Source organism: Mercenaria mercenaria, chromosome 9 (genome assembly GCF_021730395.1).
Source record: "Mercenaria mercenaria strain notata chromosome 9, MADL_Memer_1, whole genome shotgun sequence".
NCBI classification, from domain to species: Eukaryota; Metazoa; Mollusca; class Bivalvia; order Venerida; family Veneridae; genus Mercenaria; species Mercenaria mercenaria.
This window is the reverse complement of record NC_069369.1, coordinates 65,218,203-65,290,291: the sequence shown is the minus strand read 5'-3', so window position 1 is coordinate 65,290,291 and position 72,089 is coordinate 65,218,203. Positions and strand designations below refer to the sequence as shown.

The following is a 72,089-nucleotide window of genomic DNA, read 5'->3' as shown; positions in this document are numbered from 1 at the left end:
TGGAAGAATATCCAACAGGGAAAGCCACGTTAAAAAAACGCAGCCTCCCCAAAGACACACACGAACAGCTCTTGCACACCATACACAGACATGAACACAAAAGACAAAACAAACAAATACAGGAACACAGTGGGGCACCGCCTTGGAACGGTCAGTGGCAAAACCACAACTGGGGAGCTTAAACCGGTTTATGGTGCACCTAACCTCACTCTTACCCCCACCATGTTCCAAAATACTTGCCTATGTCTTTTTCATTGTCAGTCACGAATTCGGAGCTGAGGATATATATTTGTAATAAATTTTATCATACCTTCATGCGAAATAAAGGGAAAAACCTCTTTTAAATCGCAAATATTATAAAATAAAAGCGGAAAAACTAAGGCTAACCTTGTGTTTTGTACCCGACCACTTTGTACTGCTGAACATGAATGAATAATTTTAATTTGCTGCCAAGTGAAGTTTTATCCGAAGTTCAGTTGCAAGTCGGATATACCCATTCTAACCAAGCAAACATTAGACTTGACTTAAATTAAAACAAGATATAACGCCGCTTGACAGAAAATAATAGGTAATCATTTTCTCGATGATTTCATTCAATAAAATTCTATTCCCGATGCAATATTCCTTGATTTAAGAGCAGAAAGCTAAAATCCTGGACTAACGCTGTAGATGAGTTATTTTCCGGTTCATAACCGAAATATGGAAAATCCTTTCATTCAAAATATTCTTCTCAGGCTTCCTGAACTATCTTTAAAAAAGTTTATCATATTTTGTTGGATTCCTAGTCATGTTGGTATTCATGGAAACGAGGATGCTGATATTGCAGCAAAGAAATCCCTTTTATTATCACAATCTAATTTGAAATTACCACATACCGATTTTAAGCCCAATATAAACAAATACATTTGATCTAAATGGCAGTCGTCATGGAACCGTGCTTCATTCAATAAACTTCATGATATCAAACCTACTCTAGGGGAATGGCACCAAGGGAACAGATCTGTTCGCAGGGAGGAAGTTGTTCTTTCTCGCTGTCGAATAGGTCATACCCGTTTGACTCACTCTTACCTTTTGAATAAAGAAGATCAACCCGAATGTGTACCATGTCAAACACCGCTAACTATTAAACACATTTTAGTCGACTGTGTGGACTTTGCTACACAACGCAGTACATATTATGACGTTCAGTCTTTGAGAGAATTATTTGACAACGTTTCAGTTGGAAATATTTTATCGTTTAAAGCAGATAGGAATATATCAAAAGATCTAACACTTCTTATTTTTATTTACATCTTGCAATATTATTATGTTTGCAGCTGATATTTTAACACACACGTACATACATTTTTACATTACTGTTTTTAGATATGCTTTTCATTTTTACATGGATGCTTTTAGATATGTTTTACATTATTCATTGTGTTCTTTACATTTTTACATGGATGTTTTAAGGTATGCTTTACATTTTTACATCAATGTTTAGGCTTTACAGTTGGCGTTTTGCAATATGACTTCTTCTCGGCGATATATGACCATTTTATGTCGATTCGCCGTAAAACCTAACTCACTCACTCACTATTTTCCGGTTCTCCGAGCGTTCCGTTATAAAAACATTTGTGGTAATTGCAAACGCTATATATTAGGGACATGGTCTCATGTACCTAATAAAAGCTCGTTTATAGAAAAAAATGCATAAATATGTCTTTTAGCAGTTGTTCTTTTAAACAAGATGGCGTCGTTTCTTTAAAAAAAAGAAAAAAAAAAAGAAGTCCGGCAAAAGTTTTTTTAGTCACTTGACCTGATAAAGCAAAATTTAATATACCCCTAGATTTTGCCCTTTATTTCACTTGAAGGTAGGATAAAAATGCCTTTTTCGATTAGATAATAAAAGCTGTATGAAGATCCACTGAAACATAGAAAAGCAAAAAAGCAACTAAGCAAAATAATAGCAGACAACAGGTAATGAAATGTGAAACACCCCTTATGCCCTCAAGCAACACTGGCAACAGACTAGAAAGAAAAAGCCACTGTACATGTTATACCCTACCCTGATGTATTCTTATAAGAACCATGGTCATGGACGGGAAAATATACAAGCCCATTTCAATCCCATATTTTTCACCTAAAACGTACAGTTCGGTAAATGGGTACTATGCATATTGAACAAGTTATAATACATCTTCCATTGTGTACCAATCACATTTATCTTAATATTTCCTATCGCAGAGACACTCCGCATATTTTATACTTTCGTCATTGTTACTGTACAAAAACTAATAACCTTTCGTTCAAGACGACACGGCCGTGTGCACATGTTAAGAGATATGTAAACAAACAATAATAGAATGTAAAATATTCACAGTTATACAATAAAGCTCGAAATGATGAATGAAAGTCATCTTAGAAATGATTTTTAATTTAAAATCATACTGTGGTACACTAATGTATTGTTTTTACCTAAGAACTGCATTGTACGTTTTGAGTGAGAAATACGCGATTGAAATGGGTCAGTATATTTTCCTGTTCATGATCATGGTTCTTATAGTAGACCTAGGGGTAGGATATAGCACGTACACTGGTTTTTCTTTCTGGTCTGGTGCCAGTGTCATTCTATCTGAGTAAAATCATTTCATTGAGATGTATGTCCGGGACTGAATATTATATGTTTGCTTTTTTATTTATACTTTTCATTGCATGATTAGCCAGGCCAAAAGTCTTCAATATTCATACTACATAATTATGAAGGGCGTCCAGTATTAGATGAGTTTGGGGCAGAGTTATGGACCTTTCAGAGCAGCAGGAAAGATGGCATTGTCTACAACCACCATTTCCTTGTAAATGTTAAAACAGATGGGCCACTGGCAATAATGAAATTCAGGTACAATTTGTTTTCAGTAGGAGAATTAGTGCAATTTAGTTTATTTGTTTGTGTTTACGCCACACTGACACGATTACAGGTCACATTGACAAGTACACTTAGTTGCAAGTGAACGTAAATATGTCGGAATGGCCCGAGTCTTAGTCAGTTTGTTCAAGCACATTTGTGACATAATGGCAATAATTGCCACCAAATATAACTCTAATATGACTCGCAATGCTTAAATCATCACAATGATATTATGTTGACGTGATATTTAGCGCCATTTATGCACCGAAAAATAGCGCTTTCAAATTTGATTAAATATTTTACTTAATAGCATGTTTCAAACGAAATGTCAGATTGCACAACTGCCTTGATTAATTTACACACATACTGAGTTGTTTATTCGTTTTGGAGAATAATTCGCCATCATTTTCGCCCAAATTGAACTCTTCCGCAAGACGTATTACCGTTTCCGGTCTTGGCGTGTATAAACAAAGGAGCGTGACTACCTACCATTTGGCGCCATGCATGCGCGAAGAAACAGTTCTATCATATTTGATATAAATTTTACAATGAAAGACATATTAGAACCGAAATAGTGTTTGAACACTATTTATACACTTGGGCGGTTAACGTCGTTCGAAATAATTTCACTCTGGCTACGCCCTCGCCCGACGTATAACCGCACATCGTGTAACACTGTTTTTTGCTATAAATTATTTCTGAAATAACAAGCCTTGTGGCTGAAGGTAGCGAGCCGATGAGGATAAAAAATATAAACTATTCTCGTAGTTTTCTTATCTTCGGCCGTAGTTGTTGCTCGAGCAAGAGCTTGACTACTGAGCCGTTTGCGAAATGCCATAAAGGCTTTCGAAAAGTATGTTTTCAGCCAGAAAATGCTGATTATCTATATAGGCATACTGCCTAAAGTCAGCCTCTGTGTGTAATTGTAGTGTCTTCAGCCTTAATTAAATTATTGAAATCCTTCATAATCTTTTTTTCAGTAATTATGATGAAATAGTTCTACTTAACAACAGTTTTGTACCTGATCTGACACATACCGACGTACGAAACCTGTTCCATAATGTCAAGATCGATGGAATGACAAGGTTCAAATTAGTAAGAATGAAATTTACTTAATTTATTATTAAACTTGGGATGCCTTAAAAATGCGTTGCATACTTGTATGTTCATGAATTTGAGACTTTTTTCCAATCAGCACTAAATGAGGCATACTTGTTTGAGCAAAGGATTAGTTCTATGATATCCTATGCAGGCAAGTGCTGATTGTTATGACCCATGTATAAATGTTATCGCTTTCACAATACTGTTGCATTTTATTGCCATTCTCTTAACACTACGTCATTTAAAGATATTACAAATAGGAAATGTAGAACCGAAAACAATCCAGGTTTTCTTCTTTGTGAGATGAATCGAATGAAAAGTAATACCGCTTTCTTCCGAATTGGTGTCTTGTCCTATATCGAATATCCATAAGGGATACTTTATTTTCTTCAGTTGACTATACTTGATACATTAGGTTTATAGAAAGCGTTCTGTTAAAGTTCAAACAAGTTCCGCAGCATTTTGTTTTGAATGCTTACGCTCAGGAGTGGTCTACTTTCTTTGCGTGAAAAGCTAAAGTCAAACAAGTTTAAAATCATTGGTATGATCTATACTAAGTGTAACCAAATCATTGGCTTATTTTAGATCATTCGCCAGGTGGTAGAAGTCAGATCGAAGAAGCAATGGGAATGGATAGATACTAGCGCCGTACTCGCCCCTGACGCCTTTCAGAAACATGGTAACGTCTTTGTTTTCATTAGTTTTGTTTGAGCGTTCCCAAAAAGTTGACATGTATAAATTAGCATATATTTTTTGGTTTCAACTTCACAAAACTTGTCTCATATATATGCATTTTAAGTGCGTTATACATTCGACAAAACTTATCGTTTCAATAAATCAACTAGCTTATTTCATTAATTTATTTCAGATAACTACCCGACAGTAGAAGCACCGAAATTTACACAGTTGCCAGGAGGTGTACATGAAATGAGAACTATTGAGTATTTCAAAATTCCAGGAACGCAATATTACCTTGATATCAAAAATGAATCTGTAGTTGCCGATGTTTTTACCCACACAGACGCTGATAAAACAAGTAAGCTTCTGTGAAAACCTTTACATTTTCCTTAGGGTTTCTGTCCACAAATGCCAATCATTTACATGTACACATCATTTGCATATCCATGCATTCATTGCTGAATGGTCTCATTTGTGGAAGCTATCTTTATTCGGATGTACACACATATATACATATAATAGAAGACAGGACTGTCCGCTTATGTAGCAAAGGTTGACGTTTACTTGATGCTAGAAGGAAAGTACTAAAAGAACTACTGAATTGCTTTTAGTGCACTAAACAATACTTGTTTTTCTGTGAAATTGAAAATTAGTTTACGACCAATGGCCTCATTTTGATCAAAGTATGGATTCTAAGACACTATAGCAGCCTACACTTAATACAAAATGCCAAACAATGTTATAAAATTTATAAGCGAGTGGCCAGTGTATTGAGACTGTTATACATACATGTTAATGAAATAATCATTCATATTATAGAACGGATTTGCAAAATATTGCGATACAGTATGAAGTCAGACGGGCTGATACACTTTACAGCTGCTCTATGTTCCACAACAAACACAAGATACATTGTTGTTGGGCAGGGAAACCAGATAGAATTAGATGTAAGGATATAATATTTGAGCCGCGCCATGAGAAAACCAGCGTTTGCGACCAGCATCCGCGCAGTCTGGTCAGGATCCATGCTGCTCGCTAATGGTTACTGTAATTGCAATAGGCTTGAAAACTAATGGTTTCTCTAATTGCAATAGGCTTTGAAAGAGAACAGCATGTATCCTGACCAGACTGCGCGGATGCACAGGCTGGTCTGGATCCATGCTGGTCGCAAACGCACTATGTTGGTTTTCCCATGGCGCGGCTCATATGTTTAAATTTTTCGCTTTTATGTATGTAGGAGACACAAATAAATTAACCATCAATTATCTTTTTGAAAGTTTGAGGAGTTGGCTTGTTTATACTTGTTTTTAAATATAACTTTCTACCTCACTCTTTAATACATATATTTTTTCAACAATATCAACCTATATAATAAGGTAAATACAATCTTGAAGAAGATCTTTTAGAAAACGTAGCACACATCAAAACAAAAAAATCGCGGACTCGCTTTGATTGAAGCTGTTCAAGAGAGGTAATAAATTGTGAATCTCCCTTCAAGACCACTGGCTTAAGCAGAATTCTACCATAGTATAAAGTTGTATAAATAGTAACAGGGAGTAAAAGTACGGTGTGAGCCTGGACTAAGATCGATTTCGATGCCTGCAAGTAATTCTTTTTAATTTATAGTACGACAATATTATTTTGGAAAGAAGAACCGAGTAAATAGTTAACACAGTTTGTGAAATATCATCGTTACCACTTTCAAAATACTACTTTAAGATTAATGCAGTTTTAACAATATTTTCAGAAAAATCCAATGTGGTTCGAAGTGTTAAACACTGGCAATAACATACAGTTTGAGATGAAAGGTAAGATTTGTTTTTCTCTTGTTAATTCAATTATATGTCTATTAGACCAATCAGCCAAAATATGGTTTACCTGTGGAGTTTCCACTTTTTTTTTATTTTACTGGCACCAGACAAGATATTAAATTCCATTGTTTATGATAGTTTAGCCTATGTATAGTATGGTAAACAAGGTCAATAATAGTCCATTTCAATCGCACGTTTCTCGCTTAAACGCACAGTTCGACAATGGAAATGGAAACTATACATATTGAACAACCCATAAAATCATTTTTACCTGTGCACCAGTCACCTTTTCTTCTGTTTCTTACCGTAAAACCAAGTGTTTTAAGTTTACGTCAGCATCATAGGAAAACAAAACAATTGTTTAAAGAATACCTGTACTACTTAATATGCAATAATTACAAAAATATAAATATAATGGTACATGAAACATATTTAGTGCTTATTTCATTTTTTTAATCTAGATAAATTCTTGGCATTCAACTCAAAGACTCTCAAGATAGAAGCGAACCACTCAGAATACATGTTTTCTGAATTCTCCGCGGATGAGGGTTTGGATCATCCCGATATTTCAGTTTCGATCCCGAGTGATAAATCATCATTATGCTTCGATACTCGCCTGTCATCACCATCCATTGACATACCAGCATCCCTAGCACTTTCAATAGTAAACCTATCGGCAGATGATACTGATGTTACTGAGATAAATGGGAAGTCTAACAACCGGGATATTACCATTTTTACGTCAGATTCAGTTACAGATACTGGTTCACAAGAATATGACATTGGTGAATCAGATGGTGTAAACGATTCTACTGTGGTATATAACATTTACTTGCAGGATATCTAATTCCTTTCATCTACCATCGACTTGGGTCAGAAAGGTCAACCGATTACAATGAGAATCGAATAAGTCATTTTGCATAAAATTGTAAAGCCACCTTTTTACAAATGTGGTGCCAGACGTGTGTTCTGTGTCAAAGAAAAAAAGATTTATTCCGAAGCCTGCTTAGTTTTTAAAGGTGCTAAAACGTTTTGTGATTACCGTGACAAACCATATATAAATAATTTGATTTTGGAAAGAGAACGAAGAAACAGCTATCCAATTAACAGTAGTGTGTCGCCGTCTAGAAGGAACCTTTTCCTAAGCTAAACCTTGTTTTACAAATTCATTCGAATATGAATAAAAGATGTTGAGTTTTAAATTGAGTGTATGTGTATATTCTCTACTGACAAATAATGCAATTTTGTAGTACTTGCTAAACTGTGTCAAGCATGTTTCCGCTATTTTTAACTTACCAGAATAGATTTATACCTGAATTCTTAAACACTTCATCACAGTACTTTTTCGTATGTAGTAAGAGAATATGAATTAGAATTTGAAACGGAACGAGCCTTTTGTTTTTTATAATTTGTCCTGTTTGCCATCAACCATTACTCCAAATGTGGAAATATGGGGTAATATTTAGCAACAACATCAAGCTCATTGGAAGGAGTCATAAAGTATGACCAGGTATAATCTAACTCACTAATTAAAATATTTATACAAGTCAAATGGTTTATCGCGGCCAGAAATTTGTACAAACCGGACAGAAGTTGCAAAATTGTCATTTGTGCAGGAAAGAAGCGTTTACCGTAATGTCCAGTACTAGACAGGTATAGTGACCATGCACGGACACAGCCAATTTTCCCAGAGGGGGGCCGATCCCCTGCCCCCCACTCCCCCCCACCCTGGACATTTTGAAATTTAGCACTTCATTTTTTGCATTCTCGGACAGTTTTATAAACTAACTTGTTAAATTTGGGAAAATGATAAAATCAAGCTTTCTTGAAGGTAAAATTCTTAGTTTCTTTTAGATAAATAATATGAATTATGTCGGGGTCGTATGTAGCAGCAGCCGCATATACTTTACATGCAGTCCTAATGTTGCCTTTTCCGAAAAACATTTTCTTTCCTTCTTGTCTTCTTTCCTTTTTTAAAGATTTTCCAGCGGGGGTCCGGACCCCCCGGTACCCCACCCCTCCCCCTCTTGATCCGCGCATGGCGACATATCATGCTTTCTGTTTATGCAGGTAAACTTGTGTTTGGTTAAATTTCAACAGAGCACAGTTGTCTGAACAGTGTACAAACTCATTACTGTTTTTTCGGGCAAGGGTGGAAAAAAGTGGTAAACAATGAAAGCAGTAACAGTTTTATTAAAAAGAATAAACAATGAGACAAACATTTCCAACATCTTTGGACGGTTCAAAAATCCCATGTTAAACATACGATAAAGCCTGAAACGCGTGAAAATGTTCCGAATGTAAATCGGGTGAAATAGACGCCCGTATAGTTAGAATTATGCGTCTAGATTGATTAAACTGGGCGAGTCTACTTACTTATTACTTGAGGATGAAAAAAGCGTGTTTTTTAAATGTTGCTCTTAAACAAGAGTGGCGGTTGAACTACTCAAAGTACAACAACAGTTAATTCACAACAAATCGTACGGTATGTTTTTATAATCAGTAGAAGCTAGTCGTATTTACGCTTATGAGTCCTGTTTCACCCAAAAGTAAAGAATTGACAGGTCCATCATGAAATATTTTCCCCAGCGTGCAAATACTTGTCCTATTCAATATGATCGCGGCCTCATCGGCCGCGATCAACAATGAAGGCGTCAGATGATGATAATATCATAAGCCGCTGTATCTGCAGGGACTTGAACATATTTGGCAAAATGCAGCTAAAACACTATGATTGTAGCGGAACTGTCAATTACTGGTAGAGCACGTTTCAATCAGAAAGCAATAATTTTCTAACATATGTTAACAGTTCGCACTATCAAAAAGATTTTCTACAAAAATGTGTTTGATATTTGCTAATACTAGAGAAACATTCAGTACCTGATCTCTTAATTATTTACAAATTAGTGTATTTTGTAAAAACTCCCGTGCGCAGTATTGTTTTAAAGGTTATAATTAGATTTTTAAATCTATTATCTTTTCGAGAAAGACGGCAAAACTAAATCATCCAGACTTGCTTTTTCAGAAAGAAATTGATCCCCGAAGTTCAAGCGCACTAACATCTTGGAATTACTCTTTCACGACGCACGTTGGAACGCTCACATCTCTGCGACGCTCGACAAAGCGTGGTCAAGAATTGGCATGCTTCGGTCGCTGAAATTCCTTCTGAATCGATCATGTCTAGAGCGTATGAACATTTCTTTTATCCGTCCTCTTCTAGAGTACGCTGACGTTGCCTGGGATAACTGCTCGAATGATCAAACAAGGAAGTAGTCGTCTAAAATAAGGCAGCTGGGGCAACTAAATTATGTAATCTTCAGAAACTTATCCACGACTCTTGAATCAAGAAGGAAAAAACAAAGCCAGCAGTCACAATACAACCTTAGGTATACCAATGACATAACACCTATTCGCCCTCGCACAACTCTATATACTCTAGTTCATTCCATCCAAGAATTATTATAGGAATGGAATTCACTTTCTGAGGACATCCGCACATGCGCGACAATAGATACATTCAAAGCCTAACGGCGAACCCCCAAGTACTACAACTTTGGTACTCGTCTTGGTCAAATCCACCATGCTCGCCTGCGACTAGGATGCAGTTCTTTAAATCATGATTTGTATACTTAAGGTCCATTGTAGAGTCTCCATTGTGCTCCTGTGGATCGGTCGAAACTGTTAGTCATTTCTTACTAACTTGCGATAACTATCTACAATTACGCCAGCAGATCCTCTCCAATATACCTTGCCCACGAAACCTAAATGATCTCTTGTTTGGTGACGAACACCTATCACCTTAGGAAAACATCCTTCTCTTCGTCAAAGTACAACAATTTATCTTATCAACAAAGCGTTTTGATATGTAGTTCAAACAGTCTGTGCTGTCATCGACCTACCCAGTGACCATCGTATGAAGCCGTGTGTTGAACTTGCTGTGTAAATGTTTTTCATTCCTACTGATTCGTGCACTCATTTTCATTTTTCTTATTTTTGATGCCTATTCACTCTAATTATTCATTTTTTTGGAAAGGCTATCTTGTAAGAATTTAATCTCTTCCAAGTCTCACCATCATGCAAAAACATCTCTTTATTTATGGAAACGTTTCCTAATGGAGAAGAATGCATATAAGTTATTGTAAACTTGTTTCCTAATCCATTCGTATACAAAATTCATGTATATTATCGAATCAAATACTGCTTAAACCAACATTCCTCGTATCACAGCCCCATGTGGTTCTGGGACGATCTGTATATGAAAAGGATTGGAACCACTGCCTTACCCTTGCATGATCGTAAGAGGCGATTAATAGGGTCTTAACACTTGGTTTTGCAGTAACTGTGATTCCAGCAGGTATGCAAATTTTGATTCCAAACCTCTTGTTTTTATTTCTTTGTGGAACCAAAATTTGTGGTCCTCTTTGGCGCCATATAACCTATACTGTGTTGGTGCGCCGTAAAACCCAAACAAGAGCTCGTCGAACACGAAATGCCCCCCTTGATGCATTCAGTCATTGCACAAGGAACAGAAATTATATGCTCACCGTAAACAAAAGTTCTACCATTCTGGTTTAATCTGACCTTGACCTTTAACCTATTAACCTAACAAGAGATTACAGACTGATCTTGGCGCCATCCACTGAGCCATTTTTGAATGTTCAAAATTTCAAGACTAGCTCAAGGTCAAAATCAAGGTCAAATTTCATTTAGGTACAAAACAATGTGTATGTGGTCCAAATTTGAAAGCGGTGGCTTGAGAAATGTGAAAGCAGGTCACTAGATCAATTTCAAGGTAAAGTTAAGTTTGGTAGACAGAACTATGCATGTGCTTCAAATCTGGAGGCTGTAGCTTGAGAAATGTGAAAGTAGGTAATAGATAAAAATCAATGTAAAATTTCAATTCAGAACACAAAAATATGCATGCAGTCCAAATTTGAAGCCTGTACCTTCAAAAATGTGAAAGTAGGTCACTAGGTCAATCTCAGGATCAAAGTTCATTTCGGTACACAAAACTATGCATGTGGTTCAAATTTGAAGGCTGTAGCTTGAGAAATGTGACAGTAGGTCACTAGGTCAAAATCAAGGTCAAATTTTATTTCGGAACAAAAAACTATGCATGTGGTCCAAATTTTAAGCCTGTACCTTAAAAATGTGAAAGTAGGTCACTAGGTCAATAACAAGGTCAAAGTTTTTTTCAGTAAACAAACCTATGCATGTGGTCAAAATTTGAAGGCTGTAGGTACAGAAATGTGAAAGTAGGTCACTAGGTCAAGATCAAGGTCAACTCATGTCAAGGTTCATCTTGCCACTCAAAACTATACATGTGGTCCAAATTTGAATGATGTAAGTTATGGACATGAAGTTTTTCCCTATATAAGTCTATATGAACCATTTGACCTCTGAGGCAGGGCCATTATTGACCCGAGAGGGATAACTTGAACAAACTTGGTAGAGAACCACTAAATGATTCTACATTACAAAATACCAAAGCCATAGACTTTGTGGTTTGGACAAGAAGATTTTCAAAGTTTTTCCCTATATAAGTATATGTAAACCATGTGACCCCCAGGGCGGAGCCATATTTGACCCTAGGGGAATAATTTAAATAATCTTAGTAGAGGATCACTAGATGATGTCATATACAAAATATCAAAGCCCTAGGCCCTGTGGTTTTGGACAAGAGGTTTTTCAAAGTTTTTTCCTATAAAAGTCTATATAAACCATGTGACCCTAGGGGTGGGGCCATATTTGACCCCAGGGAAATAATCTGAACAATCTTGGTAGAGGACCACTAGATTTTGCTACATACCAAATATCAAAGCCCTAGGCCCTATGGTTTTGGACAAGAAGATCAGAAACCATTTAACTGTTCCTGGCGACCTTGACCTTTGACCTAATGATCTCAAAATCAATAAGGGTCATCTGCTGGTCATGGCCACCCTAACTATCAATTTTCCTGACACTAGGCCCAAGCGTTCTTGAGTTATTGCCTTGAAACCATTTTATTGTTCCTGGTCACTGTGACCTTGACCTTTGACATACTGACCTCAAAATCAATAGGGGTCACCTGCTGGTCATGACCAACCTCCCTATCAACTTTCGTGACCCTAAGCCTTAGCGTTCTTGAGTTACCATCCGGAAACTGTTTTACTGTTTTGGGTCACTGTGACCTTGACCTTTAACATACTGACCTCAAAATCAATAGGGGTCATCTGCTGGTCATTACCAACCTCCCTTTCAACTTTCATGATCCTAGGCCCAAGTGTTCTTGAGTTATCATCCGGAAACCGTTTTACTATTCAGGGTCACTGTGACCTTGACCTTTGACGTACAGACCTCAAAATCAATAGGGGTCATCTGCTGGTGATGACCAACCTCCCTATCAACTTTCATGATCCTAGGCCCAAGCGTTCTTGAGTTATCATCCGGAAACGGATAGGTCTACATTCCGACCGACCGACCGACCGACCGACCTACCGACCGACATCTGCAAAACAATATACCCCTCCTTTTTCAAAGGGGGGAATAATAAATAAATCCTCGTATCACGGGGTGCGGTATCAAACGCGTTTTGTGGGGGATATTCTATATATACTACTGTATTGCAATATAAGTTAATCAAAATTAACATCTATCTTAAAATGCAACATTTATTTTATGATTCTATCCCAATTCCAATATACATCTGTACAAATATACCGTTTTGTAAGTTAATTAACGCTATTTCAATTAAAACGCATGTTCTGCAAGGCGGCTCATTTGGACAGTGCAAAACCTCAGTGCATGGAACAACGTAAATTAAACGATGTAGTCATGTCTTTCCACTCAAAATCACAGTATCACCACAGTGTTTGAGTGTAATGACGAGGTTAAGTGAATGAAAATCCGTATGTGCATATGCATTCAAACAATCCTACTCCCTGAAACACCAACATGTGTCTATTGACTCTATTCAGTACTGCCAATTTCAGAAAAGCTCGCCGAATAGGCGTTTACATTAAACGCTGGTAGTAAATGACGTAGGTGTCACTCTAGTTATCGGTGAGAGGTTAATTTGATTACGCTTGTAGTTTGCTCCGCCACAAAGTATTTTTCTATTGATCGTTACGGGTTAGTTACAAAAGCAAAATATCACAGGTATCTTTTTTAAAGATAATTCTGCATAATAAATACATTCATGTGCAGCATATACACTTAAATCTACGTAGATTATAGATTTGTATATTGATGTGTATACATGTATTTATATAGCAACAACAAAACTGCTGCCGCAGATTTTGTCTCGAAGGTTTCAAGTATTTATTTTCATTTGATGTACATGTATCCAGTCTTCGTAAAATGTCCACGGATGTCGCTCATGGAAAATATCGTATACTCGAAGTTGTCTTTACACATTGAACTATACGCTTTTTTTTCAATTTTGCTTTCAGTTGTGAGAAAACGAACTCGGTAAGATTCATCCATTTATTTATTTAAAACTACATGCAGTATCTTGTCGAAATATAACTGGAAGTTTTGTCCCTAGACTTATGAACGTCTGGTAATACCTAGTATTAGTCAAAATAATTCGACGAACAGATTGTTTTATTATTTGTGACGGGCAATCTATGCGTCAAACTTTGAAGGACCAAAATAATGTAGGATAAATCACAGTACACAGTCATGTAAAGTTATTGGTTTTATCGTTTGTGCATATAAGCGTGTCAACACGGTACATACATAGGTTTAAATCACCAGAAAATTCGTAATGTTGGATATTCTTTGATAACTTTTACATAAATCGATGAGGAATTGAATCCCCTTTCGATGCATATAAGTTTTATTTGAATTTAAGGCCAATTCGTGAAATTATCGGCATTTAAACCTATAGCATGTAAAGCGTCGGCAGCGATGAAAAATTCATCGGAAATTGTTCAATTATTTTGGTCTTTTGAGTGTTTGACGCGAGCGGGGATATTGCCCATATTAAAAAATTATCTCAATATTTCCTAGGATCGCGTCAAATTAGTTGGACTATACCTAGTATGTGTAGTGCCTTTCTGTTTTAAAAGACACATAGTTCTGTCGCAGCTTGTTGCAAATAATAGAACATTTGGTTCTCGTTACATAGAGAATGGAAATCTAATACGGTAACCATGCACACGATTTTGCAATAAAGAGTTTATTGCGCAGGCGCCATTCGATGCTTTTTGACATGTTGATTGCTATTTTAACTGATATTACTTTACTGAATATGCGTTCAGGTTACTATAATACAATAGCACTAAGTCTTGTTCAGTATGTCATTTCTTCAACACACGTGTATCGGACCACAATGCACGCTGCCCAGCAAACACACCACGTTGTTACAACGTTGTTATGACGTCTTTTCCTGACGTTGTAAAGACGTTGTTTTTTGGTTGATAATGAAAGGTGCGTTGACGTCTTGTTTGCAACGTTGGAAAGACGTCTTTTCCACAACGTTGGAAAGACGTTGTTTTTTGGTTGATAATGAAAGGTGTGCTGACGTCTTTTTTTGAAACGTTGGAAGGACGTCTTTTTCACAACGTTGGACAAACGTTGTTGTTTGGTTGATAATGAAAGGTGCGTTGACGTCTTTTTTGCCACCTTGGAAAGACGTCTTTTTTCACAACGTTTGAAAGACGTAGTTTTTTCTTTAATTGTGAAAGGTGTTTTGAGCTCTTTTGCAGTGTTGGAAAGACATATTTTTCACAACTTTGGAAAGATGTCCTTTTTACGTTTGAAAGACATCTTTTCTCAATGTTGTTTCGTCGTCTAAAAGTACAAAAAAAAGAACAGTCTATGGTTTTAAACAAAAGTGTACTGAATAATAGAATAGTCACAAGACGGATCTTAACATACTGGGTCTAGTAAGAAAACATACTAAATATGATTCAACTGAAATGTTTTTATTACAAAGTACATATACCATTCAATCAAAAATAAATATTGTTGATGCATGTAATCTGTAACAAGAGCTGTTCAGGGACAGCAACATTCGATCGACTATTCAATATCTTTTAAACAAAATATTTAATCAATGAATACAACGGTCAAACACTAGTGTAAATGGGCAACCATTTTGCTTGAATGTAATAAAGTGTCATAGCATACAAAAAAAAGAGCTGTCATAGAAGCATCATGTTTAAATATTTCAAATCTTGATAGTGAAGAAATATTATCTTGAATTCTAGCATAAAACTACCGTTATTGTCACTTTTCGGGGGTGTTTTAAAAGGAGAGAAAACGTGTGTTAACAGAGATTCTCGCGCTCACATGCTGTTATAACACCTTTTTATTTATGCGCGTTCCGTGGCAAAGCGTAAAGGTATTACGGCCCCAAAACGGATAATTCAAAAGGAAATGACGTCAACGTGAAAAAAAAACTTTACCGCGCATTTAATGGGAATTTAATGACGTTGACGGACAATATATTCATTTACTTGGTTTTACGCGATTTATGCTAGAATAGTGTTAGCGCATGTTATTTTCGTGTTATAACATCATTCTACAGAATCCCTCGGGAATCGTTGGTATCGGGCTCGGGTACCAACCAATCCCTAGGGATTCTGCAGATGTTGTAACACGAAAAAACATGCGTTGTCCCTACACAATTACGTTATGTTTGAACAAAATACATTGAATAATAGCCATTAATGAGTGAAACTGCCTGAAATTCCTTTAAATAATTCAAGAAATATTGGTTCGATACCACACTTCGGTCTGTAAAATCTGATTTTAGATTCTGACAGAAAACAAGTCGGATAGCTCTGCATACAGTTTGTACAGTCTAGCTATATATAAAAACTTAAAGCTACTCACCCCCAGTTGTGGTGAAATTTTTCAACATCTTCATTTCAAAAAGTTTAGCAGAGGATGTGTATTTGACACAGAAATGTAATTTAAAACAGTTGAGAATAAAATTTAGATATTGGTAAAAATGCAACAGGGATGTAAATTTTCTGCAATATTTCAAATTTAGTATACTACATTTTGCACAAGATTTATCGTTATTTAATGGAATATCTTGCTAAATCATTCCAATAAGTTTGACTGAACCAATTTCCAACTCCAAAAGAAAGACCATAATTTATCCAAACTCGTTGACAGAGTTACCTACTCTTGCCTATAAATGGAAATCATGATAGTAAGTAAGTGTTCAAAGTTTCAAAGCAATATGTCAAATAGTTTTGACAAACACGAATTTGTACGCAAACTGAACCAATTTCTAAGTACAAAAAATGCCATAATTCAGCCAAAAAAGTTGATAGAGTTATGAACTCTTGCTTACAGATGGCGATCATATAATAAACAAGTGTTCAACGTTTAAAGCCACACATCAAACAGTTTTTACAAAACATGGACTGGTATGAAATTGTACGAATTTCCAAGTCCAAAAAGATTCCTAATTCAGCCAAAATACTTGTCAGAGTTAGGTTGGATATGGTGATGATATACAAGATTTGAAAGTTTCAAACCTTTATCTCCAAAGGTTTTGCCAAAATGTGAACTGGTACCAAAACCTTAACCAAGGTGTGACGCAAAGCTGATGCCGTATCGAGTAGGATAGTTATTCTTATTGTTCAAATAGTCAAGCTAAAAAGGTTCAATTGCGGCATCTTTTATGCAGTTTCTGAAACTGATTTTAATAAAGATTCTTGCAAAAACAGTTCTATGTAGAACAATCTAAACAAAATGCAATTTTTTTTCATATATAACCTTCAGCCAGGTAATTTAATATTGATTTATGTGACAAATTATTTTAATTATTCTCAAAATCACTACAAATGGATTAAGTCTGCCCATCACTTAGCTCGAGACAACATTTAACCTTAACAGACAAATTCTTGATTTTGCCTTGTGAATAAGTAACCTAATCCATTCACAAAAATATTAAGAATAAATAAAGTAAAGTTTAAGTGTAATGGACTGGCAAAACAATCAACAAACGACTGCAATTTTTTGAAAAACTGTTCATTGTGCATAAAACTTTTTTTCTTCAGATACTATTTGAAACTTCTTGTAGAATTTTAAATGATCTGAAAATTATTCCAATAACACTGCGCACCCCGGAAATGAATTGGATACAAGTTCTTCAGTTTTGTCTACAACAAAAAAAAAATCAAACTTAACTTGCCCTGTTTTGACACATTTCATGTAAATTACTTTTCAGCTGCATTTAGAATTTACTGAAAGATTCATTTTGTAAGTATGACTGTTTTTCATTAACACATTTTAAATTAAAATGTTTGTGCTTTAGAGCAGATTATACAGTATGTAATTCATGATTTCTGCTGTTTCACTATTTCAGATTCCAATTTGAACTGGATTTCTATCGGACAGTGCATATCAGTCACAGGCACTTCTCCCACTCCTAGGTTCCCCTTCCTGGTCCTATGAATATTTGAAGAGACTGGCAAGAACTTTCAAACTTGTTCCCTTAGCAAATCTCTACGCAGGCTGAAAATATACATTTAACACACATGTAAACTTAAACATTTTGTTAAAAAACTAGAAGATGATCACACATATCAGAATTATGTATAAAGTTAAATGTATGGTAAGGAAATATTAGTGAGTAGTATTATCAAAACAATATTCACTCCTCTGCTGTATCTAGACTATTGCTATTTCTATTTTATGACAAATAACAAGTTTCATATAATAGACATAAATGTGTCAAGATGTTCAACTACAATACTGACTAAAGACACTGAATATCAAAACAAATAGTTGCAGGCTTTACCTTTTTATCCTGCAGTTATACAAGAACTGGGCTAGAGGTTTTTTCCTCACATCAAAAGAATAAATTTATTAAGCAACAGACAGTCGTTATAAAAATCACAAAAAATGGAGATAGGCAATCTAAAACTTTATAAACATCCGTCAAATAATGAGGAAACATTACAAAGTACCTGCCGCGTATATGGTACCGAAGTTACGTGCGTTGGCTTTTCTGCTAGTTAGGTACACAGTACCAAGTAAACAATGCATTGGCAGTTTTATCCTTGCAAGTATTTTCTCAGAAAATATGCAAAGTAACGATCACATATAACACTGACTGACTGTTTTTATTGGATGGTAACTTAAGGTGACGGTATGTCATTTTTAATGCATGACATACTAATTTCTTTACTTTATCACAAAGTTTATATGGTAATACGGTTGGTGGGGTAGTGCCGATGTCGTGAATTCATTTCGGACCTACAGAGTTTTCAAAATTTCTGGAGCCAAGAATACATTGGACGGGTTCATTCAAACGCTAGAATTACTATTCTTACTAACCATTCTCACGTAAGTATTATCAAATATCATTTCTTAAATATGTACCCTTCAAGATGGAAAACGATGTTGTCGTTTCTTCTCCCGGTTTGCTTTTCCATTGATGTTAACATGGTCATTAGTTTCATTGTCATCAACCTGTGAAACTGAATGAATTTGGTGATAAAAAGTTTTAAAAAGGTACAATTTGAATCTATATCACTAAAAATTAAATCAATAAGACAAGTATGCCAAGGAGCAGAATGTCGAGCCCGCCAGCTGTCAAGTGTGACCTTGACCTTGGAACTGGTTCTTGCGCATGACACTCCGTCTCATAATGGTGAACATTAATGCCAAGTTACATCAAAATCCCACCATGCATGAAGAACTGCTCCGGAAAAACTTCAATATGACCTTTGACCTCAAACTGTGACCTTGACCTTTGAGACAGGAACATGGGGTTTGCACATGACACACCTTCTCATTGAGGTAAACATTCATGCTAAATATAAACAAGATTGGTTCATGCATGTATAAGTTATGGTCCGGACAATATCAGACGGAGGCACGCACATACACCGAAAGTGGCGACTATATCGAGCTCACCGCAAGTGGGCTCAACAAAAACTTGACACAAGACAAATACAACTCTTGCATAACCATTATTTTTCATTCTCTTAAAGCATTCTTCTAAATTTATAACATGTACAAAAATGCTTGTGAAACGCGATTCAGACGAGTTTCAGTTAAGTTCACGCATATTTTATTCAAGAGGAAGTAAAAAGAAGGTAATTTCTGTATGGAAACTTTATTCCAATATTACTAACTTATCAAACACCATGATATCCTTGTACAGCTAGAAATTGTGCCACATGCCCATGTGTAAGTGTTGTATATAAGCAGAAGATAAAGATTTTATTCACAGTCTCTCAGGAATGTTCTTCCAACAGCAGACAACATGGAAACCTGTCAACAGCACAAAATTTCAAATTAGAGCTACTTTGTAATAATCTACATTTTAAGCCCACACAACCACACTGGATAACCGGCTATCTTGACGTCCGCTGGAAATGTAACCCAGCTGGAAATCGGTAGGTAAAGTTTTTCATTTATTTTTATTGAAACGAAGTTAATTCTTGCAAATTAACTTGACAGTTTTGTCAAGGAATGAACATGGCTTACATTTACAATTTCTGGGCCAAAAACGATCGTTATGTTTTTAGATATTCACTAACAATTTCTTCAGTTTGAAAAATCGAGCAAAAATCCAAAGTTTTGCGCATATTGTTTTGTTTATGAACAATCTGTGAAAACTTTTATCATCTGGTTTAACGGATGCGTCCTTTCCGAACACCTGTGTGAAGTTTCCGGGTTCTACGTTATTCCTGAAAAATATATTAGCCGTTAAATAGACATGGTCGAAAAAAAAAGACTGTCGAAAACGGCCGCTATATTTGCAATAGGCAGTCGTTGAAGTCAGCTATCGACTATCGAGAATACAGCTGTATAAAAGTAAAAAAACTGTCTGGTAGACATGTTATATGCTCCGTAGTGTTTCTTCTTCATGTATATTTTGTATCTATTTAATCTATCTGTGGTTTTGCGATATCTTTCGTCTTTCATTTGTGTAAAATGTGTATACTTGCAGTTGGTAGGCAGTTTATATAATATTATATTTATGTATGGTCCTTATTGCCATGTCGAGTAATTCTGGTTGATTTCATTATCATTGTCCTTTGGTTTATGGTCTAAAAGTTGCTTAATTCCTTTCGTCCGTCCGTCCGCAGTGTCTTGTCCAGGCTGTGATTCAACATGCATGAACTGGTTTTTAAACATTAATTTTTAACCTTCAAACATGTGTTACCAATGATACAAGTATATGTTAGGCCCAATCACGAATGACCACCTCCAATGTCAGTATCACAAAAACTTTTCAACACAGAGCTATATTTAAGTATTTTGTGTCGGACTGGCAATTTCTACATACAAAGACCAATTTTCAAATATATTCATGTTTTCCATAGGTTTATAAAGAAACATTTCTTGTCCGGCGTGTGACTTTATTATTCCTCGAGAGATTTTGAAATATGTTACACAAATGTCAACTACAGCCAAATGATCTTAGACATGCAGGAGTCATTACTTTTGCTTGAACATTAAGGTCGCACTTTCGGGTCCGGTCTCTAAAGCATTTATTTTTATACAAAAAGACATTATGTATGTGAAACAATGCACAATAGCGCATGTACAAAATAACAGTGTAAGATCGTGTTGACAGAAAGAGCAAATGCGTGAACTGCACAAAAGGGGAGTAACTCTTGTGACATAAAGTCTGGGATCCGGGATCGTACATAAGCAAAGAAGAGTTCCGATCTACCTTGTTATATGTTGATTAAAGCTACATGTGGCTGGCATGCTAAGAAATAACTGATTTGATAAAAAACACTATTCTTTAAAACAGTTATGTGAGATTTTGCAAAGTTCTGCTTATTTAGATTTGAAACAATTGTTTACAACCGTTTGCCCGTATATCTCAACAACTTGCAGTTATAGACCATGAATAAACTGCTATTTGTTGAAAAGGTATTTATGAATAAAACAAAATAGCAGATTAACATAAGGAGCAATAAAATAATTATGTATGAGCAAATAAGATTATACACGTATCCAGCACTGCACTAAGAACACTTTTCAAAACAAGAACGGGCATTTGAGATTCATTAAAGATACAGAATTATTCAAACGAAATTCAAAGGGCTGACGACCAGAAGCTATCATTTGCACTTGCAAAACCCGAGGTGAAATAACTTTCTGTAGTAGCCCGGAGGCACCTGTAGTGGTTTTCCTCCACCATCAAAAGCTGGCAAAGTGGCAATATGTACTGTATTGTTTCGGCGTAACTGCAAAAAACTATGTGGTTGGCTTTCGCATGGCTGAAAAATGGCAAGAACGCGTGTACTAGGTTAAAATTCAGCCCGGGTGTGAACGAACATAGTCATAAAGCCTCTTGAAATGAAAGTGCCGTTTTATAAAATAATTACGTTTCCGTCAAATCACTGCCAGTAATTCTTTTTACATACAAAAGTATTCAAAATCATCGGAGTTAATGGATAGTCTATAAATGTTTGAGTTAAGCGAAAGTACTAGCGGCCGTTTTCGACAGTCCTTTTTTTTCGACCATGCCTATTTAACGGCTAATATGTTTTTTTAAGGATTAACGTAGAACCCGGAAACTTCACACAGGTGTTCCGTAAGGACACAACCGTTAAACCAGATGATAAAAGTTTTCACAGGTTGTTCATAAACAAAACAATATGCGCAAAACTTTGGATTTTTGCTCGGTTTTTCAAACTGAAGAAATTGTTAGCGAACCAGTACACCTCTAGTTGGGTGGGAAACACTGAAAAGCGTTTCTGAAAATTCCCGAGCAGCTGCCGGGGATCGAACCCCCGACCTCAGGATTGGAAGGCCAGTGTGCAAACCACTGAGCTATCCGTCCACCATATAATAATAATAATAATAATAATAATAATAATAAACAACTTTGAATCAGTTTCACAACTAGTTTACCGCTAACCTTTAGCATGCTAGCGACAAGTGATTCTGCCTTTGCGACCAGTGCAGACCATGATCTGTCTGCACAGAAGAGCAAGATCATGGTCTGCTCTGTTCGCTATTCAGTCAGTAAATTTTCAGTGAACACCCCTTTGAAAAATAGATGGTACTGTCCAAACTGAACGATGGACCAGTTCATTTTAGAAATTTAGCAGGGTAAAGGTTAATGAAAACTTATGCCTGACTAAATTCAGACATACCAAAGTTTTTGTAAAACAGATCTTAGGTTTTCTGCACAAGGCATATATGTTACTAGTCAAAATAATTTGCCGTTCAGATTGTTTTATATTTGTGACGGGCAATCTAAACGTCAAAATAATGGACGATAAGTTATTGGTTTTATCGTTTTTGCATATTTGCATGTAGAGACACGGTAAACTTTAACAGTACAGTATATACATACGTTAAAATCACCAGAAAATTATTAATTTTGGATATTATTTGATAGTTTTGGCATAAATCATTGAGAATTGAATCCCCTTTCAATACATGTAAGTTTATTTGAATTTATGACTAATTTGTGAAAATAATCGGCTTTTAAACCTTATAAATAACCTTGTTAAGCGTTGGCAGCGATGAAAATTTCATCGGAAATTGCTTCAACTATTTTGGTCTTTCGAGTGTTTGACGCAAGTGGGGATACTGCCCATACGTAAAAAATTATCGCAACATTTCCCAGGATCGCGTCAAATTAGTTGGACTATTATGTTACTTCTGAAGAGAATCATCAGGCGTCAAACGAATGTGAAGTAGTATAATAAATTATATATATGGAGATGTCCAAATACAACGTAACAGGATGTTTCGGGACAGTGTGATAACTTGACTGTCGCTGTCTAAACATGTCTAAACTTATTTGGCACGATTTCTTTCAGGAAATCTCTAAAACATGTGACGTCACGCAATGGCTTTGACTATATACAAACAAAATGTTAAAACTGTTGATATCATGTTAGTCAATACGGTGACAGCGACAAGTAAGCATAGTTCCGGGTATATTTTTGTTGCCTTTAGATAATGGAACCACCCGTTCACACTGGCACTTCTGTTTTTTGAAATTTTCTTGTTGTTGCATGGTGGATGGGGTGTGAATGCATTGCATGTTATTACTAGTATATAGAAGGAGGTGGGGGAGGACTTTTTCATATACAGACTTTTGGTGGCTTGATAGAATTTTGATCAGCATTGATAAAAAAAAATATTGATATAATCTGTGTTTTAAGAACATTTATGCCGTTAGACGTCTGGCCGATCACTGTCTTATCAGTTTTTTTTATCTTTACCTTTACCTTTTCTAAAAATAGAAACTACAACGGATTTGTATACAAACACGATCTCTCCTATATCACGACCCGCATAAAATTAGTTTGACTACCAGACCCCTAGCCGCTTCCAACAAGTAATGCTGTTTGGTGACAGATATCAACATACAAATGGCATGTAACTGTTAGACACTAAGCATGTGAATTTATAGGCTAAAATCCCTTTGTCAAAACCTTTAATTTATGGGAATTTCGAACTATTTTTTGCAATGTAAAAAGTAAAAGACTGCAAAATGTTGGCAATCTGATCTTCATCGCAAAGCAAGATATTTTAAGTAAGTCCATTTCTAGCCTAAAATGCAGAATTATTAATTTGTCCTCATGCAGCTCGAGTTGAAAGAAACAACATATTATAAATTACCGCGAAAGTATATGACAATGTATGTTAAGCTACAACATCAACAGTTTTAAAAACGTCATGACAAAAAATAACTTCTGTAAAAAATAACAACATACCTGCAGGTAGAGAAACCATGATTTGACATATAATCTGTACAGGGCGCTTTTTAAATACTTCCTCAAGTTTCTAAACTCCGATCAACAACATGAACGAGTGCAAAAAGGCACATCAGCTAGACCTGTTTTGATTGGTCAATTTTGAACACATGTCGGAAATCAAGGGACAGAACTCTTTCGAGCTAATGTTACTTACCTCACGAATGAAGTTAAACGACAAAAATGCAATAAAGTATTCACGCAATGAAATTATTTTTGCAACTTGAAATATTTTAAAGTTACAGTAGATCTAATGACGTTGTTCCAACGTTTTTACGTCGGAATAGTGACGTCGGATTTTGGTCGCTGTAAAGCCGTTGGAACAACGTCGGGATAGCGACGTCGGACTTTGGTCGTTGTAAAGTCGTTGGAACAACGTCGGATTCTGGTCACCGACGTCGCGACCCCAAAACAACTATAAAAAGACGTCTTTGCGACGTCGTGTGTTTGCTGGGTGAGTGCGACCGGGTAAATTGCGTGCAGTCTTAGCACTTCTTATTTTTAGATTGCTTCGAAAATTGCTAAATGATGCAGATAAACATGCAGCCAGTTTTCATTAAACATATACGCATTCCTTTCCTACAGGGTATGAAGTTACGTATCAATTGTCGGTAAAAAATACAAAGTGATGTGGTCATTATAATTATACGTCCATCTGAGTCTGATTACTACTTCCAGTCTTCCATTTTTACCGATATGTTCTCTCAAACTGCAGAATACCAAACCAAAGAATTAACATCGATAAGAAAACATTCCATATTAAAAGATATACATTATTTCATAGAAATCCGTCAAATAATTACTGCATACTGAAGACATGTGGTATGCGATGTCATGAAAACTTTAGTCAAACGAAAAAAAGTAGAGATAAAAATAAGCTGTTAGTCGAACCCGTCGACATAAAGCAATTTGGGAGTTCTATGTCCACTTCAGTCTGGTATTACTGCAACTACGTACCCGTGTGGTTTCTAAATTCCAAATTGTAGTAACCATCCATCGTGTGACTGGCCCTGTAGTCGAGTGGTTTGTGACTTGAAATCACTGTAACCTGTGGGGGATGGGTTCGAGCCTTGCTACCGGCCATATCTCTTTAAGTGAGAACGGTTGGCAGATTCTTACGGAGGACGGGAGTTTTGTACTGGTTCTTTCCAGGAGCGATGGTTAGGTAAACTGCCCACCCGACATACAGGAAAAAAACTGTTGAAAACAAGCGTTCAACCCAAGAAAAAAAAAATTCTCTCAAGGAAACTTACTTAGTCATGAACCCCGAATCAAATTTTAATTCGCTATTATATAAAGTTTAATGAAGGAGTCCAGCACTTTTTTTTGTTTGGGTTTAACGTTGCGCCGACACATTTATAGGTTATATGGCGACTTCCCAGCTTTGATGGTGGAGGCAGACCCAAGGTGCCCCGCCATGCATTATTTCGTCACGAGCGGACACCTGGGTAGAACCACCGACTTTCCGTACGTAAGCGAGCTCGATGGCTTCCTCACATGATGAATTCAACGCGCCGAGTGAGACTCAAACCCACTTCGGTAAGGGGATCTGATTTGAAGTTGGTGACCTTAGCCACTCTAATAGAGCGTTCTGGATAGAGATTGTAAAAACTGTTTGACTTGAAACTGATTCTGAGACACGGCTAAAAACTGAAATATCATCACTTCTGTAAATACATTGTATGACTGACTTTTCAGTTTATGTGTTGTTTAGACAATTAACGGAAAACCCCGCAGAATATGAAATGTACATATATAACTTGTCTCGCGTCTTGGACGGAGTTTATGTAAATGACTGTTACAAAATTAGCCACTCACGATAAGAAAATCGATATCAGTCAGTCACTACATGTGTTTGGTGAAAATACTATATCGGCGCACTTTTCTGAAATCGGCAGTAATATTACTTGACAAAGAATTCTGTTTAAGATCCCTTTTAGGCAAAGAAACATAACTGAAATCGATCTGAGTGAGTAATTCTGTTCATGGTTATATTATAAAATATGATATATCTTTGACACCCTCTGGCACCAGTTGAAGCAGTTTCTTTATACAGACGCATCAGAGAATAAAGTAGTAGTGAGTTCACGTACAGGAATACATAGTATGGTCCCCAAGTCTGCTATTGTTGATCGCGGCCATATTGAATAGGACAAGTATTTGCACGCTGGGGAAAATATTTCATGATGGACCTGTGAATTCTTCACTTATGGGTGAAACAGGTCTCATAAGCGTAAATACGACTAGCTTCTACTGATTATAAAAACATACCGTACGATTTGTTGTGAATTAACTGTTGTTGTACTTTTAGTAATTCAACCGCCACCCTTGTTTAAGAGCAACATTTAAAAAACACGTTTTTTTCATCCTCAAGTAATAAGTAAGTAGACTCGCCCAGTTTAATCAATCTAGACGCATCATCTAACTATACGAGCGTCTATTTCACCCGATTTACATTCGGAACATTTTCACGCGTTTCGGGCTTTATCGTATGTTTAACATGGGATTTTTGAACCGTCCAAAGATGTTGGAAATGTTTGTCTCATTGTTAATTTTTTTTAATAAAACTGTTACTGCTTTCATTGTTTACCACTTTTTTTCCACCCTTGCCCGAAAAAACAGTAATGAGTTTGTACACTGTTCAGACAATTGTGCTCTGTTGAAATTTAACCAAACACAAGTTTACTTGCATAAACAGAAAGCATGATATGTCACCATGCGCGGATCCAGAGTGGGGGTATCGGGGGTCCGGACCCCCTCTGGAAAATCTTTAAAAAAGGGAAAAAGACAAGAAGGAAAGAAAATGTTTTTCGAAAAAGGCAACATTAGGACTGCATGTAAAGTATATGCGGCTGCTGCTACATACGACCCCGACATAATTCATATTATTTATCTGAAAGAAACTAAGAATTTTACCTTCAAGAAAGCTTGATTTTTTCATTTTCCCAAATTTAACAGGTTAGTCCATAAAACTGTCCCAGAATGCAAAAAATGAAGTGCTAAAAATGTCCAGGAGGGGGCGGGGGGGGGGGGGGGGCAGGGGATCGGCCTGCCCTCTGAGAAAATTGGCTGTGTCCGTGCATGGTCACTATATCTGTCCAGTACTGGACATTATGGTAAACGCTTCTTTCCTGCACAAATGACAATTTCGCAACTTCTGTCCGGTTTATACAAATTTCTGGCCGCGATAAACCATTTGACTTGTATTATACTGCAACTGGTTGATCTAAATTTCTGATGAAAATTCTTATCTCTTACATTAAATTCGTAGACATTTATAAACCATATAAACCCTGTTTACGCAGTATGCCACTACATTACTGGAAGTGACGCAGATTTTTCAACACTTAAGAATTTTATCTTCGATAGGATTGGCAAATCCATGAATCGCGCTATTCATGTTTAATTTGCCGATGCTATTCTATCGTTCATTTCGCATTAGCTCCGATAGCCCGCCCCGACAATTCATTTCTTATATTTACATTATATTTCCTCTCTATTTGTAAACAAGGTTTTATTATGAACTGCACACATTTTGATGCATTTAAGAATAAAATCAGCTTCCTGGCCATTTTGTTCACAACACGGTACTGTGACGTCATCTAAGGAATATGAAAAGCGTGACACCCATCGCCGTTAGCAACAGTTTAAGAGGCATGCTATTATACACATACATTAAATGGACTCAATGATCCCTAAGAACTGAAATAGAAATTATGACAATAAACTCTTATCAGTTGCTAGTACTTTAATGACGAAGTTCAATAAGAATGACACTGTTTATATGAAATACGGATTAAAAAGACCATATTTTAATTTTGAAGACATAGAAAATGAGAAGTTTATTATTTGTATGTATTTTTGTTTGCGTCTGGTATACAGCAACAGGGTACTGTCGTTCACATGTAATACGTAAGTGTATACGTTTATTTCGCTTGACATGCTCGCATAAATTTAAATTGCACTCCTGTCACATGTTTGGTTTGAGTTAAATTTTGAAGGTTTTCCAATTGAGTTTCAAACTTTCCAAAAAATATCACATATGTTCACTTTGAACTAATTTCTTTTTCCTGTTTCAAATATTTCATAACGAAGTTACGTCCATAACATTCAGTTAGCTCTATTAAGCTTTAATATAACGGGTCTTACTGAATCTGTCTGAAGCTACTTATTCAAAACATTTTTTAACTTTTAGATAAAGAATTTTGCACGGCCCCAAATGGCGTAACCATACCTGCTGGAGGAGAACTTCTTCTACAAGATAAGTGTGAGAAATGTACATGTTCAAGTGGAACTAGTCATACATCGCTTATTCTCTCCTGTTGCGGGTAAACAAATATTTATAGTGTATTGTATTATCTTTAAAATTATAAGTAAATTGTGTGTTGTACAAACTGTAGGAAGAAAGACGTTGACTGTTTCATTTTTTTCATTATAAAATTACACTTTCATCGGAATAACACATACAATCCAACTGCGGTTCAGATCTGGGCTTGTTTTATCATTACAAAATTATTCTTGTTATTGCATTCTTGCAGACTGGTTTTGTGCTGGCAGTTGACAGCACGAGGCCGACTATATATAAACAAGGAATTGCATTTTGGTTAAAATGATAATCATGATGGAGAGGAACTATATAAGGTTTCTTTCATTCTAACCCCTTTTGTAATATATGTATATTTGTAAAATTCTGATTGTTATTTTCGAAATAAATATGTATTAAACTAATCATCACGTATTTTATGTGTTTATTTACGAGTTCGTACTCTATTCCAGTTATGGCATACATGCTGGTCCGATAGCTCCTCCACCTGGTTGTAAAATAGTGGCCGACGACGACGGATGTTCAGTGAAATTGGTTCAAGTAACAGATGAATCGCAATCATGTCATATATAATTACACAGTGCATGATATATTCATAGTTTTTGTTGTGTCATCCATTGACTCTTTTTCTACTCAAAGCTGTAAGCGACCAGTTGATATGGAATCTTAAAATGATAGAAATGGCATCAGTTTATGTTTGTATGAAAATTTTTATCACCTACCTCAAACATTGGTACTAATTTAAAACAGGCATTGATTTGATAGAATGAGTGAGTGAGTGAGTGAGTTCGGTTTTACGGCGAATCGACACAAAATGGTCATATATCGCCGAGAAGAAGTCATATTGCAAACGCCAACTGTAAAGCCTAAACATTGATGTAAAAATGTAAAGCATACCTAAAAACATCCATGTAAAAATGTAAAGAACACTATGAATAATGTAAAACATATCTAAAAGCATCCATGTAAAAATGTAAAGCATATCTAAAAACAGTAATGTAAAAATGTATGTACGTGTGTGTTAAAATATCAGCTGCAAACATAATAATATTGCAAGATGTAAATAAAAATAAGAAGTGTTAGATCTTTTGATTTGATAGAAACCGTACAAGTATTACAAAATGGTAGGTAGTCTAGAATGTATTGCAGAAAACAGGTCAGTAAAACGAGACTCAACAGTCACTGGTGTCGTAGTCAATCGGTGTTACATTCGTACCACTTCATACTCTTTGTTCAACTCACTTTTTAGTAGAGCTTTTAATCTTAAAAGTATGATCCAAAAATGATGGCAATAAACTTTACGCGAATAAATAAAGTGGTGTTCCTTCAAGGCATATGTGATTTTCTTAAATAATCCGTTGAGTTAGGACATCACGTCGCATGATGTTGTCTGGCGTCTTCTGTTTTCTGCAAATATATGTGACGTTGACGTCACGTCCTGTTTATACGTCATCGATTAATTTAGGAATTTAGGAAACCTTAACCATAATGTTTCAATCCTGCTAAAGAAGACTGGCCATTTTTTTATGCAAGAAGAAGGCCTAGTGATGGGGAACAGTATAGCGCTGATGACTTTCCTTATGTAAGTACTGTTACATATTTTTCGTCAAAGGTAGACTTTGGAGAAAAAAGAACATTGTAGTTTCAAAGACGATAAAATAAGCCCTGACTGTGCAGATGATGTCAAAACAGCTTTTAAAAAGTGTGTCCGCTCTGCAATGTACATGATGGGCATTGGGGACAGTTTTCTCACTCGGGACAGCGATTCAGTGACTATGAGGAGGTTTCATGTAGATGAAGCAAGTAGTTATGTTACAAGTGATAGGTTACTGTTCTTGTTTGGGAGAGATCAACTGCGAAAACTTTAGTCTTCAGCGTGTGAGCAAAGTAGGGAAAAAAGTAGGATTTTGGGAAGAGTCAGGCTTTAACTAAGATTAATTACTGGCAAGAATTTGTGATTTTATTACCCACAACAGATTTGTCACACGTACGAAAGCTATTAATAACGGAACTGCTGAATCCAACGACCTATTGTCTTCAATTGGATCTAGAACATACAAGAAACAAGAAACAAGAGCTGTCATTATTAGTGATAAATGCCCCGAAGCATTTTGACAAATGTCCCCGAACAATTATACCGAGTAATTGTAAAATCCCTCCGCCGATGGCAGAGTTATGGACCGAACAAGAAAAGGTCATGTTAACCTTTAACATCTAAGTGTGACCTTTACGTTAGAGCTAGGAGTCTGGATTTTGCGCATTACACATCGTCTCATTATGGGAAAGATTTATACCAAGTTATTTCAAAATCCAATGGCAGAATGGCAGAGTTATGAACCGGGCATTAAACAGACCCTGTTAAACTTTGACTTCTAAGTCTGACCTTGACCATGGGGCTAGGGGTCAGGGTGTTACGCATGACAAATCGTCTCATTATGGTACATATTTATGCCAAATGATTTTAAATCCCTTGAAGAATGGCAGAGTTATAAACCGGACATTAAACAGACCCTGTTAACCTTTGACTTCTAAGTCTGACCTTGACCTTGGAGGTAGAGGTAGAGGTTGTTACGCATGATAAATTGTCTCATTATGGTAAACATTTATGCAAAGTTATTTAAAAATCCCTTCATGGATGGTCCAGAAAACAGGATAGTAAATCGACTCCAGGGCCCTCTGCTTTTGGAGTCAATCAGTGTTACATCTGGACCAGTTCATACGCTTTTTTTTCTGGATCATGTTTGTTTAATCGATGCTTTTATCTTAAAAATGGTCCGAAAAAAGATGGCAATAAACTACGCGAATAAATACAATGGTGGCCCTTCGTTCAAGCCATATGTGATTTGCTCGAATATCACTCCGAGTCAGGACCTTAAAATTATACCGACTAGAGATTATATGGTATCTACATTTTATTAAATACCAACGCCCCTTGTTTACATGTAGTTACTAGTGGAAAAGAACCAAATACAAATAATTTCAACATTTATAAAATTATTTAAAATTTACTGTAAACTTTTGTGCTTGTAGTATGTGTACCTTTTCACTTACTCATCGAGTTATTATGGATATTCTCGTGCATATGTTTGAACTAAAAGATGCTTTTGTAAAAAAGCGCATGTCTCCCCGAATGCATAGTCGTATATGCAATAAGTCAACAGTGGACAGAAGTGAAAGTCAAAGAGACACTGATGGTTAGCTGCAATAGGGATCATCTACTTGGCATGCCAATCATTCCGCTAAGTTTCAACATTCTGGGCGTAGTGGTTCTCAAGTTATGAACTGGATATGGTTTTCCATGTTCAGGTCTCTGTGACCTTTGATCAAGTGACCCCAAAATCATTAGGGGTCATTTAACTGCATGTCCAATCATCCTATTAAATTTTAAATTTCTGGATCAAGTGGTTTTCAAGTTATTGATTGGAAAGAGATTTCTATGTTCAGCCCCCTGTTACCTTGACATTTTATGGTGTGATCCCAAAACAAAAGGGGTCACATAGTACTACTATGTAATTCCTATCACCCTATGAAGTTTGAAGGTTCTAGGTCAAATGGTTCTTAAGTTATTAACCGGAAATGGATTTTCATTTTCTTTTTTTGTTTTGTTTTGGGTTTAACACCGTTTTTCAACAGTAGTTCAGTCATGAAACGGCGGACACCTAACCAGTGTTCTGTACCAGTACAAACCTGTTCTCCGCAAGTAACTGCCAACTTCTCCGCATGAATTATCAGAGGTGGAGGACGAATGAGTTCAGACAAAATGTCTTTTCTCAAACGTCACGGAGAACATACGCCCCGCCCGGGAATCGAACTCACGACACCGCGATCCGTAGACCAACGCTCTCCATACTGAGCTAAGCGAGCGGACTTCTATTTTCTATCCGTTGCGACCTTGACCTTTAATAGTGACTCCAAAAGCAACAGGGGTCATCTACTTGCATGTCCAATCATCCTATGAAGTTTCAAATTCTGGGTCAAGTGGTTCTAAATTTACTAACCGGAAATGGTTTTCCATATTCAGGCCCCTGTGACATTGACCTTTAACAGAGTGACCCCAAAATCGGTAGGGGTCATCTCCTTTGCACGACCAATCATCGTATGAAATTTCAACATTCTGGAGCAAGTGGTTCTAAAATTACTAACCGGAAATGGTTTTCCATGTCAGGCCCCTGTGACCTTGACCTTCAATAGAGTGACCATAAAATCGATAGGGATAATCTCCTCTGCATGATCAATCATCCGATGAAGTTTCAACATCTTGGGTCAGGTGGTTCTCCAGTTAATGACCAGAAATTGTTGTCCATGTTCAGGCCCCTGTGATATTGACCATTGATCAAGTGATCCCAAATGCAACAGGGGTCATCTACTCTGCATGTCCAATCATCCTATGAAGTTTACACATTTTGGGTCAAGTGGTCCTCAAGTTATTGATCAAAAATTGGATTTTCATGTTCAGGCCCCTGTGACCTTGACCTTTAACAGAGTGACCCCAAAATCAAAAGGGGTCATCTATTCTGCACGACAAATCATCCTATGAAGTTTCAACATTCTGGGTCAAGTGGTTCTTAAGTTACTTACCGGAAATGGTTTTCCATGTTCAAGCCCCTGTGACCTTGACCTTTGATAGTGACCCCCCAAAATTATCTCCACTGCATGAACAATTATCATATGAAGTTTCAACATTCTGGGTCGAGTGGTTCTCAAATTACTGCCATGTTCAGACCCCTGTGAATTTGACGGACGGACGGACGGACAGGGCAAAAACAATAGTCTCCCCCAATTTATTTACTTTAGTATTGGGCAGCATGGAGAATGTCATGAATTTGTCGCGACGTCCCATTACGTAGTCTTACGTCTTGTGTTTTCTGCAAATATCCCAGTGTTTATAGCGTCAGCTTTAAGGGCAGGAAAAGAAGTAACGGCAAACGCCACTATTATGCCTGTTTCAGATAAAAATAATTGGTCTCTGGATGTAGATGCAAATAGGAATGTCAGATTTAAAGTGTAACTGTTTCTGGTGGTAACGCTTAACGTCCCCAAGGGAGTATGATCGAAATAGCGGATCCAACTTACAGACGGTACGTGTTGGTGATGTTGTCCAAGTTCACGAAGAGTTTAAAATACGTCTCACGCGGAATCTACTAGTACCATTTTTACGTCTTGGTATGACGCAACCAAGGATCGAACCCACGACCTCCCGCACTCGAAGCGGGCCCTCTACCACTAGGCCACCGAGGCGGTCTTGAAATTATTTACTTTAGCATTTGGCGGTCTGGAGAATGTCATGAATTTGCTGCGACGTCGCATCACATTATCTTGCGTGTTGTGTTTTCTACATAATATATGTGACGTTGACGTCACGTCCTGTTTATATGCGATTTAAAGATCGAACCTCGAACAACATTGTTGTATACTCATTATACGAATTAGCCCCACGTCACTGTCAGAAAATGATTCAGCCTTAAGAAATAAAGTCATAGATAAATTTAGGAATTTAGTAAACTTTAACCATAATATTTCAGTCCTTAAGAAGACTGGCACTTCTTGCTGGAAGAATGCCTAGTAATGGGGAAAATTATAGTGCTGGTAACTTTCTTCAATGTACGTACTGTTTCACATTTTTCGTCAAAGGTGAACTTTGGAGACATGCAAAACATTGAAGTTTCAAAGAAGATAAAATAAACACTGTATGTGCAGATGATGTAAAAACAGCTTCTCTGCAAGCAATGTACATGCTGCAAGGGGCATTGGGGACAAGGGTTTTTTCAGTCAGGAAAGCGATTCAGTGACTATGTTTTGAGGAGGTTTCATGCAGATGAAGTAAGTAGTTCTGTTACAAGTGACAGGTTACTGATGGTGTTTGGGAGAGTTCAAGTGCGAAAACTTGGGTCTTCAGCATGAGAGCCAAGTAAGAGAAAAAGTTAGGATTTTGGGATGACAGGTCAAAACTCAACAAGTATTGGGGATTGTATTACCCACAACATATTTGACACACGTAGCTGCTGAATTCAATGAACTATTGTCTTCTTTTGTTTTTTCCCCAATTATTGACAATTGTCAAGTAATTATAAAAACTCTTCATCGGTTGCAGTTATGGACCGTATAAGAAACAGACCGTCTTAACCTTTAACCTCTCAGTGTGATATTGACCTTAGAGGTAGGGGTCTGGATCTTTCGCATGACACGTCGTCTCATTATGAGGAACATTTGCCAAGTTATTTCAAATCCCTTTATGGATGGTAGTTACAGCCTGGACAAGAAATTACACGGACGTATTGACGCACGCACGGACGGACAGTGCGATTTTATTTATTTATTTGGGTTTTACGGCGCACCAACACAGTATAGGTTGTATGGCGCCAAACAGTACTACAAATTTTGGTTCCACATCTCATTTACATCGAAATTAAAACATGAGGTATGGAATCAAAATTTGCATACCTGCTGGAATCACAGAGTTACTGCAAAACCAAGTGTTAAGACCCCTATTAGTCGCCTCTTACGATCATGCAAGGGTAAGGCAGTGGTTCCAATTCTTTTCATACACAGATCGTCCCAGAATCACATGGGGCCAGTGCGATTTTAATATGTCCGCCTTTGGGGACATAGAAACAAGGATGAATATCTAACAGGGAATGCCTAGTTTCAAAATCGTAGCCTACCAACACGAAGATGTGCATACTACCAACAAACACACGCACATACGAAGCACATGCGGACAAAACGAACAAATACAGGAACACAGTAAGGCACCGTTTTGGAACGGTCAGTGGCAAAAACATCACTGGGAAGCTTAAATGGGTATATGGTGCGCACTCGACCCAATCTCACTCTTACCCCACCATGTTCCAAAGTCACGGGACAGTGTAAATAAATGTAAATCCCGTCAGGTGAACCTCTAAACAGACGCAATGGAAACAGAAGGCGCGGCATGTAAAACACAAAAATGCAACTGTATAATTATTTAAACCCCCCAAAAGAAACATGTACTCAAGAAACCTTGCTCTTAAGACCGGCCAGTTTTTAAAGGTCGCAGTTCCCATTTGGGGACAGGCGGTCCGACAACACAATATTGAAGTGAAAGACGATGCAGATGCATTTTTTGGTCTTTACAGTGAAGAATACACATATTATCAGTTACTAGTACTTTAATGACGTAGTTCAACAAGAATGACACTGTTTATATGAAATACGGATTAAAAAGACCATATTTTAATTTTGAGGACATAGAAAATGAGAAGTTTATTATTTGTATGTATTTTTGTTTGTGTCTTTTATACAGCAACAGGGTACTGTCGTTCACATGCAATACGTAAGTGTATACGTTTATTTTGCTTGACATGCTCGCATACATTTTGAATTGCACGCCTGTCACATGTTTGGTTTGGGTTAAATCTTTTTCCTGTTTCAAAGATTTCATAAGGAAGTCGTTACGTCCGTAACATTTAATTAAGCTTTAATATAACGGGTCTTACTGAATCTGTCTGAAGCTAGTTAGTCAAAACATTTTTTAACTTTTAGAAAAGAATTTTGCACGGCCCCAAACCTGCTGGAGGAGAACTTCTTCTACAAGATAAGTGTGAGAAATGTACATGTTCAAGCGGAACTGGTCACACATCGCTTATTCTCTCCTGTTGCGGGTAAACAAATATTTATATTGCATTGTATTATTTTAAAATTTTAAGTAAATTGTGTATTGTACAAATTGTAGGAAGAAAGACGTTTACGTTTGGTATCAAAATATTTCATTATTTCTTTTATAAAATTACATTTCCCTCGGAACAACACATACAATCCAACTGCGGTTCAGATTGGGGCTTGTTTTATCATTACAAAATTATTCTTGTTATTGCATTCTTGCAGACTGGTTTTGTGCTGGCAGTTGACAGCACGAGGCCGACTATATTATACAAGGAGTTGCATTTTGGTTAAAATAATAATCATGATGGAGAGGAACTATATAAGTTTTCTTTCGTTCTAACCCATTTCGTACTTCTGTAATATATGTATATTTGTAAAATTCTAATTTGTTATTTTCAAAATAAATATGTTTAAACTAATCGTCACGTATTTTATGTGTTTACTTACGAGATCGTATTCTGTTCCTGTTATGGCATACATGCTGGTCCGATAGCTCCTCCACCTGGTTGTAAAATAGTGGCCGACGACGACGGATGTTCAGTGAAATTGGTTCAAGTAACAGATGAATCGCAATCATGTCATATATAATTACACAGTACATGACATATTCATAGTTTGTTGTTTCTTTTTCTTTTCAGAGCTGTAAGCGACCAGTTGATAATATGAAATCTTAGTGATAGAAATGTCATCAGTTTGTATGAAAATTTTTATCATTAAAATGTATCACCTACCTCAAACATTGTTTCTAATCTATAGCAGGCATTGATTTGATGGAAACCGTACAAGTATTACAAAATGGTAGGTAGTCTAGAATGTATTGCAGAAAACAGGTCAGGAAAATGAGACTCAACGGTCCCTGCTGTCGTAGTCAATCAGTGTTACATCCGGGCCACTTCATACGCTTTGTTCAACTCACATTTTAGTAGAAGTTTTTATCTTAAAGTGTGGTCCAAAAAAATGATGGCAATAAACTTTACGCGAATCAATAAAGTGGTGGTCCTTCAAGGCATATGTGATTTCCTCGAATATCCCTTTGAGTCAGGACATCACGTCGTCTGGCATCTTGTGTTTTCTGCAAATGTATATGTGACGTTGACGTCACGGCCTGTTTATATGTGATTAAAAGGTCGAACCTGGAACAACGTTGTTGTATACTCATTATTCGAATTAGCCCCACGATACTCAGAAAATGATTCAGCCTTATACCACAGTCACACATACGGCGCAAATAGCTACATCGAGCTACGGATAGAAACGTAGTAACCCGTATCGATCCGTACCTGAGCCGTACAAATTGGTACGAACTGATACGGCTTACTACATTAAGGTACGTCTCAGGTACGTTTTAATACGGGTCGATAAGGATTACTACGTTTTTATCCGTGGCTAGACGTAGCTTTCCGCGCCGTATGTGTGACTGGGGTATTAAGAAATAAAGTCATCGATTAATTTAGGAATTTAGGAAACCTTAACCATTACGTTAAAATCCTGCTAAAGAAGACTGGCACTTTTTTTATGTAAGAAGAAGGCCTAGTAATGGGGGAGTATAGTGCTGATGATATTCTTCAATGTATGTACCGATTCGCCGTAAAACCCAACTCAATTACAGGTGAAAAAAGTATTTGTGATTTTATTACCCGCAACAGATTTGACACTTGTACGAAGCTATTAATAATGTAGCTGCTGAATCCAACGACCTATTGCCTTCAACTGGATCAAGAACATACAAGAAACAAGAGCTGTCACTAATGTGACAAATGCCCCCCAAGCATTTATGCCAAGTAATTGTAAAATCCCCTCATCGATGGCAGTTACGGACCAGACAAGAAACAGGCCATGTTAACCTTTAACATCTAAGTGTGACCTAGGAGTCTGGATTTTGCGCATTACACGTCGTCTCATTATGAGAAACATTTATACCAAGTAATTTTAAAATTCCTTGATGAATGATAGAGTTATGAACCGGGCATTAAACAGACCCTGTTAACCTTTGACTTCTAAGTCTGACCTTGACCTTGGAGCTAGAGGTCTGGGTCTTACGCATGACAATTCGTCTCATTATGGTAAACATTTATGCCGAGTTATTTTAAAATCCCTTCATGGATGGCCCTGAAAACAGGACAGTAAAACGAGACTCAACGGCCCCTGCTTACGTAGTCAATCAGTGTTACATCTGGAGCACTTCATGCGCTTTATTTATCAAATGTTCAACTCTTTTTTAGTCGAAGTTTTTATCTTAAAGTGTAGTCTGAAAAAAAAAGATGGCAATAAACTGCGCGAATCAACAAAGTGGTGGTTTTTTAAGGCATATGTTATTTGCTAAAATATACCTTTGAGTCAGGGCCTTAAAATAATATCGACCAGAGATAATAGGGTATCTACATTTTATTAAATACCAACGACCCTTGTTTATATTTACAGGTACTAGTGGAAAAGAATCAAATACATACAATTTTAACATTTATAAAATTATTTAAGATTTATTTGTATAAGATACTCATATTGACCTTTATATGTTCGTATTCGATGTCCCCAGTGTTTATAACGTAAGCTAAAAAGCGGGAAAATGTAACGTCAAAAGCCACTTTTATGCCTGTTTGAGATTATACTAATCTGTCTCTGGCCGTAGATGCAGATAGGAATGTCAGATTCAAGGTAACTGTTTCTGGTGGTAACGAGGCTCTGTAAACAGTTACTTGACGGCCCTGAGGGAGTATCACTGAAGTAGTGGATCCAACTCAAAGACGATACGTGTTTGTGATGTTGTCCAAGTTCACGATGATTTTAAAACACGTCTCACGTGGAACTTGGCCATAGTTAACGAACTTGTATGCATCATTGAATGTTCCATGTGCACCGCCGTATGAACACATCTGTGGATGTCTCTAAATTATTTTTGTATTTGTAGCATGTGTAAATGTTGAATTCTGTTCAACCCGGGGCTAGAGTTCTGTTCAACCCGGGGCTAGAGGGCGTGGGCGGTAGCATGCATTTCCACTACCGTCTAGCATGCATTTCCACTACCGTCCATGAACAGGCTTAATCAAACCGAGCCTGCGATATTTTCGTTTTTGTCGTGTTGAGCGACCTGTGGAGTTTCCCTTTTTTTCTATTTTATAACCATTAACGATGGACTGACGAGAGCGGCACGGTTTAGGACTAGCACTAAAGTCTTCCTATTGTAAAACTGTACCCGCTGGAAATAATTCATACCGAGTGATAAAACCGGGACAAGTGAAATGACTGTTAACTGGTGTGATTATAGTACGTGTACCTTTTCACTTACTCATCGAGTTATTATGGATATTCTCGTGCATATAATATAAACAAATACATTTTATCTAAATGGCAATCGTCATGGAACAATGATTCATTCAATTAACTTCATGATATCAAACTTATTCTAGGGGAATGGCACCAAGGGAACAGATCTGTTCGCAGGGAGGAAGTTGTTCTTTCTCGCTGTCGAATAGGTCATACCCGTTTGACTCATTCTTATCTTTTGAATAAAGAGGATCAACCCGAATGTGTACCATGTCAAACACCGCTAACTATTAAACATATTTTAATCGACTGTGTGGACTTTGCTACACAACGCAGTACATATTATGACGTTCAATCTTTGAAAGAGTTATTTGAAAACGTTTCACTCGGAAATATTTTATCGTTTCTAAAGCAGATAGGAGTATATCAAAAAATCTAACATTTCATATTTTTATTTACATCTTGCAATATTATTGTTTGCAGCTGATATGTAAACAGACACTCATTTTTACATAACTGATTTTAGATAAAAAATTATGCTTTACATTTTTACACGGATGTTTTTAGATAAGTTTTACATTATTCATAGTGTTCTTTACATTTTTACATGGATGTTTTTAGATAAGTTTTACATTATTCATAGTGTTCTTTACATTTTTACATGAATGTTTTTAGGTATGCTTTACATTTTTACATCAATGATTATGCTTTACAGTTTGCGTTTACAATATGACTTTTTCTCGGCGATATATGACCATTTTGTGTCGATTCGCCGTAAAACCCATCTCAACTCAACTCGTGCAAATAATATGTTTGAATTTATTTACTTTAGCATTTGGCGGCCCGGAAAATGTCATAAATTCGCCTCGACGTCGCCTGGCGTCTTGTGTTTTCTGCTTATATATGTGTGACGCTGAAGTCACGTCCTGTTTATATGTGATTAAAAGGTCGAACCTGGAACAACGTTTTGTATACTCAATATACGAATTAGCCCCACGACTCAGAAAATGATTCAGCCTCGAGAAATAAAGACAACGATTTTAGGAATTTAGGAAACTTTAACCATAATGTTTCAATCCTGCTAAAGAAGACTGGCACTTGTTTATGTTGGAAGAAGGCCTAGTAAGATGGAAAAGTACAGTGCTGATGACATTATATATTCAATGTATGTACTGTTTCACATTTGTGGTCAAAGGTGAACTTGGAGACATGCAGAACATTGTAGTTTCAAAGAAGATAAAATAAACCCTGAAAGTGCAGATGATGTCAAATAGCTTCTGAAGAGTGCCGCTCTGCAATGTACATGCTGCAAGGGGCATTACGGACAAGGTTTTTTTCTCAGTCAGAAGGATAGCGATTCAGTGATTATGTTTTTAGAAGGTTTCATGTAGATGAAGTAAGTAGTTCTGTTACAAGTGACTGTTGTTTTGGAGAGTTCAGTTGCGAAAACTTGGTCTTCAGCGTGCGAGCCAAGTAAGAGAAAAACTTAGGATTTTGGGAAGTCATGCTCTAACTAAGATCAATTACAGGTGAAAACTCAGCAGGTATTGGGGATTTTATTACACACAATATATTTGACACACGTATGAAAGCTATTAATAACGTAGCTGCTTAATTCAATGCCCTATTGTCTTCAACTGGACCAACAACATACAAGGAACAAGAGCGTTCACTATAGTGACAAATGCCCCCGAGCATTTTGAAAAATGTCCCCGAGCATTTATGCCAGGTAATTTTAAAATCCCTTCATCTATTGCAGTTATGGACCGGACAAGAAACAGACCCTCTTAACATTTAACCTCTAAGTGTGACCTTGACCTTAGAGCTAGGGTTCTGGATCTTGCACATGACACGTCGTCTCAATATGGGGAACATTTAGGCAAAGTTATTTCAAAATCCCTTCATGGATGGCAGAGTTACAGCCCGGGAAGACTTTACACGGACGGACGGACAGTGCGATTTTAATATGCCCACCTTCGGGGGCATAAAAACACAGATAAATATCCAAAGGGAATGCCACGTTCCAAAAACGCAGTCTCCCCTAAACGAAACTCACAAGACGCAGATGTGCACACTACCAACACACACACTCGCATACAAAGCAAACGATGACAAAACGAACAAATAAATGAACACAGGAGGGGAACGCTTTGGAACGGTCAGTTGCAAAAACACCATTCGGGAGCTTAAACCGGTTTATGGTACGCACCCAACCTCACTCTTAGCCCCACCATGTTCCAAAGTCACGAGCCAGTGTAAATACATTTGTAAATGTAATCCCCGCCAGGTGAATCTCTTAACAGAGGCACTGGAAATAGAAGGCATGGCATGTAAAACAAAATAATGCTCTGGACCTGTATAATTATATAAAAAGCAACCTTTAAGAACCAAAAATGCATGTACTCAAGAAACCTTCTTTTGCCCTGAAGGCCGGCCAATTTTTAAAGGTGGCAGTCCTCAAGGGAGGACAGGCGGTCCGGCAACACAATATTGAAGTGAAAGACGATGCAGATGCATTCCATGGTCTTCTTCAATGGCTCACCATAATTTATCTGAGAGAAAGCATAACAAAAAGGTTTTGTTGCAATTGACGGTGATCTTTTGAAATATACAGCAAGTGAAATTCAAGAGAAAAAATATAACTTTTAGCCAGAGAACCATTCACATATCCTTTGGCAAATTGAATAGTTTCGTGCTGTAGGAATGACATACCAAGTTATTTGATTTGTAAAGCCTCTATGCAGGATGAATTGCACAAGTGTGATATGCAGATATAAGGTCAAAATCAAAGCTTATTTTAGGAAAAAGGCCATTGTCAAAACATATCCAGAAATGCATTCGTTTTAAGAATATAATATTAGGTTAATTCGCTGATTTACCCGCCCGCTTAGCTCAGTAGGGAGAGCGTTGGTCTACGGCTCGCGGGGTCGCGAGTTCGAACCTCGGGCGGGGCGGATGTTTTCCGTGACGATTTGATAAAAGACATTGTGTCTGAAATCATTCGTCCTCCACTCTGATAATTCATGTGGGGAAGTTGGCAGTTATTTGCGGAGAACAGGTTTGTACTGGTACAGAATCCAGGAACACTGGTTAGGTTAACTGCCCGCCGTACATAACTGAAATACTGTTGAAAAACGGCGTTAAACCCCCCCCCCCCCCCCAAAAAAACAAAAAAAAAACAAACAAACATGATATAAATTGGAAAATGCAATATATGGAACCGTTCCGTCTTTATATGAAATCATTTTCTTTTCATTATATGATAGCAAAACTGTATTACATAGATAAAGGGAAATCAAGTGAGTGAGTGAGTGAGTGAGTTGGGTTTTACGGCGAATCGACACAAAATGGTCATATATCGCCGAGAAGAAGTCAAATTGCAAACACCAACTGTAAAGCATAAACATTGATGTAAAAATGTAAAGCATACCTAAAAACAGTAATGTAAAAATGTATGCAAATCTATATAATAATGTTTTGCTATCATATAATGAAAAGTTGGTTCCATATAAAGACAGGACGGTTCCATATATTACATTTTGAATGCAAATAAAGGGAAATCAAATCTATGTAATAATGGTTTGCTATTCATATAATGAAAATTTGGTTCCATATAAATGCGAAACGGTTCCATATATTGCATTTTCCAATTAACATAATGAGCGAATGAACCTATATATTCTTAAAACGAATGAATAACTTGAAAAATGTCCATGTAAGACAGCCACGGCGTTCCATACATGGTGGCTTAAAGGTAAAGAATATCTTTACACGTTGCAGTACAGTTTTGATCGATATTTACACTCTGTACAGCGACTTTAAATTGTGTCTTATTTTAAATATCCATTTGTACAGCGACTATAAATTGTGTCTTATCAAATGGATATTTAAAATATTTTGTACATTATCTGATGTTGATTACAGGTTTTAGCAACTGTAAGTACATGCTCTTTGTTTTTATTATTGCAAAAAAAAAACCCAGACAGACGACGATTATAAAATCTACTGGTTATGGTTATGTGCAAATCTTAATTACACATCTGTTAAGATATTAACATAACGTGTTCATGTAAGATAGGCGAATGTGTGGGCACAGACAAGAATTAAAACAAAACGCTCAAGTAGATCTATTGCAGATAACATTTAACTTTGGTTTGATTGTATAATTTGTGATTGCACAGCATGTTCTGTGTACAAATATGTGAATAAATGGGTGTGTACGCAATTTTACAGCTGTAAAACACTTGCATTTTTGTTCGTAACTACAGTCATTGTTATTTCAAATTTTCACTTGTAGATTTTATATAACAATTTCTACTTCCAGGTCTTTTGTAGCTGCTGTAATTTCAAAATACAGGTCTTTCACAGACGTTTTACAGCTGTAAAACAATCGGTATACGGGAATTTATAATTTAGATTAAAGGCATTTCGATTAATAAACTGTTTATACGATAAAAATTAACAAAAGAATTATTTATGCCTATAGTAAATAGTTTTATGACAGCTTTTAATTAGAGTTCACAGGAAATACGCGATGAATTGAGTTAAACTCGGTCACATATTTAGTAGCAAGTCAAATATGACATTGTTTTTCAAATAAACACATTAAAGACCATCTTCGTCTAGAAGCTCCCCCCCCCCCCCCTCCCTTTTTTACTCAAGATAGATTTCTCAGTTTATTCCATCATATATTCAAGGCCATAAGTTACGATTCCGTGGCCCCAAACATTTCTCCTAATGACTTAAATCACACGATCTCAAATTAGGGTTTGGGTCATGGCAATTTTCCAATGGTATTTAGTAGTCATTAAACGTTGTATTAAAAGAGGTTATGACCCAACTATTTTTGAGACACACCGTATGTTTGATGTTCAGCCCTTTTACAGTTGGATGCCACGTTAGAGGACTCTATGATAGGTAGTTCTTAAATCCCACAAGGACACTGGCACCAGAACAGAAAGAAAATGCCTCTGTACATGTTATACCCTACCCTTAGGTATCATATAAGAACCATGGTCGTGAACGGGAAAATATACTAACCCATTTCAATCGCGTATTTCATACCTAAAACACGCAGTTCAGTAAATGTGTACTATTGATATTAACAAGTGGTAATTTATCTTCCGTCGTGTACCTGTAACATTTCTTCAATACTTTTTATCTTAGAAAAACTACGTGTAGTTTATAGTGTTTTCAACGGTACACAAAAAACTTGCTTGAACTTCCCTGGTGAAGTTCCGGTCTAGATTACAGACACACTCTGATTGGCTGATGTGAAAATGTATGTCCGTCGTCATTTTACAACACGTGTACGCTTAAATATTTATATGCAGCATAAATGTGCAAAATGAATTAAATAAACAGAATAGATGTATACCAATGTATGATTTCAAATTCAAAATAATATACAAGATGAATTTCATTCATCATTTCGAGTCTTATCGTAAAACTGTGAATATATTGCATTCTGTTTTTGTTTGTTTACATGTCACTTAACATGTGCACACTGCCGTGACCTCTAGACCGGATGTTCATTAGGGGAGTTCACGCAAGTTTTTTCTGTAACGTTGACTAAAGCATAAAATATGTGGAGCATCTCTGCAATATGGAATATTGAGACAATGTGACAGGTGCACGAATGAAGATAGATTATCGCTTGTTTAATATCAATAGAACACATTTACTGAACTGCGTCTTTTAGGTATGAAATACGCGATTGAAATGGGAAAGTATATTTTCCCGTTCACGACCATGGATTTTTGGCGTTTGCAGTTTCCGTTACTTGTCTTCTGTTCACTGCTTATCTACCATTTCCTTTCATTTTATATATTCAGATGGTGGAAACATAATACGAGGCATGTAAAATGGAATTTTGTGGTCCGTGCAAGTTTCGCGGTAAAGATACAAGAGCTGTTAAACACTGCGTTACCTGTCAAGAGCCCCAATGTAAAACATGTGCAGATATTCACAGTAGTAGTAAAGCAACAAGATATCATCTTCTGTTGAATATCGAGGACTTGAAAATGGATTCAAAGACAATAAGGGATTTAAACCAGTTTCAAATATGCAAAGACCATCCTGAAAAGAAGCTACAGTTCTTCTGTACAGATCACGGTCATTTACTATGCAGCACCTGTTTGTTAAACACACAGCGGCTGAACTGTAAATCAGTTATTGATATTGAATCTGCCGGGGAACAACTCACAAAATGTAAATTTAATGAACAAATCAATACGGACTTAGAATGTATTGTTCACCATTGCAATGAGAAGGAAAGACAAATCCAAGGGTTTATAGACAAAAGTCACAAAGAAAAGCAAGAGTTTATTAGACATATGGATAACTCGAGACATAGAATAATGATCCACTTAAACAAATGTAAGATGCGGATTTTAAATGAAGTCGATAGAAATTTAAAAACACAAGTCACAGAACTCGGTAGACAGCAAACGTTATTAAGGACGACACATCAAACACTGAAGGAAAGTAAAGATATCCTTCAGAAGATAGCAAGTGATAATTCTAAAGCTGATCTTTTTAGATGCATACTGTCCATTATAGAGCAGCTACAGGAATCTCAGTTAAGTAAACCTATGGTTACTACAAAGCGTTTTACACATTCAGTGCAGCTGTCTCCAGCATTTGTGTCATTACTGGTATCCTTGGATACATTTCCTATCATGCAATGTAGAACACTAAGCAATACAAAAACGTACATACACAGGGTGAATTTAAATTCGAACATGAACAATTTCTTAGAGGCATCAAAAGTTGCTTTAAGCAAAAACAATGACAAAACAAATTATTCTAGTGCCGACGCTGAATCAGAAGTTAACTATTCTAACAATCACAATAAACATCACGATGCAAGTACCAGAGGATCAGGGGATACTTCAACCCGAGATTTTAAAGCAACACTTTTTAAGTCAGCAGAGAGTAAACCAAAGAATAATGTAAAACTAATACATAAATCAGACGTAACTTTATCGACATCGGATGGTAAAAAAGCTTCTATAAACGGCATTATAACGCTGTTTGACGGTAGTATTGTTATATCGGACTGTAAATGGTCACGGCTCATACGATTGAACGAAGACTTAACTTTCAGAGACTCAGCCGAACTATCTAAGTTACCTGGACACATGACATCTCTAAATGAACGATACATGGTTGTATGCCTACCTACTGCCAATCGAATAGCTTTCATTGCTGTATCACCCGAGTTAAAATGGATGAGAAATTTTATCACTGAGTATACACCAAACGGAGTTCATGCCCTTGACGCTAAGCGTTTGCTAGTTTCGATGGTTAATGATAACAAATGGCTTCTCCAGATTCGTACAATCGAGGGAGAGATTCTACAGCACATAGGAAAAACGAGATCAATTCTAGATGCTGAACATATTTCTTCTTTAAAAATGACTCCATCTTCTCCTAGATATTTTCTCCAGTGTTGTCAGGTATCCTATACATTGTACTGCTTTCAGGCAAACGGAAAGGAAATATTTAAACACAGCATTATGTCACCAACTGGCATACATGTCGATAGCACTGGTGCCATATATGTGTTGGAATCCTTTGGCATGCTGCATATTCTGTCAAAAAGTGGAGTTCTCCTTCAAAAGGTACCCATACCAAAGAAGGCAAATGGTATAACCTGCAATAGGACAATGGACAGGCTAATCATTACAAGGCAGAGTTCAGCTGTTCTGGGTGTTTTTAACATTATACACCAATAAATGGTCAATGCAAAAGAATTAAAAACAAAAGATTGAATTATACAGTTCAGTTTATTAGATATAAAATTATAAGTAGTAAATACTAAAGTGATTAGTCTTATTAAGACATTTTCTTTGTTAAAAAAATGTTTCATGTATGCATAAAACTGTTAGATCTCCGTATTTGTATTGTAAAAGTATATTTGACTTGAAAATCAGTATGTTTTGCTGTGTAATATTATTCAGTACTATTTTTTCTCATGTCAAAATTGTTTTGCCAATACTTATTCTCTGGCTAACCAATGTACTGAGTGATATGCCTTATTATATATGATACATTACATTTATCGCCGTATGAACACAACTCTAAATTGTTTTTTGTACTTTTAGCATGTGTAATTGTTAATGTACTGGGAATGTACCTCAGGCTACATCTTATGGGGTATATATTTCTCAATTAATTCGGTTTGCCAGAGCGTGTAGTCATGTCAAGCATTTCAATGAACGTAATCTATATATTACAAGTAAACTTCTTCAGCAAGGCTACCGTTATTACAAATTGCGTAAATATTTTCCTAAATTTTACTATCGTAATTCTAATTTAGTTTTAAAATTCAATAGTAATTTAAAGACACTTCTGCGAGAAGGTATTTCTAAACCCGTTTTTTATGGGGATGTGGTTTACAAACTTCGTAAGATCTTGGGTCATGGTAATTTTCCAAATGTATTTGGTAAAATTATAAAACGTTTTATTAAAAGAGGTTACGACCCAACTGTTTTGAGACATACCGCATGTTTAATGTTCAACCAGTTTACAGTTGGACACTACGCTTCCCTCTTTGATTGTGTCTGACGGAAGAGGGGGAGGACTCCCATGATAAGCAGTTTTTATGCCCCCGAAGGGAGGCATATAGTTTTTGAACCGTCTGTGGGTCTGTCAGTATGTCGGTCTCTCCGCAATTTTCGTGTCCGGTCCATATCTTTGTCATCGATGGATGGATTTTCAAATAACTTGGCATGAATGTGTCGCGCGCAAGACCCAGGTCCGTAGCCCAAAGGTCAAGGTCACACTTAGACGTTAAAGGTCATATTTCATGATAGTGCATTGATGGGCGTGTCCGGTCCATATCTTTGTCATTCATGCATGGATTTTAAAATTATTGGGCATGAATGTGTACCACAGTAAGATGACGTGTCGCGCGCAAGACCCAGGTCCGTAGCTCAAAGGTCCTAAACTCTAACATCGGCCATAACTATTCATTCAAAGTGCCATCGGGGGCATGTGTCATCCTATGGAGACAGCTCTTGTTAAATCCTACCAGGAGTGAACTGTTTTGATATCTGTCTTCTAGCCTGTTTCGTCGGGCCCTTAAGGGTGTTTCTCTTATTGCTCTGTCTTCTGAAAAGGCATTGAGTACATACGTTTTTGGTTCCAAAGGTTTGCTTTTTATATATTTATACACGAGCATTTTTGTGTTTTACATGCCATGCCTTTTTGTTTCCATTACGTGTGTTAGAGATTCACCTGGAGTGGATTACTTTTATTTACACTGTCCCGTGTCTTTGGAACATGGTGGGGGTAAGAGTGAGGTTGGGTGCACACCATAAACCGGTTCAAGCTCCCCAGTGGTGTTTTTGCCACTGACCGTTCCAAGGCCGTGCCCCACTGTGTTCCTTTGTTTGTTCGTTTTGTCCTCATGTGTTGGCTTTGTGTGTGTGCGCGTGTATGTGTGTGTGTTTGTGGTGTGCACGTCTGCGTGCTGTAGGTTTCGTTTTGGGGAGGCTGCGATTTTGGTACGTGGCATTCCCTGTTTGATATTTATCTTTGTTTTTTGAGTTCTGCTCAACCCGGGGCTAGAGGGCGTGGACGGTAGCATGCATTTCCACTACCGTCCATGAACAGGCTCAATCAAACCGAGCCTGCAACATTTTCGTTTTTACTGTGTTGAGCGACCTGTGGAGTTTCCACTTTTTCTATTTTAATATCATGAAGTTTATTGAATAAAGCATTCTTCCATGACGGTTGCCATTTAGATAAAATGTATTTGTTTATATTAGGCCTAAAATCGGTATGTGATAATTTCAAATTAGATTGTAATAATGAAAGGGATTTCTTTGCTGCAGTATCAGCATTCTCGTTTCCATGAATACCAACATGACTGGGAATCCAACAAAATATGGTAGACTTTTTTAAAAATAGTTCACGAACTCTAAAAAGAATATTTTGAATGAAAGGATTTTCCATATTTCGGTTATGAAAACTAGGTCACCAGGTCAAATCAAAGGAAAAGCTTGTTAACACTGTAGAGGCCACATTTATGACTGTATCTTCATGAAACTTAGTCAGAATGTTAATCGTGATGATCTTAAGGTCCAGTTTGAATTTGGATCAAGTAGGATCGAAAACTAGGTCACCAGGTCAAAGGAAAAGCTAGTTAACACTCCAGAGACCGTATCTTCATGAAACGTCGTCAGATTGTTAATCTTGATGATCTTAAGGTCCAGTTGGAATCTGGGTCATGTAGGATCAAAAACTAGGTCACAAGGTCAAATCAAAGGGAAAGCTAGTTAACACTCCACGGGCCACATTTATGACCATATCTTAATGAAACTTTGTCAGAATGTTAATTGTGATGATCTATAGGTCAGATTCAAATCTGGATCAGATGGGGTGAAAAACGAGGTCACCAGGTCAAATCAAAGGAAAAGCTTGTTAACACTCTAGAGGCCACATTTATGACTGTATCTTTATGAAACTTAGTCAGAATGTTAATCCTAACGATCTTTAGGTCAAATTTAAGTCTGGGTCATGTGGGGTCAAAAACTAGGTCACCAGGTCAAATCAAAGGAAAAGCTAGTTAACACTCCAGAGACCGTATCTTCATGAAACGTCGTCAGATTGTTAATCTTGATGATCTTAAGGTCCAGTTGGAATCTGGGTCATGTAGGATCAAAAACTAGGTCACCAGGTCAAATCAAAGGAAAAGCTAGTTAACACTCCAGAGGCCACATTTATGACCATATCTTAATGAAACTTAGTCAGAATACTAATAGTGATGATTTATAGGTCAGATTCAAATCTGGATCAGATAGGGTGAAAAACTAGGTCACCAGGTCAAATCAAAGGAAAAGCTAGTTAACACTCCAGAGGCCACATTTATAACCATATCTTAATGAAAGTTGGTCAGAATGTTAATCATAACGATCATTAGCTCACATTCAAATCTGGGTTAGGTGGGTTGAAAAACTAGGTCACTAGGTCAAATCAAAAGAAAAGCTTGTCAACACTCTAGAGGCCACATTTATGACTGTATCTTCATGAAATTTAGAATGTTAATCTTGATGATCTTAAGGTCAAGTTCGAATCTTGGTCATGTGTGGTCAAAAACTAGGTCACCGGGTCATGTCAAAGGAAAGGCTAGTTAACACCAGGTCAAGTCAAAGGAAAAGCTAGTTAACACTTTAGAGGCCACATTTATGACCATATCGTAATGAAACTTGGTCAGAATTTTAATCTTTATGATCTTTAGGTCAATAGGTCAGGTGAGCGATACAGGGCCTTCATGGCCCTCTCGTTAAACTTTATATTTTTACACAACTAATACCTGTAAGGAGTAATTCTTTTGTCTGAGTCAATACTGGCTGCAGTTTTCATTGCCTTCATGGTTCCATGGATCCTGTTTATGACCATGGCTTGTTTTTATATACCAAGCTTGAATATGTTTTGGCGCCTTGTTAGCCACAGAAAGAAAAACCGGACTGTCTGGATCTTTCATCAGGCCTCTTACTTGAGTATGTTTTAATAAATGTACTGCGTCTTTTTGTTGATCTGCTACAGCGTACTTATTCCTGAACAATGTATTTTAAAAGATCAGTGATATTATTAATTAGTTAATTATACATTTTTCGTTAAAATACCATGAATAAACAGTGAGATATGCCTTCGTTATTAGGGAAACAGTTCAATATTTTCATGAATTTTATACAGTGTTTTAAATACCAGGTATTTCGCACATTGGTTTCAGTCCTCGTCTTAGTTCACCTCTCTGTGTCATAAATAAGATACTTCCCCTACGAGCCTCTTTCAACTGAATATCACCTCATCGAATATTATAAGCTTCTTGTCTTGCCCTGTTCTCATACCAAAATGGAGGATACAAATAATCGACATGGAATGAAGAAGTGCTTCTGGATTTTCGTCACCCAAGGTATCACATTCATGGAATTTTTCTATCAATTCTTCATCCAGTGGATCTGCAGCTTTTGACTTGTTGCCTTTTCCTAGAATTTTAACATGTTTTTAAGTTTTTAACACTTGTCTGGACTTTGCAAATTCAACACTTTATATAACTGAATACTGGTCATTCTTCGACCTTAAATACCTGTTAACTGAACCAATTAGACCTCCACTCGGTGTAGTGGGCTCATACTCGGAGCCATCTGTCTTTGTCACGGACAGTAGAAATTCGCACAGAAATTGTTTTAACTGATCTCGTGGGATAAATTCTAGGTTTCTAAGCTCACCTTTTGACGGAATATGGTCAGTGAAATAAGAAATTTTAGAAAAGTCAGGAAAAAAAATGAAATTCTGGGATGATGTTTAAAATGTTCAGTGGCTAGAGTATTTATAAGTACGTGTATTTCCAAACACATTTTAATGTAACTGTGTATAAACAAAATTTAAATGTGTTTGAATCAATTTCGTTTTTATGTTAGCTTTGGCATTTGGAAGATACCTGAAACAAAATAAATATAAAAGAGTGGACTGGATAGCTATAGAGGAGGAGGCCGAAAAAAAATATAGTGGTATTGGTCAGTGAAAAGTATGGTTTAGTCAGGGAATTCCATTTTCTCAAGTAAGTGGCAAGCCTAATTATTATGCCTGATGTTGACGCTTAACGTGTGAGACCATATGTTTGTGCATTTCTGAGCACTGTTTACAGACACAATATTTCAGATGTGGGTAAATCACTAGGTGCTACATTATCCTCTGATTTGTCGTTAAAATACGGACCGCTATTGATTTTAAACTTTCCGTCATTTTTAACTTCAGTCAGGTGATGCGTATTGTTACCCCCTATCCAAAATGGCGGCGTTTACCGTGAAAAGGTCTGTGGTCTATACAGTAGTAAATAAATCTGCGATAAGTTCTATATAAAATTAACAATCTTCTGAGAGCTGTAACACATAGTCAGGCCCATTTAAAAAAGAATTACAGCTAGAATGTGGGTATGAATACAGGAGTAATAAGGTTTGTTAACATTTCTATAAATGCAAAAAATCACCTTGAAAATGCTACCAAAATGTCAAGTATAGGTCAACAATGAAATAAAAACAGGAACTGGCTTACATAAAACATGAAAATGCCACTATAACTGGGAAAAAAATTGAGGATCTTCTCTTTCCGCCATATTACACTAGCCCGGAAGTGCTGCTTGATTACCTTTTTAGTACTATTGGACCTGTATAGGTCGGTGGGTAACTTTCTTCACGTACTGCGAAATACTCATGACATGATATATCGCGTAATACATAAAACAAGCACAAGAATAAATTTTCTATTCAGAAAGTCTGAATTACCTCGATTACGCCGATTTTAAATGGTCGTTGCTTGTGACTTTGGACAGACCGTCGGGGGAGGTAACTAGTCACGGATTAGGACTAGCACTACCCTATCAGAGAGTTCGCTTACTTGTAAACAATTGATATTTGATACACTAATTTCGTATGAAGTCACTGTCAACTTATCGAAAAGGATAAAATTACCTTAAGTGTATGTTCTATTGATATATGTTAACAATTCCTTTCAGTTATGATATATTGATTTTTCCGAAACATTTAAATTCATTAGGACTAAAAATCACGATATTATAGACACCGAAATAAGTGAACTATAGACAGTGGTGTATCACGAAATTATCTGACATTTATATGGAAACAGGAAAAACTTATCTGATTTTACCTTTGCGTATGTAAAAAATGTAAGTAATATCTTTCTATTCTTAAGCTTAATATACACTATATTATTCAGATATGATTCCCTGTTCGAACTTGATTACATTCACATTGGGGAAGAATAGGCCTATATGTAAGTCAGTCGGTACGCTTGGCTGGTAGAGCACTCGCCAGGCCCGGACTGTCTGCGCCTTTTCCTCACCCTGTGGCATTTGGCTGTCAGCGTTGGACTGTGGCATACTTTCTTGGTGAGTCTTCTGACGCTTACAATATTAAGAACCTCTGGGATACGAGTACAAACTTCCAATTTTTGAAGTTATATATGACGCGGTACGAACTTGTTCACATTAAGGAAAAATATGTTTAAGCAGCGTTTAACTCAGTAAGAAGAGCGCTGTAAGCATGTGGTCCCGGGTTCGAACCCCGAACTGACTTTTCACACTCAGTGACACATGTTCTTAGTATTAGTATAGAGACCGTACCATAGCTCTTCGCATACTTTGATTTTTCAAACTAAAGTGATTTTTACAAGTGCACCGGTTACGATAAAAATGTAAACAACGGACTCTGTCTATGAAACTTTGAAATGAATGAATGACAGTCGATCTCAGTCATAATACTGATTGACAGTGAATGCTAATGACTCCATGTGTTGCAGAAAGGTATTTAGTTTGTAACTGTAATTTCCCATCAATTGAAATCCTCTCAAAACTGGTAAAATAATTACTTATATTTGAACAAATCTCATCGTCTTTGCCGTTCGGCAGCTGCAAAAAGGGCAAATATAAAAGATTCAGTGTAAGTAATATTTTACTGGTACTGCCAGTTAGTAAGTTCATACTCTGAACAACACGTCAGAGAAATTTGGGCAGATTTGACCAATTATGACGTTGGCAGCATTAGATTATATTTTTTCTTTACACAAAAATTGCCGTTAGGTAACAAAGCGAATACGCCGATAATCCGGAGTTCACCGATTATTGTTCCAGTTCACGCAATGTAATCCAGCAATTAAACTGCATAGCTATTAGCTACTGCTGTTATAGGGAAGTGGTAGAGTGTCTGCCTTAGGGGTGAGAGGTCCTGGGTTCGAGTCCCAGTTAGAGCTTAACTCTATTTAGATTCTGCTAAAGCATAGTTTTGCTGTTAATAGACTGTTCCAGATGTTCTAAATTTTTAGCACACAGTATCATGGATCAGTATTTAGCAATCCAGATCAAAGTTGAATGTTAAATCAAATGCACCCAATTAGAAAATATTGACTATATTATGTCCCTTTGATGTTTATGTTCTCCATGTTCAAGAAGAGTTACATTTCCTTGATCACAAAATTTTCGTTATCATGAAAATATTAAATGCTCATAACTCCGCACTTCTGGTTAAAATATTGTCTATATTTCTGTTTTTGAGAAATATATGGACATTTCTCTTCATTTCAAAGCTTTTTAACTTCAAACCTATGATTTGAAAAACTTAGGTACTATCTCTAATTAGTATCATGCTTCTATTGTGTGTACCGGCCTTATCTTCCACATTAAATCAGTAATTCGGAACCTTTTTCTAACATTCCGCACGACATTTAAATACAAGCACCTCACTTGAAGCTACAAAAGTACATTTTGCGCGGTTACTGACACGTACCTTCATGATGACTCTGACGTCATTAAAACACAACAGTGTTTTGTAGCGTCCGTTATTTCAGCAATTTAATAAACTTTTATCAATGCTGCTTACTGTAGACCTAGTCAAACTTGTGGCGTAATTATCACTTTCATTTCATTTCAGTCTGATATTACGTCCAACTCAGCCGCATCCGAACACAGGCGTAATCATTACTGATTAAAAAATGAACATAAATTATAAGCTTCACAGTATGAAAAACGAAAGAAATAGAGTAATTTCGGGTAATTCCGACACTTTAAGGGACAAAGTATAGTTTTCAACATACTTTTAGATTAAGTGATATCAAGGGTGTCGGAATTACCCGAATAATTCCATTACTTCACATCCGTATACTCTATAAGCTTTCGACTTTCAGTGTTTACATATTACATTTTACTATCGCATTCGAGTATTATCGGCTAAAACCGACACCATTCGTACAAACCCGACACCCTACCGGAGTTTAAAAAAATGCAGTCTGAAAATATTACGATCAAATGTTGGCAAAACAACTATTCTAGCTGTATAATATAGTTTTGCGGCTAACACTCGCTGTAATATAAAAGGCATTTATTTCCACAAAATGTACTATTGAAAATAATTTTACAAAACAGACAATAAATTTTCTTAATGTTTGCTTTCGCTTTGTCAGAAATGGATACTATTTATACTGATTATTCCATCAAATTCATTTAACATTTAACATTTTACTTGTACTTTGTAACTTTGACAAATAATGATTCATGTAAATGTACCTAACCGCCTGACTACAATTTTTTTATTTACCGTCTGACTACATTTTTTTTATTTATTTGTCAACACAATATTCGCATACGAATGGATATTGGTCAATCTGTTCAACTGGTATTTCAAGCAAAACAGCATCTCCTGTGCATGAAATATGCCATTTTCTTTGGCACGCTGTGCATAATAACCATTCATCTTAGTCTCCATCATTAGTGAGGCATCCTGGACACATTGACATCTCGTCGTAATCATCATCGGTCTCGGCGTACCGAGGGACATCTCCGTCGGAGTCGGATGATGACTCATCCAGCTTTCGCTTCTTTGATTTTTTATTTTTATTCAAGTCTCTCTTTTTCTTCAACCTTTTCTGTTCTTCTCTCTCTTGCTTCTTTCGTTGTTTTTCTTCATCACGCTGTTTTTTCTTTGCCTCTCTTTCCTCTTTCCTCCTTTTCTTTGCCTCTTCCTCTGTGCGCTTTTTAATTTCTCTTTCCTTCAACATGTTTAATGCCACATACCCAGACAAAGCCTTTGGTAGTTTCTGTCTGATATTATTAGCTTTCTTTTTGGCTGCAATCTCCGGGACAGCTAGAAGAGCAAATGATGGTGACACGTAACTTTCCTTGTCATTTACAAAGTTCAAACCTTGGCGCGAAGTACATGCACCACTTGGTCCAGGAACCTCAAGAGAAGCATATGGAGCAACAACCGTCACGGGTGCACCACTTGTAGGTGCTGGAGCAGCTGTTGAGAAAGACACATTAGCGGACGAGGTAAGTTGACAAGGCGGAGACGCAGAGGAAGCAGGTAAATAACTTACAACAGGTGAAGTCACGACCTCAGTTGGTGTCACATGTGGGGCTTAGATCACTGGTACGGTGTACATGTCAGGTAAACCTTCCGTTACAGGTAAGTCCGGCGTCACAGGTGCACTTTCCTTCTCAGGAGATGCAAGTGTCACGGCTACGCTCACAGGCGTAGGTGACACAGAGAGGCTGGATCCAGCAGGTAAGTTGAAAGTGGCAGTTGTGCTGGGCGTCACAGGAGCAGCTTCAGTTTCAACAGAGTCGGATAGCTCGGTTTTTCTTTGCTCGTGCAATTTCGAAGGATTAAGCTTGGTTAAGTCAACATTATTTGGACACAGCGGAAACAGGCCACAACGCTGGAAACCGTGGATTGCATTCTCTAGTTTGGCAACTCTCAGCCAAGCTTTCTTGAACACCGCTGGAAAATACCGCTTCGTAAAGGCCTGTCCCATATTTGCTAAGTGCCATTCCTTCACTTCTTTTTTCCAAGCTGACTTCATAGGTCCGAAAAATCCCACATCACAGGGCTGTAGCACGTGTGTCGCATTTGGAAAAAGGCAGTAGAGAACAATATCATTGTCGTGACAGTACGTAGCTGCTTCCAGCGACATATGTGTTGAGTGTCCATCTACGTACAAGATAACAGGCTTTTGTATACATTTCTCGATAACAAATGTGTTGAAATGTTTCAGGAATTCAACGAACAATTCACTGTCCATCCATCCGTTTGATGTTTGGCCGTAAATGGCCTCTGGAAAGCCTTGGATACCACAGTCACGGAAGCATTCACCAGGAAATATGATGAGTGGCGGGATGTAATCACCAAACGCATTAAAGCAAACCATGACCGTGAGTTGCTGCTTCGTACTTGATGTAACTTGGTACACATGTCTTGCGCCTTTTTCAGCAAGGACTTTTCCGGTATTCACGCAAAGTGGAAACCCACTTTCATCGGCACTGAAACAACGCCGTGGATCGTTGACCATATTCCTCCAGTCGGTCACCTCCTGGTGAAGAAAACTTTGTAGGCTATCAAACCAGCCATTGATCATGCTCTCATTAATCCCAGCTCGTTGGTGGCCAAGGGTCATGGCCGTCCTTTGGGAAATTTCTGGGTGCCGTTTTTTAAAACCGTAAAACCAGTCTTTTCCATGCAAGTTATTGTTAAATGGCGTTGGGCGTTTATCATGATCAAGCACTTTCTTAACTTCATGAAGAAGCTCATCCTTTTTCAAAGGATAGCCGACACTGGTCATTAGCTTACAGTAGTCCACTAAATTTTGTTCTTCAGCTTTTGTCAGCACCGTACTTCTCCCAGGTGTGGAACCAAGCTTGTACCTCCCCGACAGTTTATCTATCAAGATAGCACGTGGAACGCCGAACGTAAGTGCAGCTTTCTTCTTAGACATACTACCGGACTCCACCATGTGCACGGCAGCCTCCATCTTAGATGGAGAGTACTTTCGATTTTTCGAAGCACCTGTCTTGACATGTTTACCTGCAAATTGTAAAAGTTTTTGATTATATAGAACTAAAATATTTCTGCGATATTAGTATCATGTTTATATTGAAATAAGTTGTTACAATATGCTCATAAGTAAAAAGATCAGCTTTCTGTATGTGTGTGTGTCGGAATTACCCTTCGGGGGATATTTTGTCGGCTTATTCCGACACCACGCCATTATGTGTCAAGCGTTGATAAAATAGGAGTAATATTGTTTAGAAACATAAAATATTACTTATTACTTATATCAAGAATTTGAGACGGAACGAAATAGCAAATTCAGCAAGATATCTACGTACCTCAGTTATCGTCCTCTCTTATGGATTCTTGTAAGATGATACTTTTTGCGTAAAAATAATTTGGTCACCGAACGCTGACGATTTTTTTCGGGAAAAAAGAAAGCGCCTCGGGAGCACAGAGCGATAAGTGACGTCATACTGATATATGATGTCATGATTCAAATTAGTCTACATTGTATTAAAGAATAGTTATGTTTCTTTCTTTCAATTAATTGTAAGGGTGTCGGAATTGGACCAATGTCGGTATTACCCGTGATTGCGCTATCTTAATTTGCTGTAGGTAGAATCTAATACATTTATCTCGTGAACAGAAATGTTATTTGACATGTTCTGCACAAAAAACTATAGAAAAACAGCTATCAAATATATGCATGAACGTACAGCATTTAGCACAGTGTGAAGTCGTACTCGATTTGTTCACCATTTGAAGTTTATTCCGGGTGTTCGTGAAGGAACAGGCACATGTGAATATAATAATTATGTGAATAATTCTCTCCAAATATTTGTTTTGTCTTGATATTTTATAATTCAACTTTAGACCGAGGTAAATATACAAATAATATTGCTCAATTACATTTAGAATTAGCCTGTGACGTTGTGCTCATCCGGTACCGGTACCTGACTATGAATGAAATGCGCCAATAGTGACGTAATAAAGCTGTGGCGTCACCAATGGCGAAAAACAAACCGATAATGTAGGTCAGTGGGTGACTTTCTTCAGGAACTACGAAGTGCTCATGACCTGACATATCGTGTACTTTACAAAATAGAGAAAAGTAGAAACTTCACAGGTCGCTCAACACGACGAAAACGAAAATGTTGCAGGCTCGGTTTGATTGAGCCTGTTCATGGACGGTAGTGGAAATGCATGCTACCGTCCACGCCCTCTAGCCCCGGGTTGAGCAGAACTCAACATTTACACATGCTAAAAATACAAAAAGCAATTTAGAGACATCCGCAGATGTATTCAAACGGCGGTGAACACGGAACCTTCAATGATACACGTGTTGAGACAAACACAAGAATAAATTTGCTATTTGAAATATTTTTCTTTTCGCCATTAAATTATCATTATGCTTGCAATCATGTCTGAAAGACTGAAGTACCTAAATTACGCCAGTTTTTAATAGTGGCTGCTTGTGACTCTGTGGACGGACCGTCAGGGGAGGTAACTAGAGTCACGGTTTGGGACTAACTGCAGACCTGGAGCGGCCCGTAAGTGATTATCAATCTGAGCGCACGGCAAAAATATGCAAATTATTGCATGTCCGCTTGCATTTAGTGTATATTATGAATATTATACTGACTACTTGTTAGGGTTAGGATTACCATGGTTATCTATCATTCAAACTGCTTGAATCTGGTAGGCCTACATACCAGAGTCGGTAATTTATCACAAGCGCTCCTTTCTTTTTTTAGTCACAGTCAAATCGGAGACAGGTTAATGTAATTGTCCAGAAAAATGAATTACAAGCTATATAGTTTGTTGTAAATATTGTTCCAAAATCCTCATATTTACACCCGCTTGGATATGCGCACAAACGGATTTTATGGTACTTCTGCCTTAAGATTTTTCTAAAAAATAGTTATATGACATAATAAGTAAAGTGAATTGAATAGCACGATATCGTGTGTCAGTTTCTTATGATCGTTGGCATAACCTGAACATAATGAGAACACTTTAGAAACTGAGGTTGATATTGATAAAGTGGTATTTTTTAGTGTTAAATGCCAAAAATTTCTTTCAGTCATATGGAAATGAAAGATTTATTCCTGTTGAAAATTACCTTTGCAGTTGATAAAAGTAACAACATAATGTCATAAAAGAAACTGTAAATCACCACTTGCTAAATGTTTCTACATAGAGTCCATTATGTGAATTTTACTTCCGTACTAAACATTGAATATTCTGACGATGATCGTCAACTTTAATTTTTGCGCCTTTCGCATCAACCTCAGATAGATGTTTATTTTGTTAATATTACTGGTATTATGACATGTATCTGCTAGACACATTTTAAAATTGCTTTGCAGGTGGCAAATTATTTTCCACCTCTTTTTCGAAAAGGCAATATCTTTACTGTATAATTTATCCGCCATTTTTTTTGAAAGCAGCAAAATATTATGCTATTCCATTCGCTAGAAATCAGATGCATAAAAAATAAACGAGCAATGCAGATGAATAGAAGATTATCAAAATACCCTGAAATTTCGAAAATAAGCCGCGGCTTATTTTAATTTTTCGTAAGGATTTGGTGGCTTATTATCGAGACCGGCTTATTTTTGAGTCCGGCGAACTTTTGAGTACATATATCCGACAACGGTTTGAAAACCGGCGTATTTTCGTGTACCTAAATACGGATGTCATAATTTTTCGCTTTTTAGTAAAAACACCGACGTCGGTAAATTCTTATACTTCTGACATACCGTTTTTGTTACAATTTCATAATGAAAATAATCCGATGCTAACAGATATTTACCCATTAAAAAGTTTTGTTTGACCTTACAAACAAAAACACGCCCAACGGGTATAAATAACTTACGCAATACGTGATAAACACCGCACTGTGTTACCATGTCTGTTTAATTACATGTAGAAATAAATCTGCTATGTAGAGGTTGGTATTTTTTGCTATTTTACATGGTGTCTTAACAATGTCATTGATACTATTTCTAATACAAAAAAGAAACCGGCTTATTTTTGAGTACGGTTTATTTATGAGCCCATTTTGCCTGTAGTGAAACGGTGGCTTATTTTCGAGACCGGCTTATTTTCAAAACCGGCTTATTTTCGGGATTTCAGGGTATGCCTTCAAAGGAATTTCGGGGTCGAAATATGGGTGAAATGATAAAATCTCGGCTGTAATAACAATACCATTTATTGTAACATTTTATCCTTGTTTTTTCGAACTTTTCTCATACCTCAGTCTCCTAGATATTCATCACACTGAATGGCGGGTCCTATATTTGAACATGAAACATGTTTACATTATCGGCTGTACAGCATTGTTTTAAACACTTCAAACATTGATCGCGGGAGTTATATAAACTACCTTGCGTGTCGTTGATAATGTTTTTTTTCCAAACACAGTGCATCAATTTGCCATAATGATTAACCTGTTCACAAATTGGAACTTATTTTCAAGGTACACATGTATTATTTGCAGGTATCTAAGATTTTTCTGATGTATTTTCGTGCAATGTTTATTCAATGAACTTCGTGCAGTTCGATTACTAGGTCATACGTGTTTACACGTTTTTAAACCAAAATTTCTCTACTTACAAAATGACCTTTCTAATTTTTGATTATGTTTTGTTTTAGCTTGAGCTCACATTTTTCTTATACTAGAAACTCTTAAATATGGAAGCCGGAGTTAAGGTTACAAAACGCAATCTTTAATGTTTACAAACAAGATGTTTACAAAAACGAACTGTACAATTATATGCTATGTGATGGCTTTAACCTGCTATAAATGTAGTTGTTGGTTCTCGAATATTTCCTACAGCAATGCGGCTGCACGTTTTTTTTTAGGAAGAAACACCGCGGAATTGTAGTTTTCACCTAAGATTTGCATCTTTCTCTTCTCATTTAGATGACATAGTAGTATGAGATAAATATTTACTCGTGTAGAATAAATTTGAATGGAACCAAAGTACTACATTTTTATACGCCGATGGGACGCATAATGATATACCCGAGGTGTCTGTCCGTCCGTCCGTTAGCAATTTCGTGTCCGCTCTGTAACTCTTGAACACCTTGAAAGATTTCGAAGAAACTTGACATAAATGTTCACCACATCGAGCCGACGTGCAGAGCGCATGTTCTGGATGGCTCGCTTCATGGTCTCGCTAAGGGGTTAAAGGTCATAATGACTTTGTTTCGTGTCCGCTCTGTAACTTGAACTGCTTGAACGATTTCAAAGACACATGGCACAAATGTTCAACACATCAAGACGACGTGCAGAGCGCACGTTTCGGATGGCTCGCTTCAAGGTCAAGGCCACACTTAGGGATCAAAGGTCATATGACTTTGTTTCGTGTGTATATTGCTCTGCGTTGTGGTGCTCTTGTTTTTATTTGGCAGATCCCTTTTCTGTTCACTAACAATATTTTTTAATTACTTCCAATGTATGTTACTATAAATAGCTGTTTGGCAACTTTTTTGTTATTGCCCGTAGGAAAAATCCGAGACCACTTTTTTGTGGTACAACATAGATGGTACCTCCAATTTTTAGGCGTATTGTGACATATCTGTATCTGGTAAGGATAGATTTTTTTCTGTGGACTTAGATATTTTATTTTTGAAATTTCTTCTTAGTTCTTTACATTTTGCTCCCATCCTCTGATATAACCCTTTGGTCACACTTAGAGGTCAAAGGTCATACCTTCGGGCGTATATATTTCCGTATTGCGGTGCTCTTGTTAACGGATTTTACCGTCTTATGAATACTGGCCAGACGTTCAGGAAGTAACTAATGACAAAACGTTACGAGGATATTTTTCATAGCGGGATATTAAACATTCATCTTATTATTGTTATCAGTGGCCTTGTATGAAGTTGTAAGAGGTTGCGCCGTCTCTATTTGAAGAGGAATTATTTATCAAAATTTTAAGGGACTCTCATAAGGGCTCGTATCTAGGAGGGAATAATTTCACAGGTAATTTTTCATTGCTAGGCAAGAAAAAAAAACTGTAGACGGAAATTAAAAAAAATGAATTCAAACAATTAAAAAAATCAGAGGAAAATAAATCGATATGCATTATGATTTATAAAGAAATAAAGAATATATAGCATTGGTTGTATTGTATATTGAAGGGACCTTCGTGGCTAAGTAGTTAGGGTCGCTGATTTCGAATACCTTACCCCTACTACTGTAGGTTTGAAAACTCCTGGGACGTAGACTTCTTCAATGTGAGAAAGCAATCCAACTGTCTAACAGAAGGTTTTTGATTCTAACCAAAAGCTCACCCGTAACCTGGGGTCTTTTTTTTAACACGAGAAGCGGGAAAACCGCCATTTGACCTATAATTGCGACAGAGTGACGCAACAAAAACAAAAACAATTAAAAAGCATTATATGCTGAATGTCCCGAATTTTTTCCTTCTGAATGTTTTGCTAGCCTATCAGCCTATTTTAGTATTTACTTATATGTATTCGATACACGTAAAGTAACTTTCAAATTGTTCTACTATTTTTTTTAATATCTAGATGAAGGAAGCCTTACTGAAAAAGATCTAAAATGGATAATTGTGGTCCATGCAAGTTTCGAAATAAAGACACTGAAGCTACCAAGTACTGTCTGACATGCCAAGAACCACAATGTTAGACATGTGCTGATATTCACAGCAGTAGTAAGGCGACAAGGAATCATCTTCTTTTGACGATCGAAGAGCTGAGCAATGCTTCCAAGACGAAAGGAGACCTAGAAAAGTTTCAGAATTGTTGTGACCATCCCGAGAAGAAGCTCGAATTCTTCTGTATAGACCATTCCCATCTAATGTGTAGCACGTGTTTGTTGAACATACAAAAGCTTGACTGCAAAACTATCGTTGATATTGAAACAGCAGGCGAAGAGCTAGTAACAAAGAAATTTAATGAACAATTAATAAGGGATTTGGAAAGTGTTGTAGACCATTGCGAAGAAAGAGAAAAAGAAATTCAGGGTTTAATAGACAGAAGCCATAGCGAAAGACGAGAACTTCAGAAATATATTGAAGACTTCAAACATAAAATAATAATGCACTTTAACAAGTGTGAGAAGGATGTTCTGCGTGAAGTGGATACTAATGTAAAATCACAAGTCACAGAATTCACTAGTCAACAGACCGTTTTAAGAGACACTCTGCAAGAAGCTAGAGAAAGTAAGGAAATTCTACAAACGGTAGTAAGTCATAATTCCAAAGCTGATATTTTCCGATGTACCCTATCTATAACGCAGCAGCTAAGCAAGTTTCAATCAAACAAATCTAAGGCCACGGCTAAGATGTCTACCCATTCTGTTAAAGTATCTCCAGCATTTATTGCACTTCTAACATCAATGGATACTCATCCTATCATGCAGTGTAAAACGATTACCAGTTCTAAAACATACTCTAGTAAAGTGAACATAAAAACGAACAGAGACAATTTTTTGGAGACTACAGAACAAGTTGCTCGAACTAGGGACAGGGAGGCATCAGATGATTATACGTGTTCTAGTGCTGACGCCGAAATGGAAGAGTCTGATACCAAGGCAAACAGCACTCTTTCAAACAAAAGCGGCATCGGGACTGCAGATAATTCAGGTCAAAGCGTCAATGCAAAGGCACCATTAAATGCAACGGTCAACACATACAATAACGATTCTCAAAGTCAGCACATGTCAGAAGTTCTTCAAACAACACCAGATAGTAGACAGCCTTTTATATCTGGCATTGTCACACTAACTGATGGTTCCTTTGTATTATCGGTCAATAGATGTCCGAGATTGATACGCGCGGAGGAAGACTTAACGTATAAAGACACAGCAGATTTATCACATCTTCCTGGTAACATGACAGTTCTAAATGACAAATATCTAGTGGTATGTTTACAGAATGCTGACCGTGTAGCATTTGTCTCGTTATCACCCGAGTTTAAATGGATGAGGAATTTGAAAACAAAGTACACACCAAAAGATGTACATGCTCTTGATACAACAAGCCTGCTTGTTTCAATGTTTGATGCTTCTGGTAAGAAATGGTATCTGCAGAAAATTACAACTAACGGGACAATTCAGCTGGACATCGGTAAGGCAAGGTCTATACTAGATGCCAGTCAAATTTCATCTTTGAAATTAACTCCAACGTCTCCTAGGTATTATCTCCAGTGTTGCAAGGTATCAAATGCGCTTTATTGCTTTGAGGCTAATGGAAAGGACATTTTTAAATACAATGTCATGTCACCAAAATACTTATATGTTGACTGTGCTGGGAGGAAAATATATGTGCTGGATTCGTTTGGTTCGGTTCATATCCTGACAAAGGATGGTGTGCTTCTTAAAAAAATTAATGTCTCAGAAGAAGCAAACGGATTGACATGCCATAGGAAAAGGAACATTCTCTTTATTACAAGACAATATTCAGCCTTAATAGGCGTGTATGATTTAATACGCTGAAAGCATAGAAGGCCGCCGGAAGATACTGTATTTCTGTCAAAGTAAATGTGGATTTGTAAGCGGAAGGGGGATGATAAACGTGTTGAAATTTGAAAGTTTTACGTTGAATAAATTGTATGTTCTAGTTGTTGAACACTTAATTAAAAAGGTTATCAGGAATATACAAACAAGGACAAAAATTCAATAGATACCTACCCAGAAACGAAACTACAACCGTGTATGTATGGCTGTGTACAGGACTGACATTTACACACAAATAACTGGCAAAGTGATAATAATTTGTAAATACAAACATTGTCTGTTTCGTGTCCGGTCTATAACTCTGCCATTTATCAAGCGATTTTGAAATTACTTGGCACAAATGGCAAGACCCCGAACCCTAGCTCTAAGGTCAAGGTCACACTTATTAACATGGTCTGTTTCTTGTCGTGTCAGTAACTCTGTCATTCATCAAGGGATTTTAAAATTACTTGGCACAAATGTTCCCAATAATGAATTGATTAGTCATGCGCAAGACCCCTAGACCCAGACCCCTAGCTCAAACGTCAAGGTCACCTTTGGGGAACATTTTTGGTTGGTGTGTGTGCGTGTGTGTGACTTTTTTATGCATCGGTGTATATTCAAATAACTTGGCATAAATATTCACAATTACAAGACTGTCATGTGCTAAGGGCAAGGCCACAGGTACCTAAGATAACTTTCCTTTTTTTCTGTATATGAGCGTACTTCCATTTCATATGATAAAGTACAATTCATGTGTTTTTATATCAGTTTTCCCACTATTTTAAAAATGAAATTATGTTTTTAAGTAAGATGATTTAAAAAGCAGTAAACAATTGTAGACTTGTAGAATGCAACCCAGGCACAAGTTACAAGTAAGTGATATATATAGGTAAATGCAGCATAACTATGGTTGCAACACATAGGGTTGATAATGTAGTGCAGCACTGTTTTAACAGTAAAATTAACTTTTTGTGGTGTGTAATTGTTATTTTAGTATCATATAAGGGTCATGCATTTCATTTGGTTATTAAATACCCCCCTTTAATATGATAAAATATTTCATTACATTTTTATTTATTTTTTCTCACAAATATGAAAATAGAATCACATTAAATCTTTAAAATACAGATATTAGCATTTGAAAGCATTCACCATTAATAGATTTCCAGACATTTTCAAACTTCATTATGTCTTCACGAGTTATATGATATATAGTTATGACTTATGTACATTGTTAGTATGTTGCAATATTACTTAGAATATATTGTATTGGCATGCAATATGTTTTGAGAAAAATGCCCCTTAGCGGGAGACGTTTGTAACTCTGTTACAAATTCTATTTTAGTTATGCGCCAGACACAAAATATGACGAGCAATTTAGACCTTTTAGCTCAGTTTGTGACCTTGATCTTTGACCTACAGAGCCGGCTCAGCACATCGTCTTATCGCCATCTACCTACATGCCAAGTTTAAAGTCAAATCCCCATTGTGCTTAAGTCGTGTTTTGCAATTGACTGTTCCAGGCGATGTCCAGCTGTGCTAGTGTTGTTTTGCCACTGACCGTTTAAGGCGATGTCCCATAGTGCATAAGCGGTGTTTTGCCACTGACCGTTCAAGGCGGTGCCCCAATGTAATCAAGTGGTGCCTTACCACTGACTTTTAAAGGCCTTAAGCGATGTTCTGCCATTGACCCTTCCAAGGCGATGCCCCACTGTGCTGAAATTTTGTTTTGCAACTAATCGTTTCAAGGCAGTGCCCCACTGAACTTAAGTAATGTCTTGCCACTGACCGTTCCAGGGCAATGCCCTAAGGTAATTAAGTGGTCATGCCACTGACCGTTCGAAGGCGATGCCCCACTGTATTCAAGTAGTGTTTTGCTACTGACCGTTCCAAGACGATGCCCCACTGTACTCAAGTAGTGTCTTACCACTCGCCGTTCCAAGGCGGAGCCCCACCGAAGTGCCCAACTGTGCTAAAGTTGTGTGTTGCCATTGACTGTTCAAAGGCAGTGCTCAACTGTACTTAACTTTAAGTGTTGCCATTGACCGATCCAAGGCAGTGCTCAATTGTACCACTTCAAAGACTGATTGGGGAGCAGATCGCAAGGTTTTATTAAGACTGTATAGCGCTTTGATTAGATCCAAGTTAGATTACGGTTGTGTTGTTTATGGTTCAGCAAGAAAATCTTATTTACAAATGTTAGATAGTTTATTACCATCAATAATCAAGGTCTTCGTATTGCTCTCGGTGCATTTAGAACATCGCCTGTTGAAAGCTTGTATGTTGAGGCAAACGAACCCTCTCTTTATACACGCCGAGAAAAACTTTCATTACAATATGCTTTAAGGGTTGCTGCCAACAAGTCCAACCCTGCTCATAAAATCATTTTTAAGCCCAATTACTTTGATTCATATGAGAATAAACCAAAACAAATCAAACCGTTTGGATGTCGCATAAAATCTTCTATGAATGAAACTGACTTTGAATTCAAAGATATCAAAGAAAATTCAATTCCGGATACTCCACCATGGACCCTTGCTTCCCCTATAGTTCTTTTTGATTTGAAAGTCAGAAACGAATCCTGAAATATTTAAATCCAAATATAATGAGATCAAGTTACTTTACAAGGATTATTTTCAAATTTACACTGATGGTTCGAAAGATGATTCGGAGGTTGGGTGTGCGGCCATCAGCCACCTTCATCAGTCAAAATTACGTTTACCAAATAACGCAACAATATTTTCAGCCGAGGCAAAAGCTATTGATTTGGCCCTAAATTTTATATCAAAATATAGTGAAGAAAACTTTATTATTTTTTCCGACTCGCTTTCTGTTTTACAGTCAATTCACAACCGAAACATGGAAAATCCTTTCATTCAAAATATTCTTCTCAGGGTTCATGCACTATCTTTCAAAAAGTCTATCATATTCTGTTGTATTCCTAGTCACGTTGGTATTGATATAAACGAGGATGCTGATACTGCAGCAAAGAAATCCCTTTTATTATCACAATCTAATATGAAATTACCGTATACTGATTTTAGGCCAAATGTCAAGTACATTTTATCTAAATGGCAATTGTCATGGAACAATGCTTCGTTCAATAAACTTCTTGATGTTAAACCTACTTTAGGTGAATGGCACCAAGGGAACAGATGTGTTCGCAGGGAGGAAGTTGTTCTTTCTCGTTGTCGAATAGGTCATACCCGTTTGACTCGTTCTTATCTTCTGAACAAAGAACAACCTGAATGTGTACCATGTCAGACACCGCTTACTTCTAAACATATTTTAGTCGACTGTATGGACTTCGTTCCACAGCGCAGTACATACTATGACGTTTAATCTTTGAAAGAGTTGTTTGAAAACATTTCAGTCATCAATATCTTGTCCTCTTTAAAGCAGATAGGCATTTATCACAAAATCTGAAATCATATATTTTTCTTAACACATTTTGCAATATTGTTGTTTGTCACTAATATTTTAACGCTTTATATACGTTTTTGCATAAATGTTTTTAGAGGTGCTTTACAATTTACTTTACATTTTATATGTTTATACATTTTAGGTAATTGTTTTTTGTTAGAGATGCTTTACAGGAATGAACTGTTTTGATACCTGTCTTCCGGCCTGTTTCGTCGTGCCCTTAAGGGTGTTTCTCTTGTTGCTGTGTTGCTGTGCTCAACTGTGCTTAAGTCGTGTGCTGCCATATACCGTTCCGAGGCAGTACTCAACTGTGCTGAAGTTGTGTCTTGCCATTGACTGTTCAAAGGCAGTGCTCAACTGTGCTGAAGTTATGTGCTGCCATTGACCGTTCAAAGGCAGTGCTCAACTGTGCTGAAGTTATGTGCTGCCATTGACCGTTCAAAGGCAGTGCTCAGCTGTGCTGAAGTGGTGTAATGCCATTGACCGTTCTAATGCTGTGCCCCGCTGTGCTTAAGAAGCCATTTGTATCGATCTAAAAATACAAACCTGAGACCTGAGAAACTTGTGGAGTTTCCACTTTTTCTATTTGTTTTTGCCATTTATCGTTCCAAGGCAGTGCTCAACTGTGCTGAAGTTATGTGCTGCCATTGACCGTTCAAAGGCAGTGCTCAACTGTGCAGAAGTTATGTGCTGCAACTGACCGTTCAAATGCAGTGCTCAATTGTGCTGAAGTTATGTGCTGCCATTGACCGTTCAAAGGCAGTGCTCAACTGTGCCGAAGTTATGTGCTGCCATTGACCGTTCTAAGGCAATGCTCAACTGTGCTGAAGTCATGTGTTGCCACTGACCGATCTAAGGCATTGCTCAACTGTGCTGAAGTCATGTGCTGCCATTGACCGTTCAAGGACAGTGCCCAACTGTGCTGAAGTGGGGTTTTGCCATTGACCGTTCCAAGGCGGTGCCCCACTGTGCTTAAGAAGCCATTTGTATCGATCTATACATGTATACAGTGTACTGTTTTAAAATAAAAAAGTGGAAAACCACAGGTCGTCCAACATGACATAAACAAAAATGTTGCAGAATCGGTTTAAACCTAATGCATAGTACTGTGTAAATGTTGAGTTCTGCTCAACCCGGGGCTAGAGGGCGTGGACGGTAGCATGCATTTTAACTACTGTCCATGAACAGGCTCAATCAAACCGAGCCTGCAACATTTTCGTTATAGAGACCACATTTTGCAATTGATTTAAATAAAACTTGCACACAACTTGTATTGGCATAATATCTCGGTTCCTTTCGAAAACTGGCCAGATCCCGTCATTGGTCTTAGAGTTATGACCCCTTGAAGGACCAAAATGTGCTATTTTTGGCTTGTGAATACTATAGAGACCACATTTTGCAATTGATTTAAATAAAACTGGCGCACAACTTGTATTGGCATAATATCTCGGTTCCTTTCGAAAACTGGCCAGATCCCATCATGGGTTCCAGAGAAGTTATGGCCCCTTAAAGGGCCAAAATTTGCTATTTTGGCTTTTGCAGCCATATAGAGACTTCATTTATGGTTGATTTGATACAAACTTGCAAAATATCTTTATATCAATAGATCTTGGATTCCATGATGAATACGGCAGATCCAATCATAGGTTCCGGAGTAACGGCCTCTGATTGACCCCTGAAAGAGCCAAATTTTGTTAATTTTACCTTGTGAACACGATAGAAGTGACATTTTATATCCAATTTTAACCATACTTACACACAACTTAAGTCACAATAATATCTCGGTTCCTTTTGAAAACCGGCTAGATTCCATATTGGTTCTAGAGTTACTGCTCCTGAAAGAGGCAAAATTTTCTATATTGGCCCTTTCATCCATATAGAGGTTTTATTTATGCTTTGATTTGATACAAACTTGCTCAGAATGTTTATCTTGATGATCTCTAGGCCAAGTTCGGAACTAGGTCATGTGGGATCAAATACTAGGTCACCCGCTTAAATCAAAGGAAATGCTTGTTAACACTCTAGAGGTAATATCTTTGACTTGGTAAGAATGTTTATCTTGATGATTCCTTTGCTAAATTCGAAACTGGGTCATGTGGGGTCAAAAACTAGGTCATCACTCAAATCAAAGGTAAATCTTGTTAACACTGTAGAGGCCACATTTATGACCCTGTTTTCATGAAACTTGGTTAGAGTGTTTATCTTGATTCCAAGGCCAAGTTTAACAGGTGAGCGATATAGGGTTATCATGACCCTCTTGTTTAAGATAAAATTATCTCTTGCGCACGACATCTTATCTCGATCGCACGACATTTATCTCGGGCGCCCGACATCTTATCTCGTGCGCACGACGTTTTATCTCGAGCGGACGACATCGTATCTCGTGCGCACGACATCTTATCTCGATATCATTCAACATGTTACTGGTACACAGCAGTAATAATCAATATTTGGACTCAGTATTAGGTTCGTCCAAATATGGGTTATTACTGCTGTGTACTTGTGCAATAGAATTCAGTGTTGTACTCAACACTTTTAAATACCCCATATTATTAATGATAGCTTTTAGTAAGACTGACATTTTGTATACTACGCTTGCGTACATAAACTAGTTTGTGTGATTTTTTTCTCATTATTTTTGTACAATTTTCAGCCGTTTAAAAGGATCGGAAGCTCATGAAAATATTTCTTCCTGTCAGGGAAAAAACATGTTATCGAAACTTTAAATAACATATTAATGAACATGCTGTATTTCTAGCTTAAGACTGGCACAAAATTTACTTTATTTATGAGATGGTCTCGTTTTACGCGAATTTTACTACTTAAGTTGTTCACACATACCAGATATACTGGCTGGCAGATTGCCTATAAAATGTATTATAAGATTCTTTAACTGGTTGTAGGAACAGATAGGAATATCCGGCCTCGACGGTAACTGTTTAAGGCGGTAACAAGGCTCAGCCTGAAAAGATAGATCCGCTAAGGTTTTTTTTATTTATCAATTACACAATAAATGCACGATTTACTTACTGTCCCATATCGAGCAAACGATAAATATCTGAATATACTAAGAATACCCTTGTTGCTGTGGGGAGCCGACTGCCCATATAAAAAAAACTTGGGGGCCCAACCCATTAGCTTTTGGTATTTCGAATCTATTTTACTCAGTACTGTTTTTGAATGTACATAACAATGAAATATGCGACCAACAAGTACCTATTTATCGATGGATACAAAATAATATTTTAACTTCCGATTCTTTTAAAACTACTCTTTAGATCGTGTAAAATTGAAAATGTCAAAGTTAATAAACATTTTAACGTCGCGACACATTTTAAAATGAGGTCATAAACGGCGTTTCACGCCTGAATTTTACACGTTTGCTGTGGAAACGACGTTTGAGATTACGTTTTTTTTTAAAACTAAATTGAGTATGTTCC

The 72,089-nt window shown here is 37.0% G+C and overlaps 5 protein-coding genes across 10 annotated transcripts in view; 4 read left to right on the top strand and 1 right to left on the bottom strand.

Moving 5' to 3' along the window:
* LOC123547322 (uncharacterized) overlaps window positions 1–7,864 on the top strand; it is a 16,096-nt gene extending 8,232 nt beyond the window's left edge. For both annotated transcript variants that reach the window (XM_045334325.2, XM_045334324.2), the window contains exons 3-9: window positions 2,703–2,878; window positions 3,868–3,982; window positions 4,574–4,667; window positions 4,857–5,024; window positions 5,486–5,613; window positions 6,414–6,474; window positions 6,939–7,864. In XM_045334325.2, the coding sequence (XP_045190260.2) occupies window positions 2,703–2,878; window positions 3,868–3,982; window positions 4,574–4,667; window positions 4,857–5,024; window positions 5,486–5,613; window positions 6,414–6,474; window positions 6,939–7,324 (1,128 nt within the window). In that variant the 3' untranslated portion in view covers window positions 7,325–7,864. The remainder of the gene's footprint in view (window positions 1–2,702; window positions 2,879–3,867; window positions 3,983–4,573; window positions 4,668–4,856; window positions 5,025–5,485; window positions 5,614–6,413; window positions 6,475–6,938) is intronic.
* A 20,061-nt stretch (window positions 7,865–27,925) lies between these two features.
* LOC123548073 (uncharacterized) lies at window positions 27,926–29,086 on the top strand. The gene is made up of 3 exons (XM_045335309.2): window positions 27,926–28,082; window positions 28,366–28,498; window positions 28,947–29,086. Exons 1-3 carry the CDS (start codon window positions 28,004–28,006, stop codon window positions 29,065–29,067), a joined length of 333 nt encoding a protein of 110 aa, XP_045191244.2. The 5' UTR covers window positions 27,926–28,003; the 3' UTR covers window positions 29,068–29,086.
* Window positions 29,087–43,195: 14,109 nt separating this feature from the next.
* Window positions 43,196–49,831, top strand: LOC123548072 (uncharacterized). The gene is made up of 2 exons (XM_045335308.2): window positions 43,196–43,335; window positions 45,234–49,831. The coding sequence occupies exon 2, from the start codon at window positions 45,264–45,266 to the stop codon at window positions 47,136–47,138; it is 1,875 nt and encodes a 624-aa protein (XP_045191243.2). The 5' UTR covers window positions 43,196–43,335; window positions 45,234–45,263; the 3' UTR covers window positions 47,139–49,831.
* A 3,090-nt stretch (window positions 49,832–52,921) lies between these two features.
* On the top strand, window positions 52,922–66,293 carry LOC123548071 (uncharacterized). 5 transcript variants are annotated; one of them, XM_053551599.1, is made up of 4 exons: window positions 52,922–53,098; window positions 56,977–57,133; window positions 57,576–57,667; window positions 63,297–66,293. In XM_053551599.1, exon 4 carries the CDS (start codon window positions 63,586–63,588, stop codon window positions 65,221–65,223), a length of 1,638 nt encoding a protein of 545 aa, XP_053407574.1. In that variant the 5' UTR covers window positions 52,922–53,098; window positions 56,977–57,133; window positions 57,576–57,667; window positions 63,297–63,585; the 3' UTR covers window positions 65,224–66,293. The 5 variants fall into 5 exon arrangements, with proteins under 5 accessions (XP_053407574.1, XP_053407575.1, XP_045191239.2 ...); XM_053551600.1 differs by lacking the exon at window positions 57,576–57,667; XM_045335304.2 differs by lacking the exons at window positions 56,977–57,133; window positions 57,576–57,667.
* LOC128559316 (uncharacterized) lies at window positions 55,362–57,966 on the bottom strand. Its single transcript, XM_053550618.1, has 3 exons — window positions 57,924–57,966; window positions 56,376–57,782; window positions 55,362–56,342 (listed from the first exon to the last, which is right to left on the bottom strand). Exons 1-3 carry the CDS (start codon window positions 57,964–57,966, stop codon window positions 55,678–55,680), a joined length of 2,115 nt encoding a protein of 704 aa, XP_053406593.1. The 3' UTR covers window positions 55,362–55,677.
* Window positions 66,294–72,089: the final 5,796 nt, after the last annotated feature.

What these genes read in the sequence shown, in the direction of transcription:
- LOC123548071 (XM_045335304.2), top strand. Translation starts at nt 63,586, where the DNA reads ATGTGTAGCACGTGTTTGTTGAACATACAAAAGCTTGACTGCAAAACT.
- LOC123548073 (XM_045335309.2), top strand. Translation starts at nt 28,004, where the DNA reads ATGAGAAGTTTATTATTTGTATGTATTTTTGTTTGCGTCTGGTATACA. An exon ending in CTGTCGTTCACATGTAATAC is followed by an intron (nt 28,083 to 28,365) that starts GTAAGTGTATAC and finishes TTTAACTTTTAG; the next exon opens with ATAAAGAATTTTGCACGGCC. An exon ending in CTTATTCTCTCCTGTTGCGG is followed by an intron (nt 28,499 to 28,946) that starts GTAAACAAATAT and finishes ACTCTATTCCAG; the next exon opens with TTATGGCATACATGCTGGTC.
- LOC123548072 (XM_045335308.2), top strand. Translation starts at nt 45,264, where the DNA reads ATGGAATTTTGTGGTCCGTGCAAGTTTCGCGGTAAAGATACAAGAGCT.
- LOC128559316 (XM_053550618.1), bottom strand. Translation starts at nt 57,966, where the DNA reads ATGGCGTGGTGTCGGAATAAGCCGACAAAATATCCCCCGAAGG. An exon ending in GACAAAATATCCCCCGAAGG is followed by an intron (nt 57,783 to 57,923) that starts GTAATTCCGACA and finishes TACAATTTGCAG; the next exon opens with GTAAACATGTCAAGACAGGT. An exon ending in GGACTTACCTGTAACGGAAG is followed by an intron (nt 56,343 to 56,375) that starts GTTTACCTGACA and finishes TACCAGTGATCT; the next exon opens with AAGCCCCACATGTGACACCA.